At 29.6% G+C, this 72089-nt stretch overlaps 5 protein-coding genes and 1 long non-coding RNA gene across 6 annotated transcripts; 5 read left to right on the top strand and 1 right to left on the bottom strand.

Moving 5' to 3' along the window:
- Positions 1–498: 498 nt before the first annotated feature.
- Positions 499–1157, top strand: LOC114164396 (extensin-like). Its single transcript, XM_028049064.1, has 2 exons — positions 499–596; positions 747–1157. Exons 1-2 carry the CDS (start codon positions 530–532, stop codon positions 1067–1069), a joined length of 390 nt encoding a protein of 129 aa, XP_027904865.1. The 5' UTR covers positions 499–529; the 3' UTR covers positions 1070–1157.
- Positions 1158–16955: 15798 nt separating this feature from the next.
- Positions 16956–17484, top strand: LOC114184835 (forkhead box protein J3-like). The gene is made up of 2 exons (XM_028072205.1): positions 16956–17057; positions 17250–17484. The coding sequence occupies exons 1-2, from the start codon at positions 16994–16996 to the stop codon at positions 17438–17440; spliced, it is 255 nt and encodes an 84-aa protein (XP_027928006.1). The 5' UTR covers positions 16956–16993; the 3' UTR covers positions 17441–17484.
- Positions 17485–27214: 9730 nt separating this feature from the next.
- On the top strand, positions 27215–37756 carry LOC114181877 (mucin-2-like). Its single transcript, XM_028068499.1, has 4 exons — positions 27215–27279; positions 31263–31504; positions 37108–37217; positions 37277–37756. The coding sequence occupies exons 1-4, from the start codon at positions 27215–27217 to the stop codon at positions 37721–37723; spliced, it is 864 nt and encodes a 287-aa protein (XP_027924300.1). The 3' UTR covers positions 37724–37756.
- A 4392-nt stretch (positions 37757–42148) lies between these two features.
- LOC114183053 lies at positions 42149–42995 on the top strand. Its single transcript, XR_003604337.1, has 2 exons — positions 42149–42232; positions 42424–42995. It is a non-coding gene; the product is annotated as an uncharacterized LOC114183053 (long non-coding RNA).
- A 10810-nt stretch (positions 42996–53805) lies between these two features.
- On the bottom strand, positions 53806–64168 carry LOC114179567. The gene is made up of 12 exons (XM_028065958.1): positions 64091–64168; positions 63344–63442; positions 62772–62915; positions 61206–62081; positions 60664–60751; positions 60501–60574; positions 58149–59226; positions 57508–57794; positions 56754–56860; positions 55322–55472; positions 54677–54829; positions 53806–54173 (listed from the first exon to the last, which is right to left on the bottom strand). The coding sequence occupies exons 1-12, from the start codon at positions 64145–64147 to the stop codon at positions 54039–54041; spliced, it is 3249 nt and encodes a 1082-aa protein (XP_027921759.1). The 5' UTR covers positions 64148–64168; the 3' UTR covers positions 53806–54038.
- A 4169-nt stretch (positions 64169–68337) lies between these two features.
- On the top strand, positions 68338–71826 carry LOC114191780 (protein MAINTENANCE OF PSII UNDER HIGH LIGHT 1). Its single transcript, XM_028081174.1, has 3 exons — positions 68338–68699; positions 70100–70237; positions 71198–71826. Exons 1-3 carry the CDS (start codon positions 68529–68531, stop codon positions 71567–71569), a joined length of 681 nt encoding a protein of 226 aa, XP_027936975.1. The 5' UTR covers positions 68338–68528; the 3' UTR covers positions 71570–71826.
- Positions 71827–72089: the final 263 nt, after the last annotated feature.

Below are 72089 nucleotides of genomic sequence, written 5' to 3'. Positions count from 1 at the left end.
TCGTATTATAATGTAAATTATAACATTTTTTAAAAATTATCATATTAAAAACACCACGAGGTACCTCAATTTTTGTAGTGAATATAAATTATTTCTACAATGACAAATCAAATAGTAAATTAGATTCTCATGCTCATACTAATATATTACTTCATTTTGTCCCAACTTTTTTTTCTAACTAATAATTTTATTTTTAATTTATTTTTTAAATAAAATTTTCTTTTTTAATTTTTACTTATATTTATATATATATATATATATATATATATATATATATAATTGATTGGTTAATTAAGTTGAATGTATATCATTATTACTAATAAAAGCATACAATATTACACTTATATTTAATTCACAATTAATTAACAAAAGTACAAATCATCACATTTGCATTGAATGCATAAGTTAACATAATTACTACCTAAAAAGGCCTATTTATTTATTTTTGTCTTTTGTGTGAAACTGCTTCCACCATTTTGAGTATAAATAGATGAATAATTGCAGTTGAATAACATGTTCAGTGAATAGCATGGGGTCTTCAAAATATTTCATTGTCAATATGACGTTCTTGTTAGCCCTCATCATCATGACTTCAGGTTAATAATAATGTTATTTCACTCTCTCTTTAGTTTCTCAGTTCAAATGCGTCTTTATCTTTCACATAGTTTTTTGGGGAATTGGAGTTACTGTTTCATTTGAAAAATTAAGTTGGCATTGTTCTTAATTATTAGATTTTTATGATGCAGATTTGTGCACGATGAAGACAGAAGCAAGAGAACTCATTGAACAATTTCCATGTGTTAATGGTAAAGGGTGTCCACCACACCAAGCACCACCTCCACCACCACAAGCACCACAACCACCACACCAAGCACCACCTCCACCTCCACCACCACACCAAACACCACCACCACCACACCATTGCCCACCCCACCAAGCACCACCACCTCATCACCACCACCATCCACACCACCACCACCACACATCGCCGCCACCACCACACCAAGCACCACCACCACACCAGGCACCGCCTCCACCACAACACAAAGCCCCACCTCTACCTTACTGAGTCATCTTTTTCTTCGGATGCAATGTCATCTTTTTCTTACTCATATGTATTTTGAGTTGTTATAATAAAGTATGATTATATTGTTTCATTTCTTACCGTCTTCCTATATTATAACCAACTCTCATAATTTTTCTTATAATAGATTCTTTGATAAATATAAGCTTCGAATAATAACATTTGAAAAGAAATAATGAAATTGAATTTATATAGATTAAAATTAATTTAGGGAAAGTTAATTTGTAAAAAAATAATACATAAAATTTCATGTTTTAACTTTTGCAAAATTAATTTTAATTTACGATTAATTTTCTTAATTATTTAAGAAAAAAAACTCGGGCAGGCATAACTTATTTCGTTTAATTTTAATTTTGAAATGAAAGGAGTTTATACAAATTGTTATTAAGTTACCACTTTGGCATATATCTCATAAATGTTTGGTGAGTATATTGTCTTACCATTTTTTTGAGACAAATTGGTTACAAATAGAGTTGTAAAGCGGATAAGCCGGTCCGACCCGGTTCAACCCACCATGGGTTGATGATTTAGTGAGTCAATCCAACCCGGTTCACTTTTTAGTAAGCAAAAAAAATTCGAATCCAGTCCGACCCATCATGGGTTGGCGGGTTAAACGGGTTGGTTCACGGGTTTACTTAATTAAAAAAAATACAATTTTTTTTATTTTATTTTAAGTCAAAACTAAATTATAATTCTAACTAAAATCTAAATAAATTTTAATACAATTCAAATACAAACAAAAATAATAAAAATACAAATTATTTACGTGTAGATTAAAAAAACAACCTAACATGACCCAAATATAAAGTCCAACTTAATAAAAAATACTTGTGTGACTCTTTTTATTTGCGGGTTGGTGAGCCGGGTTCTAGATGAGCCAGATCAAAAATCAATCCGTATTGAAATTTGTTAAAAAATTTCAACCTAACCCGAACCTGTAGTGAGCTGAGTTGACTCGCGGGTTCCAACCCATTTTGACGGCTCTAGTTACAACCTAAAATAATGAAAGAATTTGATTAGTTATTAAAAGAATCTCACTCAGACTTTGTAATTAATTGCTCTCAACTTTTTAGTTTAAATAAATATATATTAAAGGAAAAGAAAAATAATTTTCAAATATGTGGAGAAAACTAAGATCATGAAAAACACACAAACTAAAAAAAATTAAACTATAAGACTAATCACAATAATAAAATACATTAAGAAATCAAGAAGAAAGACAGAGAAAAGAACACATGACAAACTAAAAAAAGTACTTTAAATACTATATTTAGAATTATTAAAATAAATTATTCAAACTGTGCAAGAGTAATATTAAACTACCAATCACAGTTGCTATGAAAAGAAAAATATGAAGTATTGGATCAATTTGTCAAACTAATAGAATAAAATAATTAATTTTTGTTTAAACCTTAAACTATTAAGAATTTAACACCTTTATTTTTTTTCCAAATTTTTTTTAACCATTTACACTTGTTATAGCCTCGATAAGTCTTGGTCAACAAATGTTTTTAATTGCTTTCTGCTGCATTTTGGTTCAGACTTTAATCCAAAATTAAAATATCATTGAAGACATATGACATACATTTTATCCATATTTTTGAAGACAATCCATCAATTAAAACTAAAATGTAATCTTTAAATGGAATTAAACAAATCAATATTGTCATGGGGAGAGCAACTTCTTTAAAAGTGAAAGAAAAATTACTATTTACTTTAAGACATATGTCCAATTATAAAGAATTATGATAGAAAACTCACAAAACTAACAAAAAGACATTACACTAAAAACAAAATAGATGTAATAAAAATTAATCAAAGACGTTAAACATTCATTAATAAAGATCATTAATCAAGAGCAACCCAATAATTAATTAGACAAAGTCGAAAGTGTAAAACACACAAACTCCATATTTATTATTAGCATATATCATCGTCAATACTCATGTATCCGTTGACTTGATATAATGTGCTATCTTTATTTTATAAAGTGACATTTGTTTTTATTTTTTTTTTGTAGTTTATTAATGAAGAAGGATCATATTAAAAACTAAGATGTAGTGTAGAAATTTATGTGCATGTTTTGTTGATTGAGTTTGTAGTTTAGGAAAGATTTATCAACAAATATATTAAAACTTTGTAGACTATATAATCTGGAAATTGTTGTGACAATGAATTCTTTGAATATTACAATTTATGGTATATATATATATATATATATATATATATATATATATATATATATATATATATATATATATATAATTAGTATGAAAGTGTCATGTTCATTTTATAGATTATTGTAATAATTCTAAAAACGTATGTGATAAACTTTAAATTCCATTACATATTAGTAGGCGTTTTAATGTTTTAATTGATAGCTTCAATTTTTCCTATTTTTGTTTTATTTCCACAATATCAATAAAATATATTTATTTTATATATCTTAAGGAATGTTATTAAAATATATCAAAAATAATAATAATGAAGGATTCATCTCATCCGAAATATTAACTTGACTCTTGTAACTGGATTAAAGTTTAATATTTTATGCTATTTTGCTATGAAATAATGAAATTTTTTTTATACAAAATCTTAAGATGATAAAAACACTGTACATATGCTATTTTACCACCGAACATTTTTTATTACAAAATATATTTCTTCACTTTTATAGGGGAAAATAATAACAGAAGTGATTAATTATTATTTGGATATAAAGAATCACAAGCTTTAACCAAACACTATAGAGTGTAGTAGGACTCTGGGAGGAGGAGAAACAAAAGACATACAATCTAAAATAATAATGCACCAGTAAATAGTTGCCACATTGTAGTCAATAAATGATTTTCAGACACAAGCACACATATAAAATGGATTTTAAAATTTAATAGAACTAATTCCATACTTAACAGATACATATAGAAAGTGTGGGGTGAAGTATAAGGAAGTGGTTTGAGAAAGGGAGAAAATAGAAGAGGGGAAGGTAGAATCACATTAAGGATTACAACATTATTCTTATATTTTCAAAGGCAGACTAGTCTAACGACATCATGTACAAGGGGTTCATATGAGTGGATGTGGTGGGAACCTCAAGGCTAGAACACCAAAGCAAAAGTTTGAGTTACAAAAAAATCCTATATAGGAGGAAATCTCTATGGTTGAACAATAAAGATTGGAGTTCAACGTTAATATCTATTTTCTATAAAAATAAAGTGCTACTTCGCTTTAGGGGAGCCCTTCTCTTAGACCTTATTCTTAGGATTTCTCTTTATATTCATTGTAACAATTTTAGAGAGTTATGAATACAACTGTTAAAATGAGTCGGAACTCACGAGCCAATTCGGCTCATCATGAGTTTAGGGATGTCAACGGGATGTGTAGAGTACGGGTAGTAGTTTTCACGTACCCTACCCGCTGAATAAATATTTGCCTCGTACTTGTACCCATATCCATCGAGTATCCGTTATGCGGGTACCCGTCTATTTTTTTCATATCCGCGGGTATTTGGGTATCCACAGATACCCGCAAGTATTTACAAAATATTTAAAAAAACAGATACGACCACCATTACTGAATGAAGACTTAGAATGTTTTTTACTAATATATATATATATATATATATATGAGGGTATTATTATGAATTAAAGTTTAGTGGGTACGAGTATCCACGGGTACGGATACTATGATACCCGTACCTGCCCCGTTAACATGCGGGTATCAAAAAAACCCGTACCCGTGGGTAGCGGGTATCCATTTTTAATATTTGTTTCCTACCCATTGCGGGTTTTATCCGCAGGTACCGATTTTTTTGACATCCCAGCTGGGTTGGGTTGAAATTTTTTTACAAATTTAAATACGGGTTGATTTTTGACCCGGCTCACTTAGAACCCGACTCACTTGGGTTGAACTCATGGCAAGCTGGGTTGACTCACCAACTCGCAAATAAAGGGTCACACAAGTATTTTTTGTTAAGTTGGGCTTTGCACTTGGGTCATGTTAGGTTGTTTTTTTTAGCCAACACATAAATAATTTGTAGTTTTGTGATTTTGGTTTGTATTTGGATTGTATTAAAATTTATTTAGATTTTAATTATAATTATAATTTAGTTATGACTGAAAAAAATAAAAAAAATAATATATTTTTTTAATTAAGTAAGCCTGTGAGCCAACCCATTTAATCCACCAACTTGTGGTGGGCTAGGTCAAGTTCGAAATTTTTTGGCTCGCTAATAAGTGAGCCGGGTTGGATTGGCTCACTAAGTGATCAACTCGTGGTGGGTCGAGCCGGGTCGGGTCGGGTTATCCGTTTTGAGAGCCCTAGTTATGAGAAAGGGACAACAACTCCTTATGCATGTAGCAAGAGTCATCAACATGAGTAGTTAAACTCTCTTGTATTGAGGTTGGATGTAATCAACCGTAATTCTCTGTATTGCCTGTTTTATACATATATCATTGCTCTTATTCATGTGTTAATGATTTGGTTTATGCTTTAATGTTTCAATGAACTTATCATTCATATTACATAAATTATTTAGATTGAGTTGGGAAACTAATCTTGAATTTAAGGTTCAACCAAGTCATCTAAGATGTTTGAATGTTAGGAATATATTTAAAGGCTTTAGTTGAGTTAAAAGCCATGCAATTAAATCAAGGATTCATTCATCAATGATTGTGGAATCAACATTGTGATTGGGATCTTTAGGTTCTAAAGTCAAAGGATTGATCTAGAATGAATTAAGTTAACATCCCGGTAGAAAATTACTTAAATCAAATAAAAATAAAAAGTTTATGTAAATAAATACCTCATTTATTATCAAATCATTTTCCCAAAAGTGCGAGAAATTTTAACACGTCAAAAAATTATAAACCGCGAATCATAGTCAAAATATCCATAATCCACTTTTGCAAATTCAAATAGCAAAAGCAGTAAAACCAATAATTAAATTACATGATAATTTAATATAAAGTCTTTATAAAATCCCTTGTACTTTGCTCCCACTCTCCGCCACTAAGCATCTCCCTACCCACATGTAATATCATTTGTTCCCAGATAAGAAGTTACCCGATCATCACCACACACAAACAGATAGGGTGAGCTATGCACATAGATATAAATAAATATGAAATAAACCCATCCGAAAATTCATAAACATTTATCTATTTATAATAACCACCCACTTTCCTACACTCATAACTATTATGAGTTCATGCATGCACTTTTAATCTTGAGACTTCATGTGCTTCCACGATCCTCCTCGCTCGTGGGCCAACCTACGAGCCTATCCCGCTCGTAGTCCTACTTCATAGACTCCATCGCCTGTCATCCGAACTCCTCGCTCGGACCCAGATCCGCATACCCGCCTTTCCTATTATGAACTCTCTCGCTCATAGCATTCTCAAGTTTGAGCATGAAGTGAACTCCCTCGCTCACTCATCCCAAACAAGAGTACCTCCAGTGAACTAATTCGTTCACGTTCCGCATGTGGTCATCACGAACTCCTCGCTCGCAACTCAAGCCAAACACATCCCAGATTCTATGGACTTAGTCCTTCAAGCCCAACATCACAAAACACATGCATATAATTCCCATAATTTTGGAAATATAAAACAAATAAGCTCAAACAGTACACGGAAACATGAAACTTCACGGTTCTCACTTAGGCTAGGAGCCTTCACCCCAAACAAGTGTATCTGTCTTGCTCAAGCTAGACTCATTCGCCTGAACGAGTGTGATGCAGTGGCTCTCCATGAGCTCTCGCTTAGGCGAGACCTTCTTGCCTGAGCGAGACCCTCATTCTGCCCAAACACACAATCCCTCGCCTGGACGAGGATTCAAACAGAAAACGTGACATATTTCATCGCAACCTTGCTTGGGCGAGCCATTCTCGCCTGAGTGAGTTAACGTGTCGCTCAACACCAAAATGGTCGCCTAAGCGAGACTCTCGAACAAAGACCAGGGACGAGATTCTATGATTTTCGCTTAGGCGAGAGTGCCTTACTTGGGCGAAAATAGCAGAGGTTCTCACTTGTTCAAGCACAAAAATCAATCAAAGCCATACCAAAATATAGTTTAATTAGTACCATGCATTCTATATCAGCAAGAAAACCACATGAACATGTTTTAAACCCATTTGGACCATCAAAACTTGAAAACTAACCATAAACAACCATTCAGTACCAAAACCCTCATCCTAATCATCCAAAAGCATAAAAGGCTTTGCAAACAACATCAAATAACCCTAATTTCTCAATCACATCAGGTATATCACGAATTCCATAGCATACAAGAATCCATTGAGAAGAGAAAATGCAGAATCACAACACCTATAATTTGATTTACACACATAAGGACAACTTCCCCTAACCTGGAATCCTTGCACAAAACTTGTAGCCTTTGAGGGTTCTTCTCCAATTCACCAGTCTGCCTAGTTCTTCCTCTCAAGTCCACTAAATCTTAAAAAAATAGGATTTAATTCATGTCTATCAAGATTCGGACACACCACCACCAAATCATCAATCCAATGCATAACCATTTAACCAATTCATGTTTCATGATCATTAATATAATCCTATGATTATACTATCACTCAGCATGCTCAAGTATATTATATTAAAAAAAAAATAAATCAAATACACACAATTTGCATACATAGGACTTCAACCCAAGTCCTCTCACACAAACAAGTACTCTCAACCATTTGAGCTAATACTTTTTCATGACATATCAATCAATATTTAATGTCATAAAGGCTCTCACTACCCGCATTTATTAATTATTTATTTATTTAATTAATTAAATTCCACGTGTTTTACATTAAGAAATTTCAATGATACTTGGATGTTGCATTGATATATATATTGAATTAGTAAAAGAACAGTTGAAGAACATAGATGAAACTTAATCTCAATACTATTATGTATTGGTTATTTTCAATATTTTCTTAACTTTGTTTAAATAATTTACAACAACACCATAAACACTATTTTAGAACAACTTCATAACAAGTCATAACAGTTAAAGTTACTTGAAATTTTGCATAAGTCCATGTTTAGGGTTTAGGATAATTGACTAAATACACTTGTTGAAAGGTAAAGAAGAAAGCTGACAATTATGATTCCATTATGGATTTATTTGAATGATTTATATTGTATAACAATGTTTATTGAGATTGATGAATTTTGCATGGTATATGAAAATGGTTGTTGAGATTAATGAAAATTATCTGAATTTGTGGTCACATATTTGGGATGATGTGTGAATTATTGTTTCATTGAGTATTAAGTATTGACACCTATGTCGTAATAGATATCTCTTTATTTCACTAAAGGTCTAAGTCATATATACTACTGAAAAGCTAAAGGAGGAGTTCTTACATATTGTGATATATGTAGTAGATGTGCGACTTGAATTGTATTGAACTTACCCTGTTCAACATAAATCTAAGTCTTGGATATTGGATTAGATATTAGTCTCTGGTAAGACATACTTAATATGTGTCTTTCAGAATGCATTAGTTGATATTCCATTTGTTGAATAATCTTGATGTATAGATCCATGTGTGATCCATGTTGTTGTTTTTGTTGGATTTCAATAAAAATGAATTGTTGTGACTTGTAAATTAGAATGTATCTTTTATATATATATATATATATATATATATATATATATATATATATATATATATTCTTTTTTTTAAGTTAAAAATTTGATCGAAGAGTTTACCTTTGCATTTGTTGGTTGTGTTGTGAACTACAATGACTATACTATGTATAGAAACATATATAGGTACATGTGCATGGTAAAAGTTTACGAGAATAAAGATTTTGTTTTGATATATCTTTTGTAAATATTTATATTTATGTATATTATATATAAGTTTAGATTCTATTCTGTATTCATATAAGTTTTGTTCAAGCCTTTTGGTAATTTATAGTATAATTGATAGTTTAATTTTTAGGGTATTACGTAATGCAATTAATAAAACAAATATGATTTATTTATATAAAATAGGTTCATCAATACTTAATATACACATTTGATATATGCACAGAGAAAGAATAAATTGATAGGAAGAAAAACCAAATATGTTAGTGCATAAAATTAGTGGATGTGTATCATTACTATTAATAAAAACATACAATATTACACTTATATTCAATTTACAATTAATTAACAAAAGTACAAAGCATTACATTTTCGTTGAAGGCATGAGTTAACACAATTATTACCTAAAAATGTATATTTATTCATTTTTGTCTTTTGTGTTAAACTGCTTCCACCATTTGAGTATATATAGATGAATAGTTGTGGTTGACTAACATGTTCAGTGAACAACATGGGGTCTTCAAGATGTTCAATTGTCAATGTGACATTCTTGCTAACCTTTTTCATTATGATTTCAGGTTACAAGTGAAATTCTATTCACTCTCTTTAGTTTCTCAATTCAAATGAGTCATGTTCATCTACACTAAACATATTGATTTCTTAGCACGAAACCAAATCTTTGATATAGTTTTTGTGGAAATTAAGGTTATTGTTTTATATGAAAATATAAGTTTGCATTGTTCATAATTAGATTTTTGTGATGCAGATTTGTGCACGATGAAGATAGAAGCAAGAGAACCCATTTATCGATTACCATGTGATAACGATAAACAATGCCAAGTTGGGTGCCATAATCCAAATTGTGGTTGTGCATCAGTGTGCATTAAGCAAGTTTGCCAATGTCCACATCTAACTTTAACCTATACTGATACTGTCAAACCACCCTACAAAGCACCACCACCGCCATACCAATCACCACCACCACCACAACAAACACCACCTTCACTACCACACCAAGCACCTCCTCTACCACCACACCACACACCACACCAAGCACCACCTCCACCACCATACCATTACCCACCACAAGACTACCAACCACAACAAACACCACCTTCACTACCACACCAAGCACCTCCTCTACCACCACACCACACACCACACCAAGCACCACCTCCACCACCATACCATTACCCACCACAAGACTACCAACCACAACAAACACCACCTTCACTACCACACCAAGCACCTCCTCTACCACCACACCACACACCACACCAAGCACCACCTCCACCACCGTACCACTACCCACCACAAGACTACCAACCACACCAAACACCACCTCCACCACCACACCAGGCACCACCACCACCACCATACCATACACCACACCAAGCACCACCTCCACCACCATACCACTACCCACCACAAGACTACCAACCACACCAAGCACCACCACCTCCACCACACCAGGCACCACTACCACCAACACCATACCACACACCACACCAAGCACCACGTCCACCACCACAGCAGGCACCACCATCACCACCACCATACCACACACCAGTTCCACCCCCACACCAAGCACCACCTCCACCACCGTACCACTACCCACCACAAGACTACCAACCACACCAAACACCATCTCCACCACCACACCAAGCACCACCTCCATGCCACACACCAGTTCCACCACCATACCAAGGACCGCCTCCGCCACCACATGAAGCACCACCATATAAGGCACCACCACCACCACCATACCAAACACAAGTTCCACCACCACCCCCAACCCATCAAGCACCACCTCCACCACCACACAAAGTCCCACCTCCACCACCACCTTACTGAGTCATCTTTTTTTTCGGATGCACTTCATCATCTTCTTACTTATATGTATTCTTAGTTCTTAATAAAATATAAGTATTTTGTTTTATGTCTTACTGTGTTCCTATATTATATCGCAACTCATAAGCTTTCTTATAATAGATTCCTGGATAAACAGAAGTTTCAAATAATAACATTTGAAAAGAAATAATGAAATTGGATTTATATAAATTAAAATTAATTTAAGGAAACTTAATTTGTAAAAAAAGTAACATAAATTTCATGTTTTTACTTCCAACTTATTTTTAAAAAATAATTTTAATTTATGATGAATTTTCTTAATTATTTGAAAAAAAAAAACTCATTCAGGCATTATTTATTTCTTTTTATTTTAATTTGAAATGAAAAGGAGTTTATACAGGTTGTTTACTACTTTGGTATATATCTCATAAATGTTTTGTGATTTGGCTTGCCATTTTCCGAGACAAATTGTTCATGAAACTAAAATAATGAAAGAATTTGGTTAGTTTTTAAAAAGAATTATTGCTCTCAGCGTTTTATTTTAAATAAAAGGTTTAATTACTCGAAACATATCTAGTTTGGTTCCAAAATTTCAAAATGGTACTCAATTTTAAGTTTGTCTCAATTTAGTACCCAAATTCATAATGTGCATCAATGTAGTACCTCCGTTAAGTTTTCGCAAACGCCGTTAAGTACCTTGTCACGTGTCAGCCTCTAAGTTTTTTATTTTCTTTTTAATTTTTAATTTAAAAAAAAATTTACATGTCAAATTCTTGATGTGACACGTGACATTGTCAGTAACACGTGGCAAGGTATCGTCACATGGCAACTAAGCCTAAATAAAACAAATTATATTTTAAGGGAAAGAAAAGTAATTTTCAAATATTTGGAGAAATCTAAGATAATGAAAAACACACAAACTATAAAAAGAAAGTAAAACTGTAAAGACTAATCAAAATAATAAAGTACATTAAAGTAGTAAAAGAAAGATAGAGAAAAGGAAAAAAAAAACTAAAAGTGTATGGTATAAAAACTAACAAAATAAAGTCGAATATTTTATATACATACAAGATAGAGTTTTACACTACCAAGTACAAACGTTCAACTCCTTTACAAGGGTAAGTTATAACTCTTCAACTGCCCACTTACATTTTTGTCATAAATTTTGAAAATTTCTTCTACTTACATGTTAACAAGGGAAGAAATATGAAGTTATGTAAGGTATTTTTTTTTAATTATTTTTGTTTTCTGACTGGAATTTGAGATTCCTTTTTGTTTTCTGCACTACCACCGTCATTATCGGAAGCAAAAGGTGCTTTAATCTTTTCTCTAATCATTTTCTATTCTAGCTTTTGATAACCACCACGAGAAAGTAAGTACAGAATCTCATTAGGTGCTTGGATGTCTTATGCTTTTTTTGAATACCTTATAAAAATTTAAAAGAAATTTACTTAGTATTTAACATTATATATAATAAAATAGTAATAAAATAAATATAAGTGATAATACTAATCTCCCATTTTTCACTTTCTCAAGTTTGTATAAAAAATTGCCAAGTTTTTTCATCAATGCAACTATACTCGGTGCCAGGACTTTTTTCTATTCTAGCACCATATACATAAACTATTGTCAATTTTGATTTAAATTGAGGCCATTTGGTGGCAACCGAAGACAAAAGCTTTGACTTCAGCGTCTTCACCTTAAGGATATCAAAAACCATCTACATATATAAGGACAACAATATATATTAGTACATATCCTTATATTTCAAAGTAAGTTTGAAAAATTTACACAGTTTCTTACCAAAATATCTTCCCAAATGATGTTTCTCTCCTGCTTGGTAACGTGATCACAAGATGCAATCAAAATAGATATCTTCTTACGAGCCACTAAACCAAGATAGGTGCTCAAATTTTTGTATTAGGCCTAGTTGCCTTACCAGTGTGGACATCGATATTCACTAGTGTCCTCTCACTACTAGCTAACCTCTCAGTGAGGGCCTTTAATCTAGTAGCTCCTCTGCCAGATCTCTTGGGAGGACCTTAATCATCAAACATCTTCCTATTTTAAAATGAAAATACAAACATTAATAACATTACTTATAAATAAAGGTGATAACTATAATTAATAACAATAAAAATTTACAATAAATCGTACATAGATATACTCCTTCGTCATGATCTTTTCGAGTTGCATGTACATCATCTATGATATCATCAAAATCTTTGTTAATTATTGTTGATGTAAATGATTCAATCTCGCAAATTTCATTGGCTTGCTCATGTTCATTGTTGGCCTCCTTTTTACCGTGTAACACAACGTGCCAATTTTCAGATGTATGATCGGCTACATAGAACACCTGTGAAGCTTGATATGCTATAATAAATGGTTCATCTTGATATGCTACCTTTCAAAAGTCAACCAATGTCATTCTCGATCATCATCTTTCACACTAGTTTTGTTGAACCCAATTGCATTTGAAAACATGTACAAAAAACTTGGTACAACTAACTTCCAAAATGTCTTGTATGATACCGTAATATGGCATGGATCCCGCAACAAGATTTTGATATTTTGAAGTTACGAATCGCAATGACTCTACCTCCAAAGTAACTCCATTATTTTGCATAATGCTTTTATCATCTTGAGACTTTGTATAAAACAAAGTTCCATTGATTTCATAGCCAGAACAACATAATACATCAAAATTCAATCCATTTCCAAGCCACGCTAATGTTTTAGATGCAAACGGATCCTTAATGATTTGTTCTTTAAACCAAGTCATGAAAGTTTTGTTATGCTCCATCAACACCCATGTTTCTCATTATCTTGGGTTTTTACTTTGACAGTGTCCTTATGTCTAGTTAAATATGGTATGGCTTCCTCTATGTTATTTAATATATAGAAATGTGCTTGCATAACCTCTTTTCTATATTTGTTTTCCATGTGTACACCTCTTGAAGACTTTTGCATTGTTCTACGTGAGTGCCAACAATTTACAAGCACTCCTACAAAATTTGCTTTTGATATGTACTCCGAACAAAACTCAATAGCTTCCTTTACAATGTATCTTTCAATCACACTTGAACTGTTTACCAATTCACCATGCCACATCCACGTTGTATAAGTTTTTAGAAATCCATCGCATAAAAGATGTTATCTAATTTTGGCAACATGAAATCTTCTCCCATTCAAACAATTTACACAAGGACACTTCATCCTTACTCTGTTTTCTACATTGTCAGCATTGCGTTGAGCGAATTGTAAAAACTCTTCAACCCCTCTCTCGATATCATCATTTATACGTGATAAATTAATCCAACTCTGATCCATCTATGTTATGTAGATAGTGATCGAAATTAGTTTTCTATCAATGCATGCAAATCTTATTTTTTTCTCATAAAAGGTATAACCCTATCCCATTCAAGAAGATCCACTTGTATTATAGTTATTAGTGCATAAACTCTAATAAGCATCTTTTTTATTTTACAAAATTTTGGCAGCATTTCGCAATGGTCTTCAAGTGCATCGAATTGAAAGTGGTGACATGAGATCTCCATAATCAAATATGCACCAAAGTTAAGCACAAATGCAATAACCCAAAATGAAGGGAAATATATAAGATGTAGATTATAAGTTATATAGTAATCAACTAATAAAAAAGGATTAATCTTCCCAAATTATTCAACCATACAAATAAAGATTCAATGAAATTACTTTCGGTACAACCTCTAGTAAATCTAAATAAAGTTAAGTTTAGGTTGTTTAAAATTGGAGGAGAACTCGACAAATCGTATTAAATCTCAAACAAAAAATTAAGGATCGCTCAATTTTTGCTGAAGGTCAGACACCTTTAGACTCGGTCTCAACACATATAACAGAACAAAATATTTCTAATCATTCGTATATTTGAAATTACAAAGTAAAACATTTCAAATAAATGAAACAAATTATAAATTTTATATATCTAACTTAAAAAAAAATTATAACCAATCAATAAAATTAAACAACCTCTAACTTCGTATATACTATAAATTTTAAATAAAAATAGTAACCAAATTAAATAAAAATTAAAATAGAAAACTAATCTTGAGGGCTTTCTTACAACAAAGAAGACACAGAGATGAAACTGCAACGTTCAGCTCTCTCACCTTCTCTTCCACCTTTTACTATTAAGTCAACTTTATAGTTATTTTTCTAATTGATATTATTTCCAAGTTCCCATTGTTTAAAATGAGTTATGAGAGGATTTTTAGAGGAAGTTATTTAGATTATGGAGATTTTTGTTATTCCTACTAAATCATATTACTGTAGTACTAGAAGAATGTAGAACTAGAAGAATGTTTGAAGTATAAAGTTTCTGAATGGGATGCAATAGCAAAGAGAGGTTTATCTACAGGGATATATAGTCTTTCTTGCTTTTTTGAGTGTCACTTATCAATATTTATGACCAAACTCTACTTGTGTAAATTATCGTAATATACGAAAATAATTATCACAATTTACGTAACTTTTTGTAATGAAGAAATAAAAATAGAAAAAGAAAGATAGAGAAAATTACATAAGAAAACTTAGAAAAGTAATTTAAATAATATATTTAGAATAATTAAAAAAGTTATTCAAAAGAGTAATATTAAACTAACCATCACAATTAATATATATAAAAAAAAAAGCATGGGATGACCTTGTCAAACAAATAGAATAAAATAAATTTTGTGTCTAAACCTTAGAATCTTAAAAAATTTAACAGCTTTATCTTTTCCAACTTTCTTTAACCATTTACACCTGTATAGCCTTTGTCTTAGTCAAATGTTATTTGATTTCTTACTATTGTGCATTTTGGTTAAGACTTTAATCCAAAATTAAAAGATAATTCAAGACATATAATAAATATTTTATCCATGTTTTTTAAGTTAAACCATCAATTCAAACTAAATCGTAATCTCTAAATGGAATCAAACAAATCAATATTGTTGTGGGGAAAGCAACTTTAACTTCTTTAAAAGTGAAAGAAAAATTACTATTACTTTAAAACATATGTGCAATTGTAAAGAATTATAATAGAAAACTCACAAAACTAACATAAAAAAAACATAACACTAAAGACAAATTAGATAAAATCAAAATTAATGAAAGTCGTTATATTAAACACCTTTAGGTGTCACCTGGTATATACTCAAATAATAACATTCTTTAAAGTTGTCAAAATGGGTTGAAATTTGCGAGCCAATTCGGCTCATCACAGGTTCGGGCCGGATTGGGTTGAAATTTTTTTATAAATTTCAATACAGGTTGATTTTGACCCGACTCATTTAAAACCCGGCTCATCCGGGTTGAACCCGTGGTGAGTCGGGTTGACTCACCAACCCGCAAATAAAAGGGTCACAGAAGTTGGGCTTTCATTTGAGTCATGTTAGGTTTTTTTTTTATCCAACACATAAATAATTTGTATTCTTTTTATTTTGGTTTGTATTTTGATTGTATTAAATTTTATTTAGATTTTAATTAGAATTACAATTTAGTTTTGATTAAAAAAATAATAAAAAAAATATTTTTTTAATTAAGTGAACCCGTGAGCCAACCCGTTTAACCTGCCAACCCGTGGTGGGCCAGGCCGGGTTCGAATTTTTTTGGCTTGCTAAAAAGTGAGCCAGATTGGGTTGGCTCACTAAATCATTAACCCGTGGTAGGTCGAGTCAGGTCGGACCGGGTTATCCGTTTTGACAGCTCTAACATTCATTAATGGTTAAAATATCTTTTTGGTACCAATTTTCTTCAAGTTTTCTCAAATAAGTCATAATTTTGGTTTTGTGTTCAAATAGGTCCTAATTTTCGTCAATTTTGTTCAATTGGGTCTTTTTTTGCTAACATCGTTTAAATCATTGACGGTTATGAATAGTGACTGCCACGTGTCACATTTCTGAAATGGGTATGCAACATCAAATAAACCTAACAAAAATTTGATTAAAAGAACTAAATCCACGTATTTCGAAAGATGAAGGACTAAATTGGTTCAAAGTTTTGAAATTGACTGATTCCAAAAAATTCACTGAAAGTTAAGGACCAGAAACATATTTAACCCTTGAATCTATAGAATTAAATTTACATCTATGCATGAGTTAACACAATTAAAGAATATAAATAACTTTTGTCTTTTGTGTGAAACTCTGTCCGTCATTTGAGTATATATAGATAAATAATTGTGGTTGAATAACATATTCACTGAACAACATGGGATCTTCAAGATGTTTCATTGTCAGTGTGACACTGTTAGTCCTCCTCATCATGACTGCAGGTTATTAATAACGATGTTCTATTCACTCACTCTTTAGTTTCTCAATTCAAATGATTCATTTTTTTTTTCATGACACGTCTTGAGTTCTTAGTATGAAACTAAATCTTTTACATAACCTTTTGTGGAGAATTAGAGTTATTGTTTTATTTGAAAATTTGAGTTGGCATTATTCTTAAGATTTTTGTGATGTAGATTTGTGTTTCAAGAACGCAGAAGCGCAAGAACCCATTGATCCATTACCACCCCGAGCACCATCACCACAACCACCACACCGACCAATACGCCGAGCACCACCCCCACCACCGCACCAAACACCACACACCCACTCACGTCACCATTCACGCCATTCACACCAACCACCACCATCTTTATCAACTTCTTAATCATGTATTATTAGTTCTTAATAAAGAATGGTTATTTTGTTTCATGTCTCACTATTCATATATTATATCAGAACTCTTTTTTTTCTTATATATTAGATTGATCGATAAATATATGTTTCAATTAAGAACTTTTGAAAAAAAAAAGGGGGGAAATAATGAAATCAGATTTATATAAATTAAAATTAATTTAAGCAGAGTTAATTTGTAAAAAGAATAACATAACATTTTCAAATTTTACTTCCAACTTAGTTATAAATTAATTTAAATTTACGTTTAATTTTCTTAATTATTTATAAATAAAACACGTGCTGGCATAAATAATTTCATTAATTTTAAAATAAAAAGGAGTTGAATGTTGCGATAATTATTAAAAAGTAAATAAAAATAGAAAAACTAAACAGATAATTAAATGGCATGATTCTTCTTGCCCAAATTTACTTGTAGTAATGGTTAATTCTTTATCGTTCATTACATTTTTTTTTTCTTATTTGATTCCATAACAGTAAAGCATATTGTTCAAATTTAAAATAAACTTTCATTTTAAAATACTCAATTATACACATTAAAAACTTAGTTTGCTTTGGATTTCTAATTGAAATACAAATAGGATTAATATGAAAAAAAAAACTTAGGAACTTTCAGATTGAATTTGGTAATTTTTTTCATGTTAAGTTGTTCTTCCTCTAAGCTTTTTCAACCTCTACAAGTTGTTTATTAATTAAGTTACTCCACTTTAGCATATATCTCATAAATATTTGATGTATCTTTTCTTACCATTTTCCGAGACAAATTGGTCACAAAACTAAAATAAAGAAGAAAAAAAACTAGTTAGTTTTTAAAAAGAATACTCACTCAAAGTGTGTAGTTTCTCTCAACTTTTTTAGTTTTAAATAAAAAAATATATATATTAAAGCGAAAGAAAATTATATTATGCATTTTACATATTTAACATTTGAAAAAAATTTACACGTCAATTTAATATTTTTAAAATGTTTTCTAAAGATTCGTCACTACTTAATATTCCAACAATTTATGTTATTTAATTTCTGTCAGTTATGCATTTTGGTCCCTTAAAAGTGAAATTAAAACTACTCTTTTCCTTTGAAACATATGTTCAAGTAATAAAAAATTATGATAGAAAATTAACAAAAAGACAAGACTCTAAAAGGACAAGCTAGGTGTAATCATAATCAATGAAAGTCGTTATATTAAATACCCTTTAATTGTCACTTAATATATAATCATAAAACAATTAAGGTTGAAATTAATATCCAATTTCGTTCGAATAATTATAATAAATAAAATAAATATGTTTAAAAACAATAAAAGTTGATAAAAATTAAAATATTATAATTTTATTTATTAAAAAAATAGATAATAAAATATCTGTTGATCAAATCTTTGAAAAATTATCAAATTTAATTTTTTTTACATTTCATATATATATTTTTTTTAAATACATATATTAAAGAGAGGTGAACTCTAAAAATTTAAATTATTTTTAGTTTAATTTTAAAAAAAAAATCCCTAAAACTATAAAATAACTAAATTAAATTTTGAAATTTTTTTCATTCTAAAAATATGTAAAAATAAAAATATATAATAGCTTTAAAATGATATTTTTTATTCTGATTTATTGATAAAATAAAACAAAAACACGATAACAAAATAAACTACTTTATGTTACTCCTTATTTTCTATCTCACCCACTCACTCTCCTTCTATTTTTCCTATTTTATTCTTAGTAAACTCGCACTTATTCTTAATTTTATTATGCTTTTCCTAAGCTTAACTAGTAATTTGATATTTATGCTTATTGTATGATTCAATTTGGTTTTTATATCTTTCTTTACTTAATTGAGTCTTGATATTGTTAAATAGAACAAATTTGACCACTTTAATTAAATTAACATGCAAATTATTATAACTTCTCATTTTAGTAGTTTAAAACTAATAAAATAAACACTTCATCATAGTATTCAAAACAGGTAATTCAGTGTATAAAGTATATTATAATATAGACTTACAAAAGATATGACTGTAAAAATATAACATGTATACATTTGAACTAAACCAACAACCTTTATACAGAAATTAATCACTACTAAATATAGGGGCAACTCAATGGTTGGAGGCCTAAAAAAAACTTAAAAAAATGAGACATTTTATTTAAAAGTTATTTTTAGAACTTTTTTTATGCAAAATTATTTATTAAATTGTTATAATTAATTTCATTTAATATTTCTTTCTCAATAAATAATAGAACTAATCCGTTTAATCTTTCTTGAAACATTGTTGATCTTAAATAAGTTTTTATTGTATTTAGCTTTGAGAAGTTCCTTTTGGCGGAAACAATTGACACTAAAATTGTTAACATTATTCTATAAGTTCTATATACATTTGGAAATGAATTTTTTCCTTTTATATAATTAAAAATGTCAATTGGTTTATCATTTTCCAAACCTATAATTTGCCTTAAGATATTTAATTTTGAAATTAAATCAAATCCATCAATATCCAAAGAATTGTCTTGTTTTACAGATTTTTAATGTTTAAGCATTTTTCTTTCAAAAATGAAATATCTACACACCGTAATACAAAAGACATTTGTTCTTTTTTTGTTCATAGCTCTTTTTTTATGCAATTATAGTATCAATTCTTCTTTTTCTTTTGAATTTTTGAATAGCCTAATTCAAATTTTATAGTTGACATATCTATATATTTTTATATGAAATAAAAAATGATAATATATAAAACACTACTAAATATAAATATATAAAACGAATGAATTAAAACAATAAAACATGGTTCTCGTTGTCAAGAAAATAAATTCGATGGTAAACTTACAATATCTTGAAGTCTCAAGTCTCAACTTTTTCACAAACTTGCAAAGTTGAATTTTAAGATTAATCATTAATAAAATAATTAAAAAAAGATTGATATACACTTGATAGTAAGTCTCTTTTTTTTTTCTAAACTTGAATTATCTTTTTCTGGAAAACTCAACTTTGAATTATGCCCTCATTAATCTATTATCCGCCAACAGATGAAACCATCATCTAATTAATAGTTTTGGAAAAAAAATTCAATTTCTCTTCAAGATATATGAAAAACAAACTCTCGAAACTCGTAAATCTAGAAGTACCAAAAAACAAAACTAAGCAAAAGAAACGCATTTCTAATTCTAATACAAATCCAAAACAATAAAAATAACAACAACACAAATAGAAAAAAAAAAACATATTAACCAGAAATGAAGATGAAAAAATTGGTACACACGTGCAACAAGAGATTTAAGGGATATAATATGCCAAAACCCTAGAAAAAAGACTATTAGAAGAAAATAAAGTAAGGAGAGGTAAGAGAAGTCATAGAGAGATAAAAAGAAAAAGAAAATAGAATCCAAATTGATTATATTTTACTAATCATTCTCTTTGTCATTCTCTTTTAAAAGAATAAAGATAGCTAATCATTCTCTTTCTTGTAAACAAAATTATAATTTACTAAAAAAAATGTTTTAACTTATTAATTATCATTTTTACTACCAATAAAAATGAACATACACTAATAATAATTTAATTAAATCTTATTTCCAAACATAAACTTATAATTAATTTAATAAAGCTATATTAGTAATAAAATATTTTTGTGAGGCCTTTTTTATCTTAAACATAATTTTATAATTAGTTTAATAGAGGTATATTAATTAGTACTAAAAAAATTTGAGGCTTTTTTTTCTTAAACATAATTTTATAATTAATTTAATAAAAAAAGTATTAGTAGTAAAAAAAATTGAGACCTTATCTTTGAGGCCTAAAGCGAGTGTTTTACTCGCTTTATCTTTGAGCCAACCCAAACTAAATATCTCTGAGACCTTCCACTACTCTAACTGATGACTCCTCATTCTCCAGATATGCCTATAAACCTGTAATTTCATCTGATCCCACCAAATAGGTGATCATCGCAAAAGAAAGAGACGAACAAATACAAGAAAACACACAACACACAAAAGGGTAAGCTAGTATACGAAATAGTTAATCTAAAACTAACAAATCATAATATATACATAAATCAATTTAGAGACTAATTATAATATTTTATTCAAAATAGTGATAATTTTAATAATTCATAATTTTTTATTTTTAAATTAGTATCTAAATTGATCATTATAGTGTCTAACCATTTTTTATCATTAAGACGGGTGGTTAGGAATTTTCTTGTGATTTAAAATATTTGTCTTATAAAAATCTTGCAGCAAAGTAAAAATTGTGAAAAGATCTTTAAAATAATTGAGTATAATAAAAACCTCATAAAATGACATTTACAATGAATATGGCTTAAGAACATCTCTAATGTAACGATCATAAAAAAGGACATAAACTCAATATATGAGTGTTTTATGACTCTTACATTAAAATATATATTAAGGTAGTAATGTATATAATCTTATTTAATTATGAATAGAATTAAAACACTTGAAACATTATCATTCCAACAGAAAAACATATATGAGAGTCCAAGTTTAAGGTTTGAGGAAAGTTATGTTTATTTTTAACGCATAATGAAACCAAATCTATAATGTTACACTTACAACAAAGATATAAAATATTACATTTACATTTTAATTGCATGAGTTAATAAAATTAGTAAATAAAAAATATATTTATGTTTTGTGTTTTGGTGAAACTGCCTCGACCATTGGGTATATATGTAAGCACAAAACAAGAATATGATCCTGATATTGATTCTAACAATCAATCATAAGTAATATCTCATACTGATAATCATGTTGTAAATAGTAAACGGAAGCGTACTTGAATCAGTCATAACGATGTCCTTTAGAGCACTACTGATCAATGATCTTCCTCCTGTAGAACACATTTATTTCCCTTTGGTTTTCTCTCATGATGAGGATAGAGAGAAAGGAACAGGAAAAGTACATTATGACTCTTTTTGTGCTCTCAGGAGGGGACCACGACCATTTATAAATTGAATTACTTAAGTTTTAGTATTTCTAATTTGGCCCCTCATTAAATTAGAAATTACTAACTGGTCTCTACACAATATTTATTTTCATGACATATGCCTTTAGCCAAATCTTTAAATTAGTCAGATCACTTTATTATTTGGCTTTATAAATAATGGCCCTAACACATTTAATTATGTATCATATATATGCATGACCCAAAATTACTAACAATCTCTCACTGGTCACAAATATATATGTCCTTACAACCTTATAAATGTGTTAGACTTTATGAGCTCAAAATTGCCATTATATTACTCGAGCATACTCCAAAAGTCCCGTCCATTGATTATATCAGTATGTAGAACCAAACTAGTGTTTCATTGCATCAATCGCAACTAAAACCAACAATGATCACTAATCCTGCTACAACCAAATGACATGGATTCATCATGAAATGTGTAGCATGAAAAATTATGTGAAGGTGATCTGTATATACACATCTATTTTCAACTGGTCCAAACTTTAACTTAATGAGATCGATATAAAAACTTAATGTACAAAGTGTAAAATTAAAACCACATATATAAATAACCAAATATGTCTGAAAGTTCAATGTATGCATACAAGAAATTAAACATAAAACATAAAACATATGAAAATGACTATCTCCCACTAAACCTCAGATTCCTCAAACTGTAAAACACCCATGTGAGCAACATGCTCATGAAAGACCTTGGGTGGAAGTCCTTTGGTTAGAGGATCTGCAATCATGGAGTTTGTCCCTAAATGTTCTATGGAAATCTGTCCACTCTGTACTCTTTCTTTAACAACTAGGAACTTAATGTCGATGTGCTTTGACTTAGTCGAGCTCCTATTGTTATTGGAATACAATACAGCTGATTTGTTGTCACAATATAACTTAAGTGGTCTTTCAATGCCTTCCACAATTTTCAGCCATGTGACAAAATTTCTCAGCCATATCCCGTGATTAGATGTCTCATAGCATGCTACAAATTCTACTGTCATGGTGGATGAAGCTGTAAGGGTTTGCTTGACACTGCACTAAAAAACCACACCACTTGCCAACATAAAAATGTAACCTAAAGTAGATTTCAAGCTATCTTGACATCTTGCAAAATCCGAGTCAGAAAACCCAGTGATCTCCAACTGGTCTGACCTCCTGTATGTGAGCATATAACCTCTTGTTCTCTTTAAATATCTCATGACCTTCTTTGTTGCTTTCCAATGGTCCATTCCTGGATTACTTAAGTATCTGCCTAGAACCCCAACTATGTATGATATGTCTGGACGCGTACATACTTGGGCATACATCAAACTCCCTACAGCTGACGCATAAGGAATCTTCTTCATTTCCTCAATTTCCAAATTTCCCTTTGGGCACTGATGGAAACTGAACTTGTCTCCCTTAGCAACTGGAGTATCCCCAAATTTACATTCATGCATGCTAAACCTTTTAAGAACTTTATCGATATAGCTCCTTTGTGATAATCCTAGAATACCCCGAGATCGATCTCGGTATATCTGAATTCCTAATACAAAGGAGGCGTCACCAAGATCTTTCATTTCAAAATTCTTTGACAGAAATTTCTTAGTTTCATGCAATATGCATATATCATTAGTGGCAAGCACAATGTCATCAACATACAAGATCAGGAAAATAAACTTGCTCCCCTTAAGGAATCCCATTCTAACTAAGGATTCTTGTGGTTCCGGAGGATCCAGCTACAGGAGAACCGGGAACGGAGCATAATTTGATGTCATAACATTATGTGATTTAATACATAAATATAATGCACATTAAAGGACCTTAAATAAATTAGTTCAATCATTATTCACAATCAAAGATACATAAATAATAAGAGTTATGGCAGTCACACATCATTCACTCGACATGATCCCTTCCATATACTATTGTATCATCCATTTCTCTTTAATATGACTTTAGGATGAGAAGTCCATAATGAGTTCAAACATAATGTCATTTTTTTCAATAATAATAACATAACATAATTTGTTTTCTTCATCATAATTTGCATGCATAAACATAAAGAAGAAAACACAACTTTTAGAAACTTATACATTAAAGAGATTAGAGTGTTAAATAAACATTAATAACATTAACATTCAACATTCAACATTTAACATTTAACATTCACTAGTAGACATAATGTCCATATTCTTTATATGGCTAGCATACAATTTGGGTGGTAACCCTTTTGTCAAAGGGTCAGCAATCATAAGATTTGTGCTAATATGTTTTATTGACACTCTACGTTTCTAAACTTATTCTTCAATAACAAAGTATTTCAATTCCATAAGCTCAGCACCTTTGGAATACCGGTCGTTCTTAGAAAAGAAAACTGTTGCAAAATTATCACAATTTCAGCGGCTTGGCAATATTGTCGACTACTTTAAGTCTTGGAATAAAGTTATGCAACTAATTAGCCTGAACTGTGACCTCAAAGCATGCCACAAATTTAGCTTCCATGGTGAATGCAGCAATGACAAACTACTTCACACTTTCTATGAAATCGTTCCTCCGGCTGAAAGATACACATAACCAAGTGTAGACTTTCTTGTATCCATACAATCAGTAAAGTCTGAATCTGTATAACCTATCGCCTCAAGATGATCATATTTTCTATAAGTAAGCATGTCATTCTTTGTTCCTTGTAGGTACCTTAAAACTTTCTTTACAGCTTTCCAATGCTCTTGTCTTAGATTACTCTTGTATGTACGAAGCATACCAACTGCAAAACTAATATTTGGCCTCGTACATGTTTGAGCATACATCAAACTCCCAACAACAAATGCATAAGGGATATCTTTCACCTGTTTCCATTCCAAATCATTCTTTGGACATTGCATGAGACTAAACTTGTCTCCTTTCTGTATTAGAATGGGAGATGATGAACATTTATCCATTTTGAATCTCTCTAAAACCTTATTAATATATGCATTTTGAGAAAAACCTAACAATCCTTATGATCTTTCACAGAATATTTCTATTTCTATCACGTAGTATGCCTTACTCATATATTTCATTTCAACGTTATTAGAGATAAACCTCTTAGTCTCAGTTAATATACCAAAATCATTAGTCGCAAGCAAGATATCATCAACATCCAGAATCAAAAATATAAACTTGTTCCCATTGACCTTTAAATATATACACTGATCAACAATGTTTTCCTTAAATCCAAAGGACACAATAGTATTATTGAACTTAAGACACCATTGTCGAGAAGTTTACACACCATGTGTGTAACATCTCAAGATTTATACCACAATATTTTCAGTATGTCATTACCTAAAAGTTTATGATACATTATTTTTCATAGGTATTGTGACCAGCATAATAAATTATGAACATATGATATAAAAATTATAATTATTCAAGAAATCAAAATTTAAGTGTTTGTAATTAAAATAATAAAAATATTACTACAAAATAATATACTTCAATAATAAAATAAGTAATAATACTTATAACAATATAGCTATCATTTCAGTTTAAAAAAATACATGTTTTACCTTTATTATTATAATAATAATAATATTATGAACACATTTAACGTATTACACAATAATTTTATAATATTGTACACCATTGTCCTGTTTATTGAAGTAATTTTAAATATCATGGATATATTTAATAAAAAATAATAATAATAATAATATTTATAGTCTTCTCCAAATTGAACCTTAATGATATATGTATAGAAACTTTATATATTATGATAAGGTAAACAAAAGAATTTTTTTAGATTGAATCTCCACCACAACGTCACAATTCATGTACATGAACTGTCAAAATGGAAAATCACAATTAATGCCATGATAGGTTAATATTAACGTCAGATTAGATAAACAACAAAAAATCTTGATAGGCCAATCTTTAACAAACTAAACTAAACTAAGGAAGAACTGAAACAGAAACGAAATAGTGCAATTTAAACTAAATGTAATCATTACAAAATGTAGTATAAATATGGATGAAGTGAATCAAAGGGGGGAAAGAAAGAGAGACAGTGAAAAAAAAAAGAGAGTCTTTGCGAGTGTGAGAAAAGAAAAAGGAGAAAAATAAAATACAAAGATCATCTTCAAAAGCATATCTTTCATAGCTAAGGTAAGGGAAGGAGACATCTATCATTTTATCTTTTTACTTTGATTATTTTTTTATTTGTTCATAATTATTTTTATCTCTATATTTACCTTAAGTGAGGTGTCTCTAACCTCATTCTAATTTATATTTAGTTCTCATTCCTATTTATTTATTTATATTCATCTCTAGTTTAACACCGATCCTATTTATATTTACTCTCATTTACTTATTTATATTTATCTCCAGTTACGTACTGATCCTTTTTATTTATTTATATATTTTTTTTAATTATGCATTGATCATGTTTATTTAATTATATAATTAAATGGTTTAATATTGAAATAAAATATATGATAAATAAAGATTTGATTATTATAGTTAGAGGTATGACCTTGGGGATTTAAACGAGTTAGTATTACTCAAGATGAGATGTTCTTGAGTTACCTTATTGGTCATGAGCTCATTTATCCTGACTAGTCACTACAAAATTAATCAATATCTTTATAAAAAAAAGTATAATAAAAATCTAGTTTTATGGATTTGGGAGAACTTTCATTCCACTTTATTTTATTATGATATGTTGTATTTTTTTTTATGTGATATTTGTCTCACTTCCCTATTTTTGATTGTGTGTGAAAAACAAAATTTTATAACCTTATCATAGATGGCTGCTCCCAACATGCCTGATCCCTTCTTCGCTGACATTGTGGCTGTTTTCCTGGGGATGCATGGCAAACCGATGCAGTAAATAATTCTGTAACATTTCAAGGAACGAGAAACTCTACCATTACTTTTCTCTCTGCTCCAAACGCGCCGATTATCATCGAAGGACAAATTGGAGTTACCTTGTATTTACCCCCAATAGTTCAAGTGAATCTTATCCATAACCTTTTCCCTCCACCTGTTTGATAACCCGTATATGAGGGGGAAACTGTAAATAAATAATATTTCTTCTTCTTCTAGTGTAAGAAATATAAGATGTACTAAACGGTGTAGATATAGGATGCATACAATATTGTAAATATACATATATATATATATATATATATATATATATATACATATATATATATATATGTATGTGTGTGTGTGTGTGGGAATATTTTAAGTATGATTTTGCCTTTAAATTTTATAAGTATATTGTAGGAAATAATACTATTAATTAAAAAAAATTATCGTCACAATGTGTTCTTTTCCTTCTTTAGTCAACCCAACCGGTTGGTCCATATAAACATCCTCTTCTAAATCCCCATTCAGAAAGAAAGTTTTAATATCCATTTGATGCAACTCATGATCACAATGAACTACTAATGCCATGATAATTTTAAAAGAATTTTTCCTAGAAACAGGCGAAAATGTTTTTTTATAATCAATACTATCTTTCTGAGTAAAAACTTTGGCAACAAGTCGAGTCTTGTAATGCTCGATATTACCTTGAGAGTCATGCTCAGTCTTAAAGATCCATCCATTTACACCCAACTCTCTATGAGTATGTGTTTTTCAATTTGTCTATTCTCCACCCACCATTTCTCAATCTATCTCATTTGAACCCTAATCCCTTTTATAAGTCAACATCCATCAAATTGAACTAAGCTTATTTTATTTTATTACGATTTTTCATAATAATCAATAGATCCTCATATTTTATTAAATCACAATTGAACCTGTCATAATATTTTAAATGAGTCGCATAATAGAATTAATTGTTAATTAATTCTAAGATGAATTCCTTACAAAAATCGTTTCATAAGCAATTCTATATAATTTTAAGGATTTTATATTTGTGAGACTTACATTAGAATATTGTTTTTGTTGATAAATAGTTCAGGGGTTGAATAGTATGTTCAAAACAATAAGTATTAAAATATTTTCCCTTTAGAATAAAAAGAAAAAAAATATATTTTTAGTACAAAATTTTTTAATTAGATTAATTTTGTTTAAATATTGTTAATGGTGAAAGTAATTAAAAACGTGTTTGATCTTTAATAATTATTAGTGTACACACAGGCGCTATCGTGCCTATGTATACGCATGTTTTAAATATGAATGATAGTATGTTAGTAGGTGATAATAGTGTAATGTTATTAAGTTAATATATAAAATAAATTTATATTTATTAAAAATGAAGTGAAATGTTAAAAAATAAAGTGAAATGAATAGAGAAATTAATTGTTGATAAATAAAAAAAAAGAAAAAAAGAAAAATAGTTATATAGAAAATAAGTAAAAATAACCTTTAATTTAAAAAATTTAATAAATAATTATATTGTAAAGGGTAGAATTAGTATTAAGAAATATGGACATAAAAGAGGGAATCCTCTTTATATATTGTTATAGATTTAGTGATTGTTGTTTTAATTATTACTCATTTTAATGGTTTTAATTTTGAATATTCTTATGAGAAACTATATTAATTTTGTGAAACGTATATATATATATATATATATATATATATATATATATATATATTAAAGAAAGTTGGTTAGAACTTCTTTCATGGGAATTGATTATATAAGTTTCTTTTCAATCAAAATAATATTCTAATGTGAGTCTCGAAGTAACTAACTCTACAATTTAAGGAAACTTGTGTATGTGAGCTTCAAAGATAAAGAATTCATGTAAAGAACTCATCATGTATTTGGGTTTACATTAAATAATGTTTCTATTAGAAAGTAACTCTTATTGGAAATGATACCATACCATCTCCAAGTTCCAATAGAATAATATGAAAGTACCAGCTGAATATAACTTACTTAAAAAAATTAATGGTTAAAATACCTTTTTGGTCCCAATTTTCGTGTAGTTTTGTCAAATAAGTCATAATTTTGGTTTTGTGTTCAAATAGGTCCAAATTTTCGTCAATTTTATTCAATTGGGTCCTTTTTTGCTAACACCGTTTAAATCATCAATGGCCATTAACACTGCCACGTGTCACTTTGTGATTTTTTTGAATTTTTTATTTTAATTTTTTGAATTCTTTTTTAAAAAACTTTTAAATGTTCACGTGCCAACTTAGTAGTGTGTCACGTGTCAAAGTCAATGTTCTATATTCAATTTGGTCCCTATATTAGTTATTTTTGTTCAATTTAGTCCCAATTTTGTTTAAAATTGACCAATTTTGTCTCTATCAAAGATGTGACCAAATTTAATTTTTATATCAAAGTTATAATGATGTGAATTTTAATATATTATATAAAAATATTTAATAAAAACGTGAATTTTAATATAAAAATTAAATTTGGTTTCAATTTGGAAAGGGACCAAATTGGTTCATATTAACCAAAATTGGGACTAAATTGAACAAAAATGACAAATATAGGGACCAAATTGAATATAGAACATTGACTTTGACACATGACACACTACTAGGTTGACATGTGGACATTTGAAAAAATTCAAAAAAATTCAAAAAAATCACGAAGTGACACGTGGCAGTCATTATTCATCGCCGTTAATGATTTAAACAGTGTTAGCAAAAAAGAACTCAATTGAACAAAATTGACGAAAATTGGGACCTATTTGAACACAAAACCAAAATTAGGACTTATTTGACAAAACTTGACAAAAATTGGGACCAAAAAGGTATTTTAACCAAAATTAATTAATATAATTTGATATTCAATTTTTTATAAAAAGTATTTATTTTTTACATTTTAAAAATTTAATTTTTTTAGATTAAATAAGAGAAGTAATGATACTTAATATATATATATATATATATATATATATATATATATTGAAAAACATATAAAAATTCTTAAAAATATGATAAATATATGATTGTTATTGTCTGGATCCAAAATAAAATTATATCTATTAAACATTGTCAAAATAAAAAATTATAAAGTATTATCATCACAATAGTACTACAACTTTATAAATTAGATATTTTGTTGATAAGTATTAATAAAGTATCCTAAAGTATCTTACACGTGCCTGACACAGATTCATGACCTAAATTGAAGTATCGGTGCATCATATATTGAGATTCAATTAAGTCAAGAAAATATTGGAAAATAATTAAATTTGCATTTAATATGCATGAGTTAACACAGTTACTAATTAAGAATATAATTAACTTTTGTCTTTTGCGTGAAACTGCTTCATCCATTTCAGTATATATAGTATATATAGATGAATAGTCATTGTTAAATAACATATTCAGTGAGCAACATGGGATCTTCAAGATGTTTCATCGTCAGCGTGACACTCTTGGTAGCCCTCTTCATCATGAATTCAGGTTATTAATGATGTTCTATTCACTCTCTCTTTAGTTTCTCAACTTAAATGATTCATTTTCTTGTACATTACACATCTTGAGTTCTTAGAATGAAACCAAATCTTTGACATAGTTTTGGTGGAGAATTAGGACTATTATTTTATTTGAAAAATTGAGTCAGTATTCTTCTTAATAAGATTTTTGTGATACAGATTTGTGCATGATAAAGGCAGAAGCAAGAGGAATCATTTATCGATTACCATGTGACAACCATAAACAATGTCAAGTTGGGTGCAAAAATCCAAATTGTGGGTGTTCATCAATATGCATTGAACATGTTTGCCAATGTCCACATGATCTAACTTCCATTGATAATGTCAAATCACCCCACCAAGCACCACCACCACACCAAGCACCATCACCACACCACCATAGCCCACCACATCACGGTTCACCACATCACCCACCACACCATCACTTACCACACCACCACCAACATGATCATAAAGCACCAGCACCCCATCACCACCAACATCATCACCAAGCACCGACACCCCAACATCACCAGCATCACCAAGCACCGACACCCCACCACCACCAACATCATCACCAAGCACCAGCACCCCACCACCACCCACATCACCACCAAGCACCACCACCTCACCACCAAGCACCACCTCCACATCATGCATCCTAAAATTGAGTCATCTTCTGATGGAATTTATCAACCTCCTTTTCACATGTATTCTTAGTTCTTAATAAAATGTGATTGTTTCTTTTCTCACCTTGTCCTTTTATTATATCATGGCTCATCATCTTTGTTAGATTGGATTTATTGATAAAGACAAATTTCAACTAAGAAATTATGAAAAATGAAAATGTTATAATTAAATTTCTATAAATTAAAATTAATTTAAGTTAATTTGTAAAAAACAAAGTATAATTTTTTTAAAATATTCAAACTTTTAATTCCAACTTATTTACAAATTAATTCTAATTTATGATGAATTTTTTTAATTGTTTAAAAAAACTCTTATAAATATAATCTAATTCCTTATATTTGCTTAATTTTAATTTTGAAATGAAAAGGAGTTTAATGTTGCTTTAATCATTAAAAAAATGTAATCAGGATGATAATAAGAAGTTAAGGTATGAATCAATTTGAACCAAATTGTAATCTCTTAACGAAAGCCATCAATATTATTAATGTGGAAGCAAGTTCATAAAAACTGAAAGAAGAATCACTACTTCTCTTTAAAATATATGTTCAAGCTAAGTAACAGCAATGATGATAAAAAATAACTAACACAGAGACATGACTAAGAATACTAAAGATAAATGACAATTCATTGATTTACTAGCAAAATTACAACAAATTTAACGATGAAATTTAAAAACATAAATATGAGAATATGTGTTTCAATCGACGACAACTATTTTTTGCACCCAATCATTTTTTCTTTCTACATTGTGTCACTTCGATCAGTTTCAAAATTTATTTTTCGGAACACAATAAAAAAATTTGGAAATTTATGGAAAACATTCTTCGTACCTTTTAATGGGGGTGGAGTTCTATTTGGTGAATATATTAGCGTTGTTAATATATTCATGGCGGTTTTTAATAATCCCTAGAAAATTATAATCTTTTGATAATTTTATAACTTTTGTTATTTCTAGGAGTTTCAAACTTCCGTTATTTCATTGAGATTTCAAACCTATGTTATTTTGTCAAACCTTCATTAATATTTCAGTATTTTTCTCGGAATTTCAAACTCCTGTTAATTTCATCTGTTTCGCTTTTTTTAATATACATAAATTTAGAGATAATAAAAAATTATGAACAATAAATATTCTAAAATTTTAATATTTATAACTGAATATAGCATTAATTAAAGAGAAAAAAAAACAAAGTTTTTATAAACAATAAAGTTTAAAAGCTGAAACACTACAATATCTTGAAACTTCTTTAAGTCAAATACAAATTTCTAATTCTGTAATTACATTGTTCTCATCTACGAAGGTGTTCTTGTTCATAGTAAAACTTCAGTAGGATACAGCATATTCTTATTAACGTGATACCCTAAATGATAATTATGTGCTAAATAAATATTAATGAGCCTCTTGATTTATAAATGCTTACAATCCTAAATGGCACAACTTACGTTTCTATCCAAAACTACATTGAATGGGAACAAGTATTATTATCAAGAGAAATAATTTTTTTACATAAAAAGGAAAAAACATTGTCGTCATACAAAAATAAATATCATGGAATTGGAAACTGATTAATAGTAGGCTGAGGCATATCCAGAAATGTGTCAAAGGGGGTGAGTTTTTCCATCCAATTATTTAAATATTTTTCTTGCTTTTAATAAATAATGAGGTTGAAAAAAAATATTTACTATTAATATTTTGTGTAAACCTATAGGATCCATAAAGAAATTAAGCAACTATCGGTTCAACTTCAAAAAATGCACTCCATAAAAATCACTATACACTTTTTTCCACCCATAAAAATCCATAGATTTGCATGGTCCTTTCTCATAGTTAGTTAATCATTGATACATACAACACTCACCGTCTCCTTCTCCTTTATAAAACATTTGCAACAGGAAATATTTTGTAAATTTACAAAGTAAAGTTAAATAATATTACATTAAAATATATTTTCATGTATATAAGTTAAAATCATGTGAATAATTGTATCATGCCCTAAAAAAAACTATCAAATAGTGATTAGAGATGACAAAAATATTAATGTCCCTGGATATTTGTAAATAAAATCTGCAACGAATAGTTGGTACCCGCGGGTATTTGTTATCCGCGAGTAGTGAGTAGCGCGTATTCTAATACCCGTTTATAAACAGATTGGGTATGAAATCATACTATCTGGACCCGTGAGTACTCGTTACCCGATAAAAAATAAAAATAAAATTTAATTTATGTTTTATTAAGTTAAATTTAATTAAAATTAAATTTTAATTTGTGTTATTATATTAAATTTAACTTAAATTTAAATTTAATTTATATTTAGTTTCATTTATATTTTATTTTACCTTTTTGTAATGTTATTTAAATTTAATTTTAAAAATTAATAAATTATATATTTTTTAAACATTTGCGGGTTTTAAAATATCCACGAGTAATTTTTTAAACGGGTACCTGTGCGGCAGTGGGACGGGAAGTGGGTGGATTTTTTGGTTGTGGGTCAAGTTGCGGGTAGGCACTATGTGTGCCCGACCCAACCCGCTGCCATCCCTAATAGTGACCAATTTTATGACAAAAAAATATGTTTACATACCAATTTCTAAATTAGAGACTAATTTGGAGATAAATTCTTCTGATAGCCAAAATCTAGGTAGCTAATATTAATGACCAATTTAGAAACCAATTCATAATAGAAACTATTTTAGTTACCAATTTAAAGACAAATTATAATTTTTTAAAACCATTTTAGTTATCAATAATTTGAAGTTTATAAATTAGTATCTAAATTGGTTACTATAGTGACTAATTATTTTTTGTCACTAAAATTTGTTATTAATCAAAGTGATGTATCTAAGTTAAAGAAAGTTGGTTAGAACTTATGGGAATTGATTATATAAGTTTCTTTTCAATCAAAATAAAATTCTAATGTGAGTGTCAAGTAACTAACTCTATACAATTTTCGGAAAATTGTGTATGTGAGCTTCAAAGATAATGAATTCATGTGAAGAACTGATCATGTATTTAGGTTTCACATTAAATAATGTTTCTATTAGAAAGTAACTCTTATTGGAAATCATAGCATACCATCTCCAAATTCCAATAGAATAATATCAAATTAATAGTCGAATATAAATTACTTAAAGAATTAAAGGTTAAACTTTTGGTCTTCATTTTCCTAACAAAATATCAATTTGGTCCCTCAATTTTTTTTATCTCAATTTGGTCCATATTTTGGAAAATTTGATGCAATTAAGTCCTTTCCATTAGTGGTGTAATAACGGCGTTAAATGGGGTGCCACGTGTCAGTTCCTGGATTTTTTGAATTTTTTTATTTTTTATTTTTTATTTTATTTTTATTTTTTAAAATTTTAAAAAAAATTAAAAATTTGCCAAGTGTCAAACCGACATCATGCCACATGGTAGTGATAGTACCACATGTCACTATTATGCTAGGTCTCATTTCCCTATTCTCAATTTGGTCCTAGTATTTTAATTTTTGCCTCAATTTAGTCCTAATTTTTGTAAAAATTGTACAATTTTGTCTCTCTCCAAATTGAAATCAAATTTAATTTCTATATAAATATGCACAAATATTTCTATCAAAATTGATATTTCAAGTAAATATTTTTAACTAGATTAAGTTTATTTTAATTTATATTTCACATTAAACTTTATTTAAAATTGTTTTAAAGTTGTTAATAGAAAATAATGCTAATAACAAAAAAAAATCATAGATTGAATTGATATTTTATTACATCATACTTTAATATTGTTTTTTATTTGAATTTATATTTTAAATAATTGCATGTTTTTAAAATGTGTAAAATTCAATAATTTCTATACAAATGTTTTAGTTGGTGTAAAAATAACAATTATATAATTTAAGAAAAATTAACTAGTTTATGTAACAATCAAAAACAAATAAATTTAAAATTTGAAAACAATTTTAAGTAAAATTGAATGTGAAACAAATTTAAATAAACTTAGTTTTGTTGAAAATATATAATAAAAATATCAATTTGAAAATTTAATAAAAATATTTGTATAATATTTATATAAAAGTTAATTTTTGTTTCAATTTAGAGGAGATGAAATTGCATAATTTTTACAAAATTTGGGACTAAATTGAGACAAAAATTAAAATACTGGGACCAAATTGAGAATAAGAAAATGATACCTAGCATAATAGTGACACGAGACACTGTCACTGTCACGTGGCACAATGTCAGCTTGACACGTAGCAAATTTTTATATATTTTTTTATTTTAAAAAAATAAATAAAATTCAAAAATAAATTAAAAAAAAGTCCAAAAAATCATAAACTGACGAGTGACACCCCATTTAACACTACTACTACACCACTAACGAAAAAGTCTTGATTGCATCAAATTTCTCAAAATAAGGACCAAATTGAGATAAAAAAAATAGAGGGACTAAATTGATATTTTGCTACGAAAATGGGGACTAAAATATAATTTAACCAAAATTAAACAATATAATTACATATTAATTTTTTTATAAAAAAAAATATTTATTTTTTTCATTTTAAAAATTTAATTTTTTTAGTTAATATAATGTTTTTAGATTAAATGAGGGAAGTAATGATATTTATTTTAGAAAAAACAAATATTTATTTTTAATACTAGAAAACTATTAAATAAACTACTAATCTTAGACAAAAAAAATAATTAGTTATTATAACGACTAATTTAGATACCGTTTTTCTTATGATTTTTAGGTCTACAATTCAAACATCGATGACTAGAAAACCACAACACTTCTTCTAATGCAATGATACGTTACTTGTATCATGTATCAAATGCAATACATTACTTGTATCGAATACGATACGTTACTTGTATCGGATATGATACGTATATGGTGTGCCCATACGTTTGTTTATTTTAAAAATTATAGGATATGATACGTGATATATGTATATTGAAAAACATACAAATTCTTAAAAATATGATAAATACATGATTATTATTGTTTGGATCCAAATTAAAATCATATCTATTAAACATTGTAAAAATAAAAAATTACAAAGTCATGTCATCACAATAGTACTATGGCTTTATAGACTAGATGTTTTGTTGATAAGTATAAATAAAGTATCTTAAAGTATATGATACGTGTCTGACACGGATTCATGGCCTAAATTCAAGTATCGGTGCATCATAGATTGAAACTCAATTAAGTCAAGAAAATAGTGAAAAATAATTAAATCTATGGAATTAAATTTACATTTAATAAGCATGAGTTAACATAATTACTAATTAAAAAATATAATTAACTTTTGTCTTTTGTGTGACACTGCTACTGCCATTTAAGTATATATAGATGAATAGTTGTTGTTGAATAACATATTCAGTGAACAACATGGGGTCTTCAAGATGTTTCATTGTCAATGTGACACTCTTGTTAGCCTTCTTCATCATGAGTTCAGGTTATTAATGATGTTCTATTCAATCTCTCTTTAGTTTCTCAATTCAAATTCAAATGAGTCATTTTCTTGTGTATTACACATCTTGAGTTCTTAGTATGAAACCAAATCTTTGACATAGTTTTTGTGGGGAATTAGGGTTATTGTTTCATTTGAAAAATTTAGTTGGCATTGTTCTTAATAAGATTTTTGTGATGCAGATTTGTGCATGATGAAGGCAGAAGCAAGAGGACCCATTTATCGATTACCATGTGACAACAATCAACAGTGTCAAGTTGGGTGCAAAAATCCAAATTGTGGGTGTTCATCAGTATGCATTGAACATGTTTGTCAGTGTCCACATGATCTAACTTCCACTGATACTGTCAAATCACCCCACCAAGTACCACCACACCATCCTCAACCACCACACCAAGCACCATCACCACACCATGGTTCACCACATCACCAACCACCACACCATCACTTACCACACCACCACCAACATCATCACCAAGCACCAACACCCCAGCACCTCCAACATCATCACCAAGCACCAGCACCCCACCACCACCAACATCATCACCAGGCACCAACACCCCAGCACCTCCAACATCATCACCAAGCACCAGCACCCCACCACCACCAACATCATCATCAGGCACCAACACCCCAGCACCTCCAACATCATCACCAAGCACCAGCACCCCACCACCACCAACATCACCACCAAGCACAACCACCACACCACCAAGCACCGCCTCCACACCATGCACCCTCAAACTGAGTTATCTTCTGATGGAATTCATCAATCTCCTTTTCATATATATATTATAAGTTCTTAATAAAATGTTGTTGTTTCTTGTCTCACCTAGTCCTTTTATTATATCACAGCTCATCATCTTTATTAGATTGGATTTATTGATAAAGACAAATTTCAACTAAGAAATTCTGAAAAATGAAAATGTTATAATTAAATTTCTATAAATTAAAAATAATTTAAGTTATTTTGTAAAAAAAAACTGTATTTTTTTTTAAAATTCAAATTTTTACTTCCAACTTATTTACAAATTAATTCTAATTTATGATGAACTTTTTTAATTGTTTAAAGAAACTCGTATAAACATAATTTAATTCGTTATATTTGCTTAATTTTAATTTTGAAATGAAAAGGAGTTTAATGTTGCTTTAATCATTGAAAAAATGTAATCAGGATGATAATAAGAAGTTAAGGTATCAATCAAATTGAACCAAATTGTAATCTCTTAACGAAACCAATGAATATTATTAATGTGGAAGCAAGTTCATAAAAACTGAAAGAAGAATAACTACTTCTCTTTAAAACATGTTCAAGCTAACTAACAACAATGATGATAAAAAATAACTAACACAATGACATGACTAAAGACAAACTAAAGATAAATAACAATTCATTGATTTACAAGCAAAAATACAACAAATTTAACGATGAAATTTAGAAACATAAATATGAGAATATGTGTTTCAATTCAAGACAATTACTTTCTACAACCTTTTTTTTCTATATTGTGTCATTTCAATCACTTTCAATATTTATTTTTCGGAACACAATAGAAAATTTTGGAAATTTTTTTGCGAACTCAATTACCTACCCTTTTAGGAAAAACATTTTCCGCAATTTTTGATGGGATGGAGTGAAATTTGATGTGGACCCAAATAATTTAAACAAATGGTAGAATCAACATATTCATTACAAGAAAATTTGTTTAGTTGGAATTCAATTCGACACATTCGAGGGTTTTAATCTCCACAATTTTAACTTTTTTCGGATAAAATTAGTGTTGTTAACTCCTTGAAAATTATACCTTTTCGATGGTTTTATAACTTTTGTAACTTCTCGGGGGTTTCAAATCCCCATTAATTTTTCAGTGTTTTTCTTGGAATTTCAAATTGCCATTAATTTCTTTTATTTCTTTTTTTTCAATATACATAAATCTAGAGATAATGGAAAATGATAAACAACAAATATTCTAAAATTTTAATATTTATAACTAAATATAGCATTAATTAAAGGAGCAAAGTTTTCAACTTTACGGTAATATAATATAAACAATAAAGTTTAAAAGCTAAAACTAATGAAAATTACAATATCTTGAAACTTCTTCAACTCAAATACAAGTTTCTGATTTTTTTAATTACATTGTTCTCACCTACAGAATCTCGTTTCTTCAACTTAATCTTCATCCAAGTTGACCAAGTTAAGCATGTGAGAGTTTCTTCGAAATTTGTATCATATCACACTAAGAGGCACTAGCACATAACTCGAGTCACTTTGATATCTTGTAAAATCATATCAACATCAAAAAATATGTATTGGATTTGGAAAGGAATCGTCTTTCGATGTAATAAAATGACAATTTTGTTTCCATTTTTTTTTTCACTATAAAAATATCCATATAAAAGCTATTATCAAATTCAGGGAATGAGTGTGTTGGAACCACCATTAAGAGAATAACACCTAGAAGATGTCATATAGGAATGCTCAATTGAGAAAAACAGCTTAAACTTGATATAGGAAAAGAGGTATGAAGGTGTTCTTGTTCATAATAAAACTTCAATAGGATCCAACATTTTCTTAAGCTAAGAGTATCACAAACAAGTAAATAATAAGGACATAATACCTCACAAGCATTTTAAAAACCAAAAACAATGGCAAGAAAACATCAACAATTAATCATTAATTACCTTTATAGTGTATTTGAATTAGACAATTTAAGTGAGTAATTCATTTATTTAGAGAGTAACTCATTTCAATTATTTCATCCAAACTAATTATTTAAGAAATGAATAAAATTTAACTATAAATAATTCAATTATTTAGTATTTTAATTTCTTAGAATTGTTGAAATTTTTCGTCCAAACACACTCTAATACAATAAAAAATTAGAAACTATAACCAAGATATTTTAGTCAAATTGAAGAAAAGATTAGACTCAACCAAGACGAAAGAAATTATTATCTAATATTGTAATGTTATTGACACATTATAATATTCGATAATAATAAAAAGATACACCGACACTATTTGAGTCAATTTCTTAAATGGAAGTTTACAAGAATATTATTTTAATGTGGCTCCAGTAAAGGTGAATTGCTTTCAAAACCAGTTATTTTGACGGAAGTTCCACACCTATTCCTTAAAATAAAATTAAAAAAAAAAAGGTTTTACAAGCAATTCTATACAATTTTAAGGATTTTACATTTGTGAAAATCAGATTAGAATATTATGGTTGTTGATAAATACTTCATGGGTTGAATAATCGGTGATCAACACAATAAGAATTCAAATATTTTATTTTTAGAATAATAAGAAAAAAAATTAAATTCTTAGTACAAAAGTTTATATTCTATTAATTTTGTTTAGATTTTGTTAACGGTGAAAGTAATTAAAAATGGGTTTGATCTTTAATAATTATTACGTGTTTGGCTATTTTAATTATTACTCATTTTAATGGTTTTAATTAGAAATATTCTTATGAGAAACTATACTAATTTTGTGAAACGTGTATATATATATATATATATATATATATTATAAAGAAAGTTGGTTAGAACTTCTTTCATGGGAATTGATTATATAAGTTTCTTTTCAATCAAAATAATATTCTAATGTGAGTGTCAAGTAAATAACTCTATACAATTTTCGGAAAATTGTGTATGTGAGCTTCAAAAATAATGAATTCATGTGAAGAATTCGAATTTGGATTCTCTGTTGGATTTTTTTGTGTTGTTTCTTTATTGTGTCTTTATAATACATTGATTACCACTAATTTTGACGTTTATAAATATATTAAAAAAATATTTAAAATATCAACAAAGTGTATTTTTAAAGCTCAACAAAGAACAATACCAAAAAACCAGTAGAGAATCTGGACTCAAAGAACTCATCATGTATTTGGGTTTCATAATAAATAATGTTTCTATCAGAAAGTTACTCTTATTGGAAATGATACCATACCATCTCCAAGTTCCAATATAATAATATGAAAGTAACATCTGAATATAAATTACTTAAAAAATTAAACAATATAAATATAATTTCAATTTTTTATAAAAAATATTTATTTCTTACATTTTAAAAATTTAGTTTTATTTTAGTTAATTTTAGTTAATATACTATTTTTAAATGAGGGAAGTAATGATATTTGTTCAAAAAAAAATTACTTTCGATACTAGAAAATCATTAAATAACAACTAATTTTAGAGACAAAAAATAATTAGTCATTTTAATGACAAATTTTAAAACATTTTTCGTTATGTTTTTGAGGTCCACACATTTTAAAACATTTTTAATGACAAAAAATAAGATATGACACATATTTGGTACGCCAATTCGTTTGTTTATTTGAAAATCATTGAATACGATACATATGATATATGTATATTGAAAATCATATAAAAATTCGTAAAAAAATGATAAATATATAATTATTATTATCTAAATCCAAATTAAAATGGGTTAAATATGTTTTTGGTCCCTCAACTTTAAGTGAAAATTGGAATTATTCCATCTTTGAAACTTTTGCCCAATTTAGTCCCCCTACGTAGATTTAGTCCTTTCAACCAAGTTTTTTAAGTTTATTTAACGTTTCGAATGCGTTTTATGGTAGTTTCTTAGCTAACATTGAAGTAAACATGTGTCAAACAGTATAAAGAACTCAAATGTTATCATGAAGTGCGTTCGAAACATCAAATAAACTTAAGAAAATTGGATTAAAATGACTAAATCCACGAAGTTTTAAAGTTGAAGGACTAAATTGGATAAAAGTTTCAAAGAAAGACTAATTCCAATTTTTACTTAAAGTTGGGGACTAAAAACATATTTAACTCAAATTAAAATCATTGATAAAAAATTATAGATTGATAAAAAACATATATTAAACATTGTCAAAGTAAAAAATTATAAATTATTGTCATCACAATAGTATTACGACTTGATAGATTAAAGTTTGTTGATAATTATTGATAAAGTATCCTAAAGTAGTATTTGATACGTGTCCGACACAGGTACATAACCTAAACTGAAGTATCAGTGTATCATTTATTAGACTCAATTGAGCCAAGAAAATATTGAATAATAATTAAATATATAGAATTAAATTTACATTTAATAAGCATGAGTTAACATAGTTACTAATTAAAGAATATAATTAACTTTTGTCTTTTGTGTGAAACTGCTTCGACCATTTGAGTATATATAGATGAATAGTTATTGTTGAATAACATATTTGGTGAGCAACATGGGATCTTCAAGATGTTTCATCGTCAGCATGACACTCTTGTTAGCCCTCTTCATCATAAATTCAGGTTATTAATGATATTCTATTCGCTCTCTCTTTAGTTTCTCAACTCAAATGAGCCCTTTTCTTATACACTACACATCTTGAGTTCTTATTATGAAACCAAATCTTTGACATAGTTTTTGTGAGGAATTAGGGTTATTGTTTTATTTGAAAATTTGAGTTGGCATTGTTCTTAATAAGATTTTTGTGATTCAGATTTGTGCATCATAAAGGCAGAAGCAAGAGGAATCATTTATCGATTACCATGTGATAACAATAAACAGTGCCAAGATGGGTGCAAAAATCCAAATTGTGGATGTTCATCGATATGCATTGAACATGTCTGTCAATGTCCACATGATCTAACTTCTATTGATACTGTCAAATCATCCCACCAAACACCAGCACCACACCACCCTCAACCACCACACCAAGCACCATCACCACACCATCATAGCCCACCACACCATGGTTCACCACATCACCCACCACACCATCACTTACCACACCACCACCAACATGATCATAAAGCACCAGCACCCCATCACCACCAACATCATCACCAAGCACCAACACCCCACCACCACCAACATCATCACCAAGCACCGGCACCCCACCACCACCAACATCATCACCAAGCACCAACACCCCACCACCACCCACATCACCACCAAGCACCGCCTCCACATCATGCACCCTTAAATTGAGTCATCTTCTTATGGAATTCATCAACCTCCTTTTCACATGTATTTTTAGTTCTTAATAAAATGTGATTGTTTCTTTTCTCACCTTGTCCTTTTATTATATCATAGCTCATCATCTTTCTTAGATTGGATTTATTGATAGAGACAAATTTCAACTAAGAACTTTTGAAAAATCAAAATGATATAATTAAATTTCTATGAATAAAAATTAATTAAGTTAATTTGTAAAAAGCAAAGTATGATTTTTTTTAAAATATTCAAACTTTTACTTCCAACTTATTTACAAATTAATTCTAATTTATGATGAATTTTTGTAATTGTTTAAAAAAACTCGTATAAACATAATATAATTCGTTATATTTGCTTAATTTTAATTTTGAAATGAAAAGGAGTTTAATGTTGCTTTAATCATTAAAAAAATGCAATCAGGATGATAATAAGAAGTTAAGGTATGAATCAATTTGAACCAAATTGTAATCTCTTAATGAAACCAATGAATATTATTAATGTGGAAGCAACTTCATAAAAACTGAAAGAAGAATAACTACTTCTCTTTAAAACATGTTCATGCTAAGTACCAACAATGATGATAAAAAATAACTAACACAATGACATGACTAAAGAAAAACTAAAGATTAATAACAATTCATTGATTTACAAGCAAAAATACAACAAATTTAACGATGAAATTTAGAAACATAAATATGAGAATATGTGTTTCAATTCAAGACAATTACTTTCTACAACCTTTTTTTTTCTATATTGTGTCATTTCAATCACTTTCAATATTTATTTTTCGGAACACAATAGAAAATTTTGGAAATATTTTTTTTTTTTTGCGAAAATCAATTACATGCCCTTTTATGAAAAACATTTTACCCAACTTTTGATGGGATGGAGTGAAATTTAATGTGGATCCAAATAATTTAAACTAATGGTAGAATCAACATATTCATTAGGGGGCTTCTACTTGTATCTCCAACTTTTTTTCCACTACATCTGAAAATTACTTTTCTATCGTTACCTACTTTTATCTATCTTGGTGGTCAAACAAAATTAAAAAAAAAAATTACTATGTTGCTACTGTGCTTTTTACTTTTGCGAGCCTGCACCTCCAAAACTTCTAACACCTCAACGGATGTCAAGTTATATTACGAATGTGAACATCCGCAACATATTTTTTTTTTCTTTTCATATGTAATTTTTTTGAATAAAATTTTTGATCCATAAATTTTAATAAAAATTATATAATATGTATAAAGATTAATACAGTGGTTTGATAATTTCTTTTCATTTATTTGAGTATGTTTTCTTTAAAAATTAAAAAACGGGATAATTAAAAAATGCATTGTGATTGTCGATATCCGCAATATAATTTCAACGGATGTCAGGTTATGTTGCGGATGTCGACATCCGCAACATACTTTTTTTTTTCTTTCCGTTACTTTTACTTTTTTACTGTAAGAACAAAGCGGGAATTAAAAATATTTTTGGGATACAGGAGAAAGGGTTGGAGGTGTAGGGAGAAACCCTTACTCATTACAAGAAAATTTGTTTGTTTGGAATTCTATTTGACACTTTCGATGATTCTAGTCTCCGCTAAATACATTATCCGTAATTTAACTTTTTTTTAATAAAATCAGTGTTATTACTAGAATTTTGGTAGTTTTTAGTAATCTTTTAGAAAATTATAACTTTTCGATGGTTTTATAACTTTTGTAACTTCTCAGGATTCCAGACCTCCATTATTTTCTTAGGGTTTCAAACTTACATTACTTTCGGAGGTTTCAAATCCCCATTAATTTTTCATTGTTTTTCTTGGGGTTTCAAACTCCCATTAATTTCTTTTGTTTCTTTTTCTTCAATATACATAAATTTAGAGATAGTGAAAAATATAAACAACAAATATTCTAAAATTTTAATATTTATAATTAAAAATAGCATTCATTAAAGAAGCAAAGTTTTCAACTTTAAAGTAATAAAATATAAACAATAAAGTTTAAAAGCTAAAACTAATGAAAATTACAATATTTTGAAACTTCTTCGACTCAAATACAAGTTTCTGATTCTTTATAACATTATTCTCATCTATAAAATTTTAGTTTCTTCAACTTGATCCTCAATCAAGTTGACCAAGTTAAGCATGTGAGAATTTCTTCAAAGTTTGTATCATATCACACTAAAAGGCACTAGCACATAACTTGAGTCATTTTGATATCTTGTAAAATTATATCAACATCAAGAAATATGTATTGGATTTGAAAAGGAAGTGTCTTTCAATGTAATAAAATGACAAAATCTTGTTTCCATTTTTTTCCCACTATAAAAATATCCAAATAAAAACTATTCTCAAATTCAGGGAAGGAGTGTTTTGGAACCACCATTAAGAGAAAAACATCTAGAAGATGTCATAAAAAAATGTTCAACTGAGAAAAACAATTTAAACATGATATAGGAAAAGAGGTATGAAGGTGTTCTTGTTCATAATAAAGCTTTAATAGGATCCTGACATTTTCTTAAGCTAAAAAGTATCACAAACAAGTAAATAATAAGGACATAATACCTCACAAGCATTTTAAAAACCAAAAACAATGGCAAGAAAACATCAACAATGAATCATTAATTATTTGTATGCTGTGTTTGATTGAGGCAATTTAAATGAGTAATTTATTTATTTAGAGTAATTCATTTCAATTACTTCATCCAAATTAATTATTTAAGAAATGAAGAAAATTCAACTACAAATAATTTAATTATTAAGTATTTTAATTTTTTAAAATTATTAAAATTCTTCGTCCAAACACACCTTTAATACAATGGAAAAGTAAAAGTTACGAACAAGATATTTTAGTGAAATTGAAGAAAAGATTAGACACGACTGAAAAAAAATGGCCAAAGAAATTGTTAGAACTCAAAATTTGGTTTTCCTTTCCAATTCCATATCGAACACCGTGCACGAAATCGCAATTCAAAATTTAGTTCTCTTATGACCGAATTCTAACCCTAGTACAAAATGTTATTGACACACATTATAATATTCGATAATAATAATAATAATAAAAAGATACACCGATACTATTTGAATCAATTTCTTAAATGGAAGTTTACAAGAATATTATTTTAATGTGGCTCCAGAAAAGGCGAATTGCTTCAAAACCAGTTATTTGTGAAAATTAAAAAAAAAAAATCGTTTCACAAGCAATTCTATATAATTTTAAGGATTTTATATTTGTGAAAATCACATTACAATATTATGGTTGTTGATAAATACTTCATGGGTTGAATAATCGGTGATCAACACAATAAGAATTCAAATATTTTATTTTTAGAATAATAAGAAAATATTTAAATTCTTAGTACAAAAGTTTATATTCTATTAATTTTGTTTAGATTTTCTTAACGGTGAAAGTAATTAAAAACGGGTTTGATCTTTAATAATTATTACGTGTTTGGCTATTTTAATTATTACTCATTTTAATGGTTTTAATTTGAAATATTCTTATGAGAAACTATATTAATTTTGTTAAACGTATGTATATATATATTAAAGAAAGTTGGTTAGAACTTCTTTCATGGGAATTGATTATATAAGTTTCTTTTCAATCAAAAATAATATTCTAATGTGAGTGTCAAGTAAACTCTATACAATTTTCGGAAAATTGTGTATGTGAGCTTCAAAAATAATGAATTCATGTGAAATATTCGAATTCGGATTCTTTGTTGAATTTTTTGTTTGTGTTGTTTCTCTATTGTATCTCCATAATATATTAATTATCACTAATTTTGACGTTTTTAAATATATTAAAAAAATATTTAAAATATCAACAAAGTGTATTTTTAATGCTCAGCAGTAGAGATGGCAAATAAACTCGTCCCCGTGGGTATTGCCCGAACCCGTCCCTGTTTTGACGGGGAATCCCCGCATTGACTGGGTATGAGTATGGGTATGGGGAATCCCCGACTTTTTCAGTTGGGTATGGGGATGGGTATGGGGATGTACATATACCCGCCATAATACCCGTCCCCGCCATATCTTCATTCTCGTTTAAATTATCAAAATATTCACAATTAATCAAGTAACTCATATATATATATATATATATATATATATATATATATATATATATATATTCTATTTTTTATTTCTTTTAATTATTTCATTTGTCATTAAACTCATTCTCATCTCCAATATATTTTTTATCTTATCATAACCTTTATGTAATTATGTTAAAATAATGTATGTTAATAAAAAAAATTATGCCTTACATTTGAATATTTATATTATTTTTTAATATTTTTATTTATTATAAATTTTCCTTTCACATGAGAATGTTTATACTCTCAATTTAAGGTAATATAAAAAAAATTCTTTACTTATTATTATTATTATTATTAATTTTTGTTTAAATTGAAGAACTCTTTTGTTTCATTAAAGTAATTTTCGTTATTTTTCAACCATTAAGTATATATGTTGATATTTGAAAAGTTTTCTTAGTTCTCTGAGATATTTTTCGTCTTATCATACCTTAGTTATACATTTGATTTCCTTTGTGTGATTTTTTTCGATAGTCTCTCAAATTATTTCTAAAACACACATTTGTTAGTTTTTTAATATTTTTATTTATTGTTTTTATTTTCATCATGTAGAATAATATATCATAATGTAATTGTTTCACTTTAAATTCTGTTTGAAGTGGTTAAAATTATATATATATATATATATATATATATATATATATATATATATATATAATGATATTTAGGAATAGTATATGATAATTCACTACAAGAAAAAATGAAATGGTGACTGATTTAGTCAGTAACCCATATCAGTCACTATTTTTCGTCATTGGTGGTAGTAGTTGATTTATTGTCTAAATTAGTGACTGATTCAATGATCGAATCGGTACTTGATTTAGTGACCAATTTAATTACTAATTTATTTGTAATTTAATGATAATTTTTTTTGTCACTAATGATATTTCTATTTATTTTTAACCACTTCAAACATAATTTAATAATTAGTTCTCTAAGGTTTTTTTCATTTTATCATACCTTAATTATACATTTGATTTCCTTTGTGCGATTTCTTTCGATAGTCTCTCAAATTATTTCTAAAACACACATTTGTTAGTTTTTTAATATTTTTATTTATTGTTTATTTTCATCATGTAGAATAAAATATTTCGATATATTCTATCTAATTATTTGTTATTTTATAACTCACTATTAATCATACTGTAATTTTTTTTACTTTAATTGTATAAATAACTTTTATTTACTACAATATAAAAATTTAATGTAATTTCTATGAATATTTTTTTGTCACTATGCAACATATATTGAAGTTCAAAAGATACAAAATCTATGTCAAAATTTTATTATTATGTTTATTATTTGTTTTTTGTGTTATTTTGATCAAGTGATGTATTATAACTTTTTATTAGTGTATAAAAAAGAGATTCATTATAATTTAAAAAATTGAAGTAAACAAATATTTAAAATATATTTTAATTTGAATATTTGTTCTTTGTGTCATTTTGATCAAGTGATATATTATAACTTTTATTAGTGTATAAAAAAGAGATTCATTAGAATTTAAAAAATTGAAGTAAACAAACATTTAAAATATATTTTAATTTGAATATTTGTTTTCCTTTTATACTTTTTTGAAATATTTTTTAATTTTATCAACTAAGTTCATTAATGTTGTAGTTTGCAAATTTAATAAATGTTTTGGATCACATGAAATTTTATTTGGTATTCTAATATAAAATATAAACAATTATAATTTATTTTAATGTATTTGGCATCGAAGAAAATCCTCCTAATATTGAATATTTCATAATATTATGTTTTCTTTACCGTAATTTTTTTTCTTTTATAAAAATTAATATTGAAGTAGTTAGAACATGGGTACGGGTATGGGTACGAGATTATACCCGTTACCCGGTGGGGATGGGGATGGGAAAAAAGTTTGATACCCGTTGGGTTTGGGTATGGGGATGGGGATGAATTTTTTATGCGGGGATGGGTATGGGATAGTGAAACCCGTCCCCGCCCCGCTCTGTTGCCATCCTTACTCAGCAGAAAACAATACCAAAGAACCAGGAGAGAATCTAGACTCGAAGAACTCATCAGTATTTGGGTTTCACATTAAATAATGTTTCTATTAGAAAGTAACTCTTATTGGAAATGATACCATACCATCTCCAAGTTCCAATATAATAATATGAAAGTAACAGCTGAATATAAATTACATAAAAAATTAAACAATATAATTATAATTTCAATTTTTATAAAAAATATTTATTTTTTACAATTTAAAAATTTAGTTTTTTTAGTTAATATAGTATTTTTAGATTAAATGAGGGAAGTAATGATATTTAAAGAAAAAAAAAATTTACTTTCGATACTAGAATATCATTAAATAATAATTAATATTAGAGACAAAAAATAATTAATGATTTTAATGACTAATTTAAATATAGTTTTCCTTATGTTTTTAAGGTCCACACATCAAACTTCTGTACAGGATATGACACATATTTGGTACGCTAATTCGTTTGTTTATTTGAAAATAATTGAATACGATACATGATATATGTATATTGAAAATCATATAAAAATTCATAAAAATATGATAAATTTATAATTATTATTATCTAAATCCAAATTAAAATGGGTTAAATATGTTTTTGGTCCCTTAACTTTAAGTGAAAATTGGAATTATTTTATCTTTGAAACTTTGGCCCAATTTAGTTCCCCAACTTTAGAACTGTGTAGATTTAGTCGTTTCAACCAATTTTTTTAAGTTTATTTAACGTTTCGAATGCGTTTTATAATAGTTTCTTAACTAACATTGAAGTAAAAATGTGTCAAACGGTATAAACAACTCAAATGCTATTATGAAGTGCGTTCGAAACATCAAATAAACTTAAGAAAATTGGGTTAAAAGGACTAAATCCACGCAGTTTTAAAGTTGGAGGATTAAATTGGATTAAAGTTTCAAGGAGGGACTAATTCCAATTTTCACTTAAAGTTGGAGACTAAAAACATATTTAACCCAAATTAAAATCATTGATAAAAAATTATAGATTGATAAAAAACATATATTAAACATTGTCAAAATAAAAAAATTATAAAGTATTGTTATCACAATAGTATTACGACTTTATAGATTAAATTTTTTTGATAATTATTGATAAAGTATCCTAAAGTAGTATCTGATACGTGTCCGACACGGATACGTGACCTAAATTGAAATATCGGTGTATCATTGATTAGACTCAATTAAGTCAAGAAAACATTGAAAAATAATTAAATATATAGAATTAAATTTACATTTAATATGCATGAGTTAACATAGTTACTAATTAAAGAATATAATTAACTTTTGTCTTTTGTGTGAAACTGCTTCGGCCATTTGAGTATATATAGATGAATAGTTGTTGTTGAATAACATATTCGATGAGCAACATGGGATCTTCAAGATGTTTCATCGTCAGCGTGACACTCTTGTTAGCCTTCTTCATCATAAATTCAGGTTATTAATGATGTTCTATTCACTCTCTCTTTAGTTTCTCAACTCAAATGAGCCATTTTCTTGTACACTACACATCTTGAGTTCTTATTATGAAACCAAATCTTTGACATAGTTTTTGTTAGGAATTAGGGTTATTGTTTTATTTAAAATTTTGAGTTGGCATTGTTCTTAATAAGATTTTTGTGATTCAGATTTGTGCATTATAAAGGCAGAAGCAAGAGGAATCATTTATCGATTACCATGTGACAACAATAAACAGTGCCAAGATGGGTGCAAAAATCCAAATTGTGGATGTTCATCGATATGCATTGAACATGTCTGCCAGTGTCCACATGATCTAACTTCCATTGATACTGTCAAGTCACCCCACCAAGCACCACCACCACACCATCCTCAACCAGCACACCAAGCACCATCACTGCACCACCATAGCCCACCACACCATGGTCCACCACACCACCACCAACATCATCACCAAGCCCCTGCACCACACCACCACCAACATCATCACCAAGCCCCAACACCACACCACCACCCACACCACCACCAACATCATCACCAAGCCCCTGCACCACACCACCACCAACATCATCACCAAGCCCCAGCACCACACCACCACCCACATCACCACCAAGCACCACCACCACACCACCAAGCACCGCCTCCACATCATGCATCCTCAAATTGAGTCATCTTCTGATGGAATTCATCAACCTCCTTTTCACATGTATTCTTAGTTCTTAATAAAATGTGATTGTTTCATGTTTCAGAGTGTCCTTTTATTGTATCAAAGCTCATCATCGTTGTTAGATTTGGATTGATTGATAAAGACAAATTTCAACTAAGAACTTTTGAAAAATGAAAATGATATAATTAAATTTCTATGAATTAAAATTAATTTAAGTTAATTTGTAAAAAAAATACAAAGTATATTTTTTTTAAAAAAATATTCAAATTTTTACTTCCAACTTATTTACAAATCAATTCTAATTTATGATGAACTTTTTTAATTGTTTAAAAAAACTCAAATAAACATAATCTAATTCGTTATATTTGCTTAATTTTAATTTTGAAATGAAAAGGAGTTTAATGTTGCTTTAATTATTAAAAAATTGTAATGAGGATGATAATAAGAAGTTAAGGTATCAATCAAATTGAACCAAATTGTAATCTCTAAACGAAACCAATGAATATTATTAATGTGGAAGCTACTTCATAAAAACTGAAAGAAGAAATCATTATCTCTCTTTATATACGTATTATATCAAATAGTTGATCCTAAATGTTGAACATTATTAATCCTTTAGACACTATCATTCATAATAATTTTTACTCATCTATTAATATTTTGTTTGTATATTAATTGAACTTATAAATTACCTTTTTCATGGTCCGATAAGTCTTAACAAAAGAACCAATTCTCCTAACATTCACTGCTCACGCGGATAGAAGATGGAAGGATTTGAGGATAAATACATGAAATTTATTCAAATGTCTATTGTCTTTTTTAATTTCACTATGCTGATGAGAATCGATAATGAGACTCTAGGAGAATTCTATTAAATTGTTTTGGGATGAATTTAAGAGAATCGATTCTTCTCTCTCTGAATCAATTATCCTCCCTCCACATATGCCTGGTTTTAGGTTTTAATAATAATAATAATAATAATAATTATTATTATTATTATTATTATTATAATGATAATAATAATGATAATTAATAATAAAAATAATAATACTAATAATAATAATAATAACGATAATAATGATAATAACAATAATGAAATAATGATAATGATAATTAATAATAATAATAATAATAATAATAATAATAATAATAATAATAATAATGATAATAACTTCAATTTCATTTTAACATAATTTTCACTATTTGCATTTAAATTTATATCACATTTATCATTTATGGTAAAATGATAGTCATCTAATTTTATCCATTAAAACATTTTCTTTTATTTTTCTTACACATCACATTATTCACAAACTTTCGTCTCAAATTCACTCAAATCACACACAAATCTTTACCTTAATTTGAACAACCTTACATTCGCTTCATTTTCCTCTCAAATTCAATCCCTAAATCCATTTTCAAATCCAAACACAAAGTGTTCTAATTTGCAAAGCATGGTACCTAGGGATGGTAACGGGTCGTGTAGGCACTGATAGTACCTACCCGCAACAACAAAAATTCACCTGCAACCCATTTATTTACTCGTCGGGTACCCGTTTAAAAAATACCTACAGATATATGTGGATATCCGCACATATTTAAAAAATATATTTTATAAATTTTTAAAATTAAATTTAAATAAAATTACAAATAAATGTAAAATAAATTAAATTTAAACTTAATTTAATTTAATCTAATAAAATGTATATTAAAATTTAATATTAATTAAATTTAACTTAATAAAACATAAAATTAATTTAAATTTAATTTTAAATTTTTTGCTGGTAAAGGAAATCTGCAGGTATGAATATTATGATATCCGCACCTGATCTATTTATAAACGAGTATTAAAATACCTGCAGGTAACAAATACCCACACCATAGTCAACCCGTTCTTCAACCCAACGGCCTAATGTGCCAAACAAACCAAATTGATACATGTTAACGAGTTCAAAATCCTAACCCGATTCATCTTTTTGACGGACAATCTGTCAAACTTAACCCATTTTGTCACCCTTACTCGTCACCAATTCTCTACCTAACACATTTTTCAAAAATACATTAATCTAATAATTAATTACCTTACATGATCACCTCGTTTAATTACGATTTTGCATCACAATCATCAAAACCTAAACACATTAATAGGATATATTAAGCATTTATTAACCATAGGGATCTAGAGAAAACAAATTTGCACCGTTACCAAGGAAGACAAAAATGTGTGGTGTATCGGTGTCCGGTAGGTAAATAAATCATTTAAATCCGATAATGTGTGGCTGGTACATCCGGATTTACGTGTTTATTAGATTTCGAAATTTAATTATCTAAAATTATAGATATTTATCGGATTTTGATATCCAATTTTATCTGTGTATTAGATTTTGAAATATGGTTACGTGAAGTTGTGCTCACGGGATTTTGAAATCCAATTTTATTTGTGTACCAGATTTCAAAATAATATTTATTCAATTATTTAATATATAATTTGTTGTAGGGGCAAAATGAAAAGGGAAGCTAAATGCTGGGGGTGTAGGAAGAAAACCATTGGGTGGAGGAAGAAGCCGAGTTTGATAAGGTTACTAAAACAACTTGCAAAAAGAAAGCCCATAGCCACAACCACGCATTAGAGATATTGAAATCAAAAAGCTTACCTCAAATTTTGAAAAAAAATAATAATAAATACAATGCATATGTATATTTACAGATTAACTCAACAAATTGAAATGCAGCAAAACATCAATACATTATTTATACATATGTTGCCAGAAATTAATATACATTAGTTTTGTTTCCTTTGAAATTTAAAATTTCTGAATCCTCCCTTGTGTTGGCGCATACATAAATCTTCAAGAATGGTATCCCTAGTCACCATAGTTGCTGAAAGAAAAATTTATATTTCTGGACTCATATCCGAAGAACTAGGAAGTTCAGACACTTTAACAAATGGTAAAGGATGTATGGTCTTTTTTTCCGTAAAAGGAAGTAACTTTCCAGAATATAAGCTCTTTATGATCCAGCTAAAAGGCTGCATGATAAGTGAGCATGATAAGAAAAACCCACACCTAACAGAAATATACATCAAGTACATAAAATAGAGCATGATAAGTGAGAGGGGTTAATCATAAAAATCCAAGATTGAAATGTCAAGAATCTTCACATGACAAGTGAAAAAAGTTTTAATAATCTATGTGTATACACCGAACGTACAAAGTGAGAAAAGTGTTTGTATGAGAGGGTGAGAAGAGGAAATCTAAACTACACAGATTATTAAAATTAAATTAAAGTAATGTACTTTTTAAGTGGTTATGTGATTATTAAATCTTAAACCATAAAAGATCATTCAAGGATAAGATTAGGGCATTGTCATTTAACTTTTATAAGAGGTCATGTGATCACTATATATACAGTGAGATAGAAAATGGAAAAATTGTAGAGCGTGTTGATGCACAACCAGCAACTTCATTTTAAACAAAATATGGAAAGCACCATAAATAATCTTCAAATCTGAAATACGGAATTACCACTTACCATCATTGGAATATTCCGCTCTTGGGCACAATGCTTCAGGTGACGTGATATTGTAGCTTTATCTTCAACTACAATAGCTTCAACCCAAGTCCCTTCCTCATCAATGATCCGTACTAACCCTTGAAGAGTTTTGAACACGTGTCCACCTCCATGCTGAAAAACAAACATACGAATCGACATTTTAGAAAATGTTGACATATTGTATCAAAGGACCATTACTATAATCTGTATCAGTGCCTACACACCTACATTGCATTGTTATACCTACATTGTTACATTAAAGAGGTAGATTTAGATAGCTTCATATTAGACATGTATCATGTATGGCGTTGATATTTGTTGAGATTCTTGGATGCATACAAGATATATTAGTTACATCAGATTTCATTACATTCCAAAGTTATCAAATATATATATATGTAAATTAACAAAAAGCTACCGAATAGTTTTAGAAACAACCACTAAAAATTAAAGTTGCGGTCAACTAAATCAAAAAGAAAAACTCACTTCTTTTCATAATAAAATAAAACATAAAAACAAATAACAATTAGTAAAAGTGGAAATTTTACACAACAAAAATAGCACATATCAAGGGGCAACTTAAGATGAATGAAGAAAAGAAAAAGGTAAAAAGAAGGATCTTACCTTGATGATGCATGCCAATTTGGTGCAGAAACTAGGCTTCCCATGAAGCAGAATGCGTACTCTTTCAAATATATGTTTCTGGTTTATTGGGTGAATTGCCGTCCCAATCCTGGACCACTTCATGTCATTTCGATTGGGAAGAATCATGTATCTAATAAAATAAAACCAGAATCATTAAACAATGGAGAAGGATTTGAAGATCTTGACAGCAAGTATATTTAAAATTGGAGACACTGTCAAATATTTCCTGATTCAGAAAACATTTTAAGCAAGAGATCTATATATTAAGAAAATCAAACCTTACATCAGCTAAGTCATTGCAAAATAATACTAGATGTGTGATTAGAAAGTAATATAGACAACTAACGTAAATGCCACATAAAAAATGATTGCAAATAAGTCAAATTACCAAAATCTGTAAGTTGAGTGTCTAAAATTGTATAAATCTTTCCACAACGATTGGCACATGCAGTCCTAAAAGCTATCAGGAGAAACAAACAATAATAACAGTAATATTATCTCACTAGGTGAATTCACTATATAGATCAAATTATGGCATCACACTCGATCAAAAACCAAATCATTATATATTAAACTGTCAAAAACCAAATCCTTCTAGATGTTTTGGCTGGGAAGGAAACAGAAAAGGCATGTGCGTGAGGGCGTGCTCTCGTAGACACCTATGAGACAGCAGAGGTAAGGAGGATTACATAGAGAATTCTGTTAAAGAGAAATGGTTTGGAATGTGAGACCAAAGAAACTTTCTTTGTGACAGATGTGTTATAAAACTCGGACCAATTACTGAACTGGTCACGATACTGGGTTGATGGATTACTAGTTGAACTGCATAAACTCGCCTATGTTAAATACATAAACTTATATGTAATAATTATATATTTATAATATACATATATATATATATATATATATATATATATATATATATATATATAATTTGACATATATTCATCAATAAAACATTCTGGTTCAATGTTTAAGTTGAAGCGTCACTTAAGATTAAAAAAGAGAGAAAAATATATTTTTAGAGGGCTTGAATAACACCTCTTATGATCTTCTATTTATACGGATAAAAATATGATACAATGAGAAGACGGAAGACCAAAAGACTCTTATGTACAACTCATAGGTACAGCAGGAAGTAGTTCCCAACACAACTACTTTCTACCCAGATTTTAATAGTTATTCTAACAGCGTCAAACCTATGGTGTTGGGTTCAAATCTCAGAGGACAGTATACATGTGCATTGTCCTAACCCAGCATCTCTTGGCAGTGTATTAGGCTATCTAGACCAGCCAGGACACCGTTTACTGATTCGGTAACATCAGCATACATCAATGACAATTTATCCCATAACAAGGTAACTAAAATTTAAGAGAAGCGCAAGTCAATTACCAGTGATGATGCAACTTACTTTTCAGGTTTCAAAATAGTTCCAGATGAAAGACAATCAATAAGCCAATCAACTTTTAGTATTGAGGCACCAATAGCACAACCATATAAGAATTTGGTGGTTTGCAGCTGAGACAAACGAACAAAGACTTCATCAAACAATGCAATCATTATATAACAAATACATAATAATTAATGTTGTACAAACAAGGAAAGAAATATTCTTTGAGTTTTGCATAAAATATTCAGCTTCTAGATGCAGTCTTTCTTTGACACTGAACTTAAGCTTTGGTTGATTAAGTTATTCTGTTGCTCCACGTGCTCTATTGCTAAAGTTTGTGTAAAACTAAACGGCATAAGCCTTTTGGTCAAATGGTTTTCTGAAACAAAGTATCGATAGCTATTGACATATATGGAAAGATTAAGAATGAGAATGAGCTGTGACAACCAAAAACCATTCTGTTTCAAGCAATTACCAGGCCTTAGTAACCTTAGTAACAGAAAGCCTCTCATAATGGGTGTCTAGTGCGTAAATTATGGTTTTTTAACAAAAATCAAGAACCTATTCTTAATGATAAGTCACAGATATAAAGATTAATCAATTCTTTATCATTAGATTGTCATCTTGTGTGTAATTTTAGTTGTTCTGTTACACTTTAATCATTGAAATGAATCCCTAGTGCCATAAAGCGGGAAACAAGAGATTAATAAAATGAAGAAAGAGAGCAATGGCATAATTAGCAGAAGTACGGTTATATTGATCATTGTACACAAACCTTTCTCATACATAGAACAATGGGGAAATGGGATAAAGTTGAATGTCGCTTGCCCAAGGAATTTTGAGAGGGAATATCATAAAGAACCACTCCACCAGAACTCCTTATAAGTGCTTCCATGTCCCTTTCCTTCTCACTAGATAATCCGGTTAGAAGGAACTCTATACCTTGAAATATATATCCATTCACTCTGTTTCTGCAAGAATTTGTCAAAGGATGTCTCATACTTGGCACAGAATTGGTCGATGACTTTGAAACTCGCTGCCTTTTTGCTCTGACAAATGAACCTACATTTAGCAAAAAATAAGTAAAACATAGTATGTAAAAACTGAAAGATACATTTCAACTAGAGAATATTGATGTAATATAAAACCATTCGCATTTCTTAACAACTGAGGTTATGGGATAGTTGGTTCATGATATGGTATTAGAGTCTTTAAGACCAAGTGGTCCCCCCAAAAAATCAGCACAAGGAAGGTGGATTTGTGCATTATCAACAAGTTAGGCCCAAAGAACTCGTGGGTGAGGGAACAAGCTAACCATGAAATTTAAGTCATTCATACGTCTTTACCTAACAGATTAACCTTTTGGGATAGTTGATTGGGCTCTTAACAATTAAACAAACTGAACAAAATACTTACATCTTTTATGTGAGGATTCCAAATTTGATAATTTCCTTTTCGGATGAAGCCCCTCCACTTTTTCTGAGAAATGCACTTTCTTCCTGATTCTAACATGTTCACTGTGGAATTTATTGCTCTCAAACTGCAGTTCATTAACAGTATTGTTCTTTTGATTTTGAACGACAGTTTCTGGCACTAGATGTTCCTTCCTAATTTTCTCTGCAGTGACATCATTTGCAACACTCACAGGGCCTAGCAAGCACCGGCGTATCCGATGGTTTAGAATAAGAGGTGTATCTTGTGTTGGTTCTGCCGAAATGTCATTTTCATCTGCTGGTTTTAACTCATTATAACACTTGCCATTCGTTATTTCAATAATTGACTTATGATCAACCAAATGCTGATTATCTTCTTTGTTCTTGTTTCCATCTGCGTGCGTTGGAGCAGATAGGCTCTCTGGAATCTTCGTGCCCAAAGATGCTGCACTACCCATACTCTCATCAATTGGAAGTGCTGTCAAATTATAGTTTAAGTTGAGATATTGGTTTGGTAAAATTGTGCTATAAGTCTTAAGAGAAGAATGTTCAACCCTTGCTAACTTCCGAGTGACTTGTTCATCCATCCTTGCTTCAGTGATTAGAAGATCCTTATCATCTAGCATGGACATAACTTTATCATCACTACGGTCAAAATTAACATTCTTTTCCAATATCCTTTGAAAATTATCCACCTCAAATTCAGAGACGGATGGGACAAAATCCTCAGAATCATTTCCTTTATCAATATGAGTATTGTAATTGGCATGCTCTAAGGAAAGGCTACATGGAACAAATGAACAGAGAGGATCAGTCAATGATGGACTAAAACATCTGATCACATCTTGAGACTGCAATATGCTCTCATTAGGTTTGTTATGTGAGCCTTCAGAAGGCACACTTAGCTGAGAACCAATGGCACAGTTGGGATCATGGTTCAGAACACGAGAATTCTCATCAGGAACAATATCTACGGATTCTGTAAGAAAGCTTGTCTCTCTAACAAGTAAATTTGGAATCCCTTCTGCATTCTTTCGATTCAATGAAGATGAATCTAATTCCTTCCAAAAGGGAAACAGAGTAAAAATACATGAAAAATAAGATGTTTAAATCCGTGAATGAATGTAAAACAAATACAATATAAATAATGAGAAAAAAGCAAATTTTTAAATGAACATAAACTGTAGGGAAGTGTACAGAAAGTAAAAAAGGAACAAAAGGGCAGCCACGTAGTAAACGAAAGAAAATCATTTGGAGGAAATTTGCCTCCAATCATAACAGAAGTTCCCCTTCCACAGATGACAATTTAGAATTCCACACAACCACACAAGCACCTGATAGAAACAATGGTTTATATGCCATCAACATGTATGAAAATCCAAATATGTAGAAAATCAGGTGTGCTTAGATTCTTTTTGTTCCATCAGACAAGTGTTCATTAAATAGCATTGATACAGTGATAGCAAAAATAAAGCGCTGACACAATCTTGATGGAGGAATGCAACTAACAGCCATGAATAGATAGCACGCCAATTACTACTGTTCAGCAGGAATTTGCAAAATATTCCCTTTTAACAGTGAAAATTCTATAAACCGTCCCTTTCTTCTATCAGATACCAACTATCTATTATAATTAGCAAAATATTTCAATAGAAAACTGTGCCACCCAAGTTGATGATTTTAGGCAAAGTAAAAACTCAATATAAAGAATATTTGTCTTCCTTAATTCTTCTCTGAAAAGAAATTAGCAGTAAGCCTTTTCTAAAGAAACAGTTCTAAGTCTCATCATATTTACCACGCTTAAGATTTTAGAATCATTAATGCATCAACAATAGAAATCAGTTATTATGACTATATAGGTTTTATATGTCAGGTTGCAGCAATAAATTGCGACAAAGATTACAATAACCTCAACTTTACTACAATGTTACTGGTTTCTTCACATCATACTATTAGCTGTTAACTACAAAAGAACAAATTATTATTTTTATTACGTTTGGTGTGCCAAATGTCGACCACGCACACATGTTTATATTGACAACAAAAATATTCCTAATAAACGTTAATCGTAATCAAATCATACAGACATTAAAATGTGATACAAGTACCATTCATATTTATAAAGTCTAAAGGAAATTAGGAAACATGTGGAAGTGATATCCTTGCATCAGACCTAGGAATAGGCAATAGCCATTTAATTTCAACAAGACTCAAGATGAATTTGAGGGTCAGTCTAAACTCAAGACAATTGTGCTAACTAGAATATAAAAAGAAAATGACAGTTTTGCATGACTAACAGAAATGGTAGGCGAAGGAAAAAGAAGAAACACCACACCTTACATGTCCACCCCCCTAACCAGCGACTTCTAAATCTTTCTGGAGCTGGGTAAGTTGCCCAATTCTCCTTTTCTGAATCGTTTAACAAAAGAAAATAGATAAGCTTTAAACACTGGACAGAGCAAGCAGATGAAAATAATGAGTAAGATATTAAAACTCACTGAAATTTCCAGAAATATCAACATGTGACGAGTTGACATTGTTTTGTAGCTTGATAGAAGTCAAGTCAAGCATAGGCAACCCAACTGTCTGGAAAATGGAAATCAATGTAGCATCAATTACTTAATATAAAAATCATGTAATAGTATAATGCTGCTCAGAAACAACTGAGATAAACAATACCCAAAAGTGAGACTGCTAATTTGTTTCCTTATTCATTAAATCATTCTTTTCAATACAAACCACCCGCATATCTTCACCATATCCCTTAAGCTTCCAATATAATTGATATAGTGGCCTCTACGACCAAGCGGTCTTCAGTTACCAAAATGTTATATTTCAATTTAAGGTTGGGGGACCTATGCACACTCAAAGCCCAAAGAACTCTTTCATAAGGGGATATATTAAATACATAAAGTAAAAGCCAATAATATGCCTTCACGTAATAGCCTAAGCTTTTGCGATAGTTGGTTCATTAGAAGCTAAATTTTGAATGTTGTGTCAATAGGTGGAATAAAAGCAAAAGGAAAAGAAAATACTTTACCTGGTCGGGGACCAAAACATCGGTACTTCTCCCTATGAGTTGATGAGAAATAGGAGGACTATTATCAAAATGTTTGAGAGTGTTTTCACCCAAACTAGGATCATCAAAATGCATCTCCTTTTCACAACATGAAGAATGATGAAATGAGTCTGTATTTTGCTGCATCTCCTTCCCCACGTTAACTTCTAACTGTTTTTGTTTAGATGTATCATCAAAATTGTGAAGCTGAGAAGTATGCTTACCATCACTATTTTTATTATTGCATCCACTACCTTTTTCAACATTAGACACACCTTTTGATTCAAATATAGTTGAACTGCAGAGAATATCCTCAACAGGAACACCAATAAGCAGCCCTATATCTTCATAGGCATCTTCCATGATAAAATCATTCAAATCAGAAAGAGAATCACTGTAGTCAGATTCCTCATTTGAGGATTGGAAGCCGTCTTCCAATCCCTCAAGTCGTGCCTGCTTTACTTGAAGTGCAACTTCAAGTACAGCTTCTGTATGCATTGTTTCTAAAACTGAGTCCAGCTTCACTAAATCATGTATGACCAATGCCTCAGATGCAGCAATAGAAAGTTCAATTGCATTACTTACATCAGCACCTTTAACAGAATCAGTTGTATCAACTAGAGATTTTGAAGCATCGTTCTCCACAGTTTCAGGGATGAAAGCAGCTGGAAAATCTGATTCACAGGTAAGATGATCCATAATCGAATGCATGTTTTCTCTAAAATCAATAGAAGGTTGAATAGGTTGCAATGAGAAAACAGCACTTGGTGCAACTATATCTTGAGATTCATTCAAATCTTGGGTCGGGAAAAAGGGTGAACCATTATCTGAAGAAAGACGCAGACTAAAGTGAAATACCTGCTTCAATGAAATATAGATACATCAAGGAGGTCTTAGTCTTAATAGAGTTAACAGTTTAAGTAATTTACCCAGTAGCTCAGAAGTAAAATTTACAGACACGTTTCACAAGAACAGACTTTTACACGTAAGTGTGCTAGTGTATATTGTTGAAAACAGTGACATCTAATTCACTTAGAGAATTCACTATAAGCAAAGGACTGATCTTCTAAAAGCATTTTTTGGCTACTTCCTTCAAACTTCCGTGTCCATGCTTGCTATTACAATTTACAAGTGACATTCAAGCACAAGAATTTGTCACCGAGTCAATTTAGCCACCAGAAGAAAAATATATGAAAACTAGCTATCTGATATTGCTGTAGCAAATAAGTAAACAAAACACAAAGATGTTTTGGCAGATAAGAATTGAGGAGAATAACAGATAAATATGCTCTCAATCTTTAGGCGGACACGGATCGAAATTATTAGTATCTTATTGATATCTATGTCTTTAGGAAGTTGTGGATGTATGTAACTGTTGTGGTGTTATATATGTGGTGTTACAAAACATGTAAGGGGCAGTTAACGTGTTGAGTTAGTTTGTTTGTTTGTAGTATTTAGAAGGAGGGAAGTCTTTGACAGAAGGAAACCCTATGTAATAGATGTACCATTCTTTAAAATTTGATCGATTAAAAAGAAAAATAAACTCACATTTTCAGGAGATGAAGCAACGCTAAGAGGTGAACTATCATCTCCAGATAAGAATAAATGACAACTTCTGTATCGACCTTCTTCCCTTGATATTGCATTGAAATATTCTCCAGCATTACCAGTCTCTTCAGAAGGTCCTGGATCCTTGTTCATTCCAAAGAAGAGAATGCATCAAAAAAAAAAAAACTGACCAATCTAACATTCCCATAGACTTTCAAAGTTGAAGAATAAACATAGATGCCAATGACTTTAAACTTTAAAAAAAGAAACAGCTTTGTACAGCTAACTATCCACGTAAAGATGGACCGTTTACTAAGGCATCACTAGAAATTAAACATACAAAACCAATCATCAATCATTCATATACTAGATGTTATAAACTTTTTATTTTCTATAATTTGGTCTTCTATTGGTTTAAATGAAACAACTGGTTGAATGGTAGAAAGATGTATCTTGTGATATTCATTTGTGATCTGTAGATATTGAACATCTATGAATAGTACTTGAATATAATAACAATTGAACCCACAAAAAAAAATAAGGAGCATAATCTCAGAAAGAGGAATTCTAACCTTTGCTTCTTTGTATGAAGGGGCTTGAGATTCCTTAAGAAATTCAATAGACCCATTAGTTCCAAGACTCTGCAGCCAGCATGGAAGCCAAGCTACTTCCTGCAACATGTTCATACGCCACGTACAATTACAAATTGAAGATATGCAAAGCATAATATTCATAAAACCTGTCTTATATGCAAAACAGTAAACAAAAACCAAAATATTTTCTTAGGATACATACACATAAAAATACACACACAACAATTATAATCACGGTGATAAGTTTTCCACTAAACGTTGCTAATGCAGCGACGATTGCAACCTCGATGTGAATGAAAAGGCCTCCCAATCCGCACAATTATTACACTGAGCAGCAATTGAAAACTATAACTATAATTTCAAATATCCATACTTCACTTACAGATAAGTACAAATTTCCCAAAAATCTAAAACCCCATAATTGCAGAAATTTGGAATTAATAATATAAATCAGAGTATCATCAACATGTAAAAACAAGACCCCTAATATTACAACAACAACAACAACAAAAAATCTAAATAAAACCCCGTGAAAAAGAAACACCCACCCAAAATCGAACAAATAAAATTCTCAGCCTAGCTCCTATATAGCACTTCAAGTCCTGTTTAAATTTTCACAACCTTTTTCAAGTTATCGCTTTTTTTTTCTCGTATATCATACAAATGAAAATAAAAACAAAAAAAATAAAAGACAAAAAAGATCGAAAGAAAAGAAGCGCAACTAACCTCAGAGAAGTGAGGAGGACGAAAAGCTAGGGTTGCCATGGAAGAAGTTTCTCCCATTGTTTCGGTGCCAAAGCAAGAGCGAACTGAAAAGGTTTTGGCGCCAAATGATAGAACTCGCGGCGGGTTAACTATGCGTCGAGGAGAAGGGCAAAACAGTCAAAGTCAAAATTTGAATTTTAAATTGAGGAAATAAATATATGCTTTTTTAACATTTATTTGGTTTAAATATGATCATCTGTTTTAACTAGAAAAATATGAACTTCAATTCTTTTTTTTTTAAATGTTTTTGAATGTGTAATACATAATTATTTTAGACAATTTTTTCCATAAAGAGGAGAAAACTTAAAGAAAAATTCTTCAATAAGTTCAAATGCAAGTTAATTCGAACAAATTTTTCCATATAATTCTTCTACATTTTTTATTTTCAATATATTAAAAAATATTTACGGCCAGTGTAATCTGAATATAAAAAAAAAGTTTAAATATTATTTTATTTTCTATGAGAATATTTATTGCTTTAAGTTCTTTTTTACTCACCAGTCTTACATCACCACTTAGGGTGTGTTCCTTTGTGTAGATGGATATGGAGGAGAGTGTGAAGATGGATTTGTATAGATTTAGGTGGATGGATATTTGTGTTTTTTTGAGTGGATTTAGAGGGTAAAGTGAGTGGATTTGGAGATAATTTTTATGAAAGTTAGTGAAAGATTTGATTGATGTGATAGATAAAATTATATGTTAAAATAGATATATTTATTAAGTTACCATAATACTCTTGTGTAAAAAAAGAGAATGATTTTTTAATTTGAGGTTATAAAAATAATTATAATTAATTAATACGAATTAAAAAAATATTAAAATTATATAAAATTTTGAAATAAAAAAATTAAATTTTTATGAATGTAAAAAAAATTACACAATTAAATTTAAAAAAAATATATATAATTAAATTTTAAACTAAAGTTAAATAATGTTAAAAAAAGTCAAAAGAAGTCAAGAAAAAGGTAAAAAAAAAAAAAAAAAACCAACGACATCAGTGTTGTAATCGATGTCGCCCCCTTTGAAAACAAGGCACCGGTTACGTAACCGGTGCCGTCCCTCTCTCTTCTCAGCACAACACTGGTGCCCACACCGATGTCATCCCAACCTCACACAACAACACAACACCTCACCACCACTGGAAGACACTGGTGCCTCACTCACTACCCTCACCTGCCAGTGCCATCCACTCACCACCCCAACACCTACCACGCCCCTGCAACACCACTCACAACATTGGTGCCCACACCGGTGCCATCCAAACCTCACGCAACAATGACATCGGTGCCTCGCTCACCACCCTTCACCTGTCAGTGCCATCTATCACCACCCTAACACACTGGTGCGCCACTCGACCTCCAACACCAGTCATGCCACCACCCTGCAACACCAATCACAACCCGACCGCAACACCTCTCACGCAATATTGTACTGCGTGTGAAATGAAAAGCGAGGACAATATGGTAATGTTCTCATAATACTCGCTAATCTTCTCCTTGGATGGTGGATTAAAAAAATTGTGGATCCCTCAAATTCGTCGTCGCTTATCCGTCCAAATCAATGCAATGGAACACAACTATATTCATCAATCCGCGCTTAGTTATTCCTGTGAACAGTTTAATCCACCCAAGAGAACAGACCCCTAGTGTAGAAATTAAAGTATTATTATTCAATTGTAATTCAACCTATCCTATATTCGTCACGGGATAATCAATAGATTTTTTAAGACAAGATCATTAAAAAAATAAAACAACAATGAGACATAATTGAATATGGTCGGAAAAAACACTACAGTTTAATTTCACAATAATCATTTAATAATAAAGAAATAAGATTAACAATAATACACAAAAAAATGGAAACTCCAAATATAAAAAAAATCATAATCTTTGTTCAAAGACAACTCAAGAATAATCACTATATGTAAATTTGTAAACACCGACAAAACTCTCAATCCTTTTTTATCCCAAGTACACTCACATTGTTTAGAGAAAAAATTTAACTACACCTCACAATACTCTACTACAAGAGTATAAGAAAAATCAAACACTAACTCAAAGTGTCTTTGACTTGTAACAAATAAAACCATGAACCTATAGTCCATTATACAGTTGCTAATACTCACTCCGTAATTTATCCTAGTGTGGGACTTTACGATATGCACTCAACAAACTCCACCGTGATTAAAATAAATGCATCTTTATTGTCTTCACCAGCAATCATATTGCACCATAAAGGAATATATTCACTTGGAATTAAACCATCCCAAAAATTTTCATACACCCTACATCGATGCCAACCAGTAGTCATGCATAAACACCACACACCTTGTATCAGTATTAGCCAATTACCGTGTAAAATTATCTCTAAGAAATACTCATCCTAACACTCATAATCTTTCCAACCAGATGTCGCCACATTCACAATCTTCTACCTTCAAATATAACCAATCAGGAGATGCTAATACCACAATTTTCAACTCATAGATTGACCAACCAAAAGTTATCACATCTTCATGTTCTTCCTCATACAATATCCTTTGCTCTAAAACATGGTCTTTCGTTCAAGTGAGGAAGGAATGAATTGGTTTTCTCCCTTCAAAAGGTATATAGGTCAAGTGTTAACAAGATGTTCAAATGATGAGACTTGTTGCTCAACGATACGTTATAATTTTAGAAAGGAAGGTCTTATGAGATCTTTAAGTGACGATATTAAAAGTTAAATCCATTTTTATATGTTCAATTTACCGATGTAAGAATGTGATGTTATTTTTGAGCTAATATTAAAACGATTTAACTTGTATTTGCATTATATGATATGATTTCAATTGAAATTACGTATCTAAGATAATATGTTAACTAATTTGTGATTGTATGAATACAAACACATGTGATTAATAGATATCACATTGTTTCATTGATGATTTAAAATTTGAGAGAGTTATTACATATGATGCAATGGACTTACCTTTATCCTTGATTATGAAATGATTATGAAATTTACTTGTAGACCAAAGTCTTGGATACTAATATTTTGGAAGATATCAATTTATTAATATCTATTGAATACTGGTATGATGTTTAGATTTGCATGTTCATCCATAGTCTTAAAAGTAGATTAGTTAGAGTGTTGTTGGATTTTAAATATGTATGTATGCATGCATATGAGTTATTTGTGAAATTAAATTGTGTGTGTACATTTATATAACATGCTTAAATGTCTTTAATAGTTTAGATACATGGTTTACTTATAATGTTATGACGTTATAAGCTGAAAGAAAAAATGGGTCGAGTTTTTTAATGAATAATAAATGTAGATGGAAAAATGAAATCTATCTATTATCATAAAATTATCTATTCTCGCACAATAATATTATTTCTCACCTTATGTGTCATGTGTCATAGATGTGTATATATACACAAGTACATTTTTTTTTGCAATACAATAAAGGATAGACAATACAAGAAGAATCGTCATTTAATTTTGTGAAAAGGTTTTCAAAAAGAACTTGTGAAAGTTAGCAAACAAATACACTATTTTAAATTAATAAAAAAAGAATATTAATTATATGTTTATTATTTTATGAAAATAACATCTCCCAATTAAAAATACAATTTATCTTTTCATGTTATTAATGTATATTTAAAAACTTAATTTTAATTGTGTACACGTATTTAATATAAATATAAAAATACAATTTTTTTGAGCAGTATAACACAAATTTAAGATATAGTGTTTGTGTAAAAGAATAGTAAGTAACATAGTAATTGTTAATCAATGTGCGAAACTCGAAACAAGTAAACGATATTACATTAAAAAAATATATTAATAATATTTGTCACAAAATTCGTTCATTTTATTCAATAACACAATTATTTAGTATAATTTTATTATGTACATTAGTTTGTTTTGAAAACATTTAAAAGTTTATACATTTTTTTTAAGTAACTTGAAGTTGATTTTGATAAAAGAAACGAGATAAAAAAAACCATTTTTAATTAAAAGTATACATTTTATCATGCCATAAACAACTATATATATTATTTTTTGTTGATGTACAAATTACTTAAAAATTAAAAAAAAAACTTTTTAACTAATTGTTTTACAAGAACAAATTTTCTGAGCTGGAACTGTTTCCATCAGATATTTTCCCAACAACACAAGTACTTTCCATGTGTCCACACATGGCATATCCCAATCAAATTGTGTCCCTTCAAGGCTTAAACTCAACCACGAAACACCAATCCACAACACACAAAATTCTCTTCTGTTTCACCCACTCCACTAAACCATAACCCCAAGATTTTCTTCAAAATCCTAAATTTCTAAGAACCCTTTTGTTGTTTTTGTTTTTCTCTTGAGACCATTTTGGTTTGAACTTCAATTTTAGTTCCCAATAATGGCTTGTGCATTTCATGCAACTTTAGCAGCCAATAGCTGTGCCTTTTCTTCCAGAAGATTCTCCTTGAAGCACCCCAAAACCAGTAAGAGAAGGTTTGGTTTGTTCACTGTTAGAGCTGACTCTGATGACTCTGACTGCAATGAGGAAGAATGTGCCCCGGATAAGGAAGTGAGTTCTTTAGCTTTCTTAATCGGTTTTGAGTTTCTGAGATGTTTTGATCCATTCGTTTTGTTTCTTGTGCCCTTTTGGTGACTGAGGAAAAATATGATACTGAAAAATTTGGGAATGGAATAATGAAAATTAAGTTTCTTTAGTTTTGTAGTTACATTTACACATTTACATGTTGTCTTGGCACATTGTTGTTCTCTATATAGATCCCTTGGAAGAAGTTGGGAGAAGAAGAATTTGACTTGTGCTCATTTGTTTTGATCAATTTAAGGGTCATAACTGTTAGGAATTCAAGTTGACTTAGAATTCCCACATTGGATAGATAATAATGATAGATAATAGAAGCAAAAACACCACAAACTCATTGTTGAATCTCTTATCTATGGGTTTGTTTACAATTTATTGGTGCCAAATCTCTTTATGTCTCAAGAATCTAACAATTAAAGAGGTTAATGTTGAATGGAAAAAGGAAGCTTGGTGTGTGTAATACGATAAAATATCGGTTAGTAATTCAAGATAAGGTGGAAGTCTCATATTGGGTAAAAATGAGTAACATGGAAGTAGAAAAATCCATAAAACCATTGTATTAAGGTTTTTGGTTGAGAGTGGTGTTGTGGTTTTTTATATGGGTTTGTTCATGTCTTATTGGTGTCGAATCTTCCAAATGTCTCTCCTCGAAAAACCTAACAATCTCTATTAGTGTACTCCATGTAATGGTTTTCAGCTGAGAGATGGACTTCTGGTCAATTTAAGGTTCTTTGAGAAATGTTATCATAATTTGTTGTTGTGAATGGAATGATTAGGAAAAGGATCATTATCATTAGATCTATGCAAGGAACACCCCACTTACATTGTGCATTAAGTTAAGTTAGCTTCAAAGTTTTTAATATTCATATTTTTGTTTTGTGCAATCTGTTGTTTTGTGATTGACATTTATTTTATAGCTTACAACCTGGATGTTGTGTTCTTATCCTTTTTGTATGTTAAAACATAGTTCCAACAGTTTGTTCTTTAGTTAGAAGAATTTTGTTTTTGTGCTCAATGCAAATTCTGTGAAAAAAAAGGAGGGTGTGAGTTAGGTATTTCATAAAAGCTGTGTCTCAAAAACCACTGTTTCAGGGTAATTAGCAGAATTGAAAGATATTATGTATGCAATAATACTAAGGATAATTTGCAAGTCCTCTTTATGTCATTGTTTGAACCATTTCAGTTTCACCTAATCTTTAGTGTGTTTCCAATTATTATACCATATTATCTCTGGCCAGGCTTCGTAATTGAAATATCCTCCATATATTCATGCATTAACAACAGATGAGTGCTGTATCATTATCATCCATGTGTGTTTAGCTTCTGCATTATTCACAGACAAAGGAATCAATCCTCTGTTGGTGGTGATTTAGGTTGGGAAGGTCAGTGTGGAATGGTTAGCCGGTGAGAAGACAAAGGTAGTCGGTACTTTCCCACCACGCCGTCGGCCGGGTTGGACCGGATATGTTGAGAAGGACACTGCTGGGCAGACAAACATTTATTCAGTTGAGGTTAGTATTGATCTTTTTTAACTTATTAAAGGCATGCAATGTTTTACCATGTTCCCTTGGACTTTTTATGTAGTATAGTATTATTCTTTAATTTGTTGAAGTTTAATGTTCATTTTGTAAGCATGAAAATGAGTAGCAAACATTGGTAACATGATAACCCATAAGGGACTATTATTTGGGCAAACATGCATACATGTGTTATACATGAATTGTGAGGCTAGTCATTGGTGTTGGTAGCTTGTGTCAAATTGAAGAATTCATGTTTTTAGAATTTGAGTTCAAGTGAAACTCAACCTCAAAAACTAACTTGTAAAGTGATAATTATATTCAGTTATACATATTTCAAACATATATGGTAGAATACCCTTCAAGATATTAGAAGACATAATGGTCCAAAGTGAGTAGGCCAAGATCTACTTAGCCTACTAAAATAAAAGGCTTTACCAATACTTAAATACTTATAAACCTAATTATTCTCATAAGAATGATTTAGGTTTAGAATTATTTGAGTGAATGGGAAGCCTTTGAGTGGACCAACTCGATTTCGGCGAGCTTGCTTTGGACTTTTGTGCCTTCCACTATCTTTATTTGGAAGGGATTCGGCCATACTTATATTGTACAAGACTATTTTAATCACATCAGTAATTGGTGTGAGATCTCTAACACACGTCTGCATATTTGAACCACATCGGTAATTTATGTGAGATCTCTAACACATGTCTACATATTTGAATCACATCAGTAATTTATGTGAGATCTCTAACACACGTCTACATATTTGAACCACATCAGTAATTTATCACTTATGTGAGATCTTTAACACATGTCTGCATATTTGAACCACATCCGTAATTTATGTGAGATCTCTAACACACGTCTGCATAAGCTTGCTTGTTCAAAACTTGAAAACAAAGAGAAATTTGATGATTCAAATTGTCGAACACCTTGTGATCTTTTCAGCCAGCAGTTTATGTGGCAGAAAGTGCTATAAGTTCAGGAACTGCTGGCTCTTCTTCTGATGGAGCTGAGAACACTGCAGCAATTGTTGCAGGCCTTGCCCTGATCTCAGTTGCTGCAGCATCCTCAATACTCCTACAAGTTGGTAAGAATGCTCCTCCTCAGATCCAGCCAACTGAATACACAGGGCCATCACTTACCTACTACATCAACAAGTTCAAGCCGCCGGAGATTACTGAAGTGTCCGTGCGTAGCGAGGCAGAGGCAGAGCCATCGTTGGCCGTTCAACCAGACTCGGCGGCCCCCGATCTTTCCCAGGTTCAGGTTGAAGCTCAAATCCAGCCTGAGACCCCAGATGTGAACATTCAATCATAGGTGTATCAGATGGTTGCCACTTTTGCTACAAAGACACATCAAAGAATTTATTTTTGTGTCAATAGTATGAGCCAGTGTATACATATATAACTCTAAAGATTAATGGATGCAAATGTTTCTGCTAAACATCATTCTTGGTATGCTAGTGTTTCTTCTTACTGAGTGTGTTTATCCTTTGCTGGGGAAAGTGATGATGATATAGTTTCAGTTTTATATACTCCTCAAAATATGAAAACCAAATTAGAAATTTTGAATGATTTGTTGGTTCCTTAGTTTTTTTTGGAGGCATATTTAAGATCCTTATTCATTTGTTCACTTAGGCATATGTTAGTTACATGCTCAAGAGCAAAATGATTGGAAAATATTGTTGTGTGTGCCACAGTTTAACTAGCGACTAATTTAAGTGTGATCAAATTCATAAGGTCCTATTAGAGATTGAAGTAGGGAATGAAAAACTTTTGTAAATTAGCAATTCATTTTTGTCACAAAATATCAGTCACTACACTGATTGATAACAACA

This window comes from Vigna unguiculata, chromosome 1, assembly GCF_004118075.2.
Source record: "Vigna unguiculata cultivar IT97K-499-35 chromosome 1, ASM411807v1, whole genome shotgun sequence".
Lineage (NCBI taxonomy): Eukaryota > Viridiplantae > Streptophyta > Magnoliopsida > Fabales > Fabaceae > Vigna > Vigna unguiculata.
This window is presented reverse-complemented; position numbering and strand designations above follow the sequence as displayed.

What these genes read in the sequence shown, in the direction of transcription:
- LOC114164396 (XM_028049064.1), top strand. Translation starts at nt 530, where the DNA reads ATGGGGTCTTCAAAATATTTCATTGTCAATATGACGTTCTTGTTAGCC. An exon ending in CCTCATCATCATGACTTCAG is followed by an intron (nt 597 to 746) that starts GTTAATAATAAT and finishes TTTATGATGCAG; the next exon opens with ATTTGTGCACGATGAAGACA.
- LOC114184835 (XM_028072205.1), top strand. Translation starts at nt 16,994, where the DNA reads ATGGGATCTTCAAGATGTTTCATTGTCAGTGTGACACTGTTAGTCCTC. An exon ending in CCTCCTCATCATGACTGCAG is followed by an intron (nt 17,058 to 17,249) that starts GTTATTAATAAC and finishes TTTGTGATGTAG; the next exon opens with ATTTGTGTTTCAAGAACGCA.
- LOC114181877 (XM_028068499.1), top strand. Translation starts at nt 27,215, where the DNA reads ATGCCTGATCCCTTCTTCGCTGACATTGTGGCTGTTTTCCTGGGGATG. An exon ending in CCTTTTCACATGTATTCTTA is followed by an intron (nt 31,505 to 37,107) that starts GTTCTTAATAAA and finishes TTTGTGATGCAG; the next exon opens with ATTTGTGCATGATGAAGGCA. An exon ending in CAAATTGTGGGTGTTCATCA is followed by an intron (nt 37,218 to 37,276) that starts GTATGCATTGAA and finishes TGATACTGTCAA; the next exon opens with ATCACCCCACCAAGTACCAC.
- LOC114179567 (XM_028065958.1), bottom strand. Translation starts at nt 64,147, where the DNA reads ATGGGAGAAACTTCTTCCATGGCAACCCTAGCTTTTCGTCCTCCTCAC. An exon ending in TGATATTTCTGGAAATTTCA is followed by an intron (nt 60,575 to 60,663) that starts GTGAGTTTTAAT and finishes TAAACGATTCAG; the next exon opens with AAAAGGAGAATTGGGCAACT. An exon ending in ACTATTTTGAAACCTGAAAA is followed by an intron (nt 55,473 to 56,753) that starts GTAAGTTGCATC and finishes TTATTTTATTAG; the next exon opens with ATACATGATTCTTCCCAATC.
- LOC114191780 (XM_028081174.1), top strand. Translation starts at nt 68,529, where the DNA reads ATGGCTTGTGCATTTCATGCAACTTTAGCAGCCAATAGCTGTGCCTTT. An exon ending in AATGTGCCCCGGATAAGGAA is followed by an intron (nt 68,700 to 70,099) that starts GTGAGTTCTTTA and finishes GTGGTGATTTAG; the next exon opens with GTTGGGAAGGTCAGTGTGGA. An exon ending in CAAACATTTATTCAGTTGAG is followed by an intron (nt 70,238 to 71,197) that starts GTTAGTATTGAT and finishes TGATCTTTTCAG; the next exon opens with CCAGCAGTTTATGTGGCAGA.